This window comes from Aythya ferina (genome assembly GCF_964211825.1).
Source record: "Aythya ferina genome assembly, chromosome: 5".
Lineage (NCBI taxonomy): Eukaryota > Metazoa > Chordata > Aves > Anseriformes > Anatidae > Aythya > Aythya ferina.
This window is the reverse complement of record NC_140301.1, coordinates 64,562,723-64,634,811: the sequence shown is the minus strand read 5'-3', so window position 1 is coordinate 64,634,811 and position 72,089 is coordinate 64,562,723. Positions and strand designations below refer to the sequence as shown.

General features: G+C 44.6%; 2 long non-coding RNA genes across 4 annotated transcripts; one reads left to right on the top strand and one right to left on the bottom strand.

Moving 5' to 3' along the window:
• Positions 1-35,489: 35,489 nt before the first annotated feature.
• On the bottom strand, positions 35,490-46,140 carry LOC311437682. 2 transcript variants are annotated; one of them, XR_014693639.1, is made up of 3 exons: positions 46,104-46,140; positions 44,441-44,550; positions 35,490-35,929 (listed from the first exon to the last, which is right to left on the bottom strand). It is a non-coding gene; the product is annotated as an uncharacterized lncRNA (long non-coding RNA). The 2 variants fall into 2 exon arrangements; XR_014693640.1 differs by lacking the exon at positions 35,490-35,929 and adding an exon at positions 43,340-43,528.
• Positions 46,141-54,483: 8,343 nt separating this feature from the next.
• On the top strand, positions 54,484-64,410 carry LOC311438166. 2 transcript variants are annotated; one of them, XR_014693956.1, is made up of 5 exons: positions 54,484-54,591; positions 55,575-55,659; positions 59,390-59,595; positions 60,540-60,628; positions 60,754-64,410. It is a non-coding gene; the product is annotated as an uncharacterized lncRNA (long non-coding RNA). The 2 variants fall into 2 exon arrangements; XR_014693955.1 differs by lacking the exon at positions 59,390-59,595.
• The last annotated feature ends 7,679 nt before the right edge of the window (positions 64,411-72,089 follow it).

Sequence of the window (72,089 nt, the reverse complement as noted above, 5' to 3'; positions counted from 1 at the left end):
ATAAATATAAAATTTAATAAATTATTTTGTCCTATAATAAAGATTATGCTGGTTAATGCAAGTGCATACCTATATACTTTTGTATTTTCCATAGATGTCTTCCATTTAATAAGGTCTTGGCAATCTAGTTAAGCTTGAGTCATTTTATTAATTCAATTAAGTAATTCAAATTTTATTTTACTGTAAGCATTATTGTAAGCATGAACAGGCATACCAGGTCCTTATTTTCAGTTTGAAGCTTAGAAACGTGAGCAATAAATATTTCAGTTAGGTTAATGTATGTAAGTAGTGAAGATAGCTCACTGACACAAGTAGCAAATCTTTAAAAAACATGGAACACCTGACACAAAGATTCTTAAAAGGCTTCTTTGTTTCTTCTACCTTATTCCTGTTTTTCTTAAATAGGTGGAAATTACTCAAAATCAATAATGAGAGTTGCAAGGTCAGGAAGAAGACCATCTCAGACTTGGGTCTTAATTTCAGGGCCAATTTGCCTTGCATCCCAGTAATCCATTATTTGAGTTTTAGCAGATCTGACAGCTAATTAATTATAAAGGAAGATTGGAGAGTGGACAGCAGCAGTGGCACAAGAGAATTCATCTTTTCTGTCAACTTACTAATGTGTATCCATTCTCTTGGCAAGGAAAGGAATACTTCTAGTAAATCTTTGTCCGTCTTCCATCTCCAGAAAGGAAATCAAACATGACATTAACAATTGCTTCTGTATTCTCTGGGAAATGCACTCTTAAAAGCAAAACATGGAAATAAATTAGCATTTCAACATCACATATTTCTTTCCAGCTATGTGGCTCACGGTGAATGAAGGAATGTATAAATAACTTCCTAACAGAATACGTAAGTGTGCGGTGTGTAACTGGACAGGATGTAAGCACACCGTAAGGACAGGGGCACACCACTTCCAAAAGCTACTTAGGTCAGTAAGCCACAGAATTAGCAGCAGTATAAATCTGTGTGGTTTACATAAATTATGAACAAGTTCTGTGCATTGGGACAAGGCTCTTTGCGGCAACATGGCAATCGATAAAGCTATCAAAGCAGAGTAGTTACGTGGTGGCGGATCATATAACATGCTTTAGCACTCTTAGAAAATTCTGTAGGCTTTTTCAGGCTCTGCAAAGCTGAATGTAGAGCAGCTGCAATATATTTCAGAGGGACTGTCATGCCTACTGCTGTCTTTATCTTCTCATCTGTTTAGCTTCACTCTTGATGGTGGCATGAGTTACCGACCTCTTCCTGAACAAGAAGCGAACACAGCACTGGAAAGAATGGCACTGCAGCTTGCCACAAAAGCTGGGTCTGATTGTTATCTGGCTTTAAGGATTTCTGATAAAATTCAGAAAAGTCTCCCACACTTTTCTTAAACTTTATTACAGATGAATGAGAATACTGCATTTTTTTTCTCCTTATCTATCAGAAAGATATATGAAATACTGAATTGTCAAAAAAAGTGCTGCAAAAGCTCCACCAAGTGAGAATTCAAAATAAAGGAGCCAGGTTCTTCCAAAGGTATGTGTCCCTACAGTTAAATGCTCAGCAGCAACAAGAACGATGTCCTGGACTTACTGCCTGGACTCCTAGCCTGGGCACATAATTTGTGTGCGTTCCTAAACAGGGGAAAGGGAAAGCATCCTCCACAGTGTAAGTCTGGGGCAAAGAATTATCCTGCCTAGAGCAGTGCATTGTCTTCCCCAAGGCTTTTATGTGACTTCATTAGTGCCCACAAAACACCGCTGTGTCATTTCACCTTCACTCCACTGGTCTTTTTTTTTTTTTTCTTCATCATTGTACCATATAAATTTTCTTTCTAATCCTTTAATATATTAGCTAAATAACAGAGCCCAGGAAGCGTATAGATATCTTCATTCATAATTCAGATGTTCTGACTGCTGGCAGGAAGAACAGAGGCTCCGCTCCCTCTTTTTAGCCAGACTAACCGCTGCATGCTGCCACCCCCACAGAAATCCTGTGGCAGAAGCACCTCTCACATTGCGTGCGATGGCTTTGTCAATACCCACAGCCTCCAGAGGTCAGGGCAGGCTGCTCTGCCAGATTACTTATCCCATTAGCACAGAGACTATTACTTGCACTTTGTACTGCTGCTGCTGCAACCTCAGTCAATGACAACAGTGAGAGATTGCAAAAGAGTAAAATTCGCCACTGGAGCCATGAGGAAAGGAAGCAGCAGCATCAAAGTCAGCACCGCAGGAAAATCCTTCTGCGAGACAAAGACGCAGTGCCTTACTGATTCGGTGGATGCCAAAGCAGACACTGCTGACCGTAGGCATGGGGCAGACTAGGCAGGAGAGCAATCACTAACTATGTGAGCTCCAAAATGCTGTGTAGGTGTAAGGCATCTCACTTTCCCTCTGTTTTGCATTAACATGAGTGATGCTAAAATGCATTGCCTAGGTCTGACAGGATTTTTTTAACAGATGCGACTGGAGAGGGTTCAGAGAATCACAAAGACAACAACAAAAAGAAAGAAAAATAGACTTGATATGAAAGACTGCCTAGGAAGTCAGCATTTTACATACATACCGAAGAGAATGTAAATGGCTATCTTGGTCACAATTTGCAGTTTTTAATGAGAAATGGAACCGGACTTTGACAGTAGATTTTTCGACCTACTTAATGAAGGGCAAAAACCATCCAGATTGGAAATGAAGCCAAATGAATCCCTGTTAAAAGTACTTTGGGTTTGCAGAATAAAGGCAATTTGTTCGCCTGTTTATTATTTATTTATTTATTATATGGTTATTTATTTATTATTTATTTTGCAATTTGTTTGCCTGTTTATTTAAACAATGAGAAATAATGTACAAAGTAATGTAGTAAGTTATCCATAACTAGATTTTTATAATCCAAACACATTTTTTTACTTGTAAGAAAAGCTTGCCTTGAAGCAGAAACATATTTAGAGAAGTTTTACAGTCAAAAATAAATGGGAGGTAATTCTACATGCTCACAGTCCCAAAGGTCTGTTAATATATGACTCTAATGCTCTCAAATACACAGTGGTCACAATGGGATATGCTAAAATAACTGAAGTTCTCAGATCATGGATGTGGCACCACCACACTTTTAACAGGCCTAGAACTTGAGGAATCCAAGCCATGTTTGTCACATCAGCTTCCAAAAAAAAACTAATATATGCAGTTTAGAGAAGGAAGCAGGTTGTGGTGTCCTGGGTGGTGTCCAGAGAAGTGACAAATCTCCTTGGGCTGACTCCCCTTTTCATCTTGCTCTCAGAAACGGCTCTCAACATCCAGAAAACTGCACAGAACATTTTCCATGCAGGTCACTGGTGTAGGTGTCAGAGGAGTTTGCGTGATGGCAAACGAGCTGTGTCCCATGAGACATGCTCTTTTCTGATGGAAATTTGAGAACTCTGGCTATTGTAAAATCTCTCCCCCAGCCACTCTATATTCTAATAATACCTTGCAAATACAAGGTAGATTTCATTTAAATGTATCAGCAATGGTTTTTAAGGACTCTGATAAAAACTTGGCAATACAAAATAAACCAGTATTTGATCTGCTTGACAATGTATTGGAAATCTTAAGTTGATCTTAATTCATCATTGCTATAAAGTACAGTATTTGTTACCTCTACAGATCACTCTATAGAAATATCAAGTTCAGTTTCTATGACAACAAGAGTCATAAATGCCAAAATTCTTCCTGTTCACTTTCTTTTTTCAGCTTGAGGATGAGTCATTTTTTTTTCAGTCTTTTGAATTAACCTTTTCCTTTCCCCTGGAAATTAATAATCCAGACAGTACATGCCTTCCTTTCTGTATTCACCATGTCCAGTTGTTTCACCACAGCCAAACTGTGCCTGGAGTATTTGAAAAAGAAGTCTCATAGACGGGCAGTGAAGGAGAACGTATCCTCAGGACCCTTCTGCCTCTCCTCATAACCTCTCTTGCTTACAGAGCCGTGCATCTGTTGAACCACTAATGTTTTTTGGATAACAAAGCAGAATAGCTGCAATGTGTCTGCATACCATGGGTCCCCCTGAGGACAGCAGGGTGAAAGTGTTCCTGGGGAGAGCCTTTTGCCCAAGAAATACTCTGATTCTGGAAACATGATGAAAGGTGGCAAAAGAAGGCTCAAGGGTAACCTTACCAAACGAGGGCTCCTCCAGTGGCCACATCCCTGTCAGGGGCATGTGGTGGCAAGGCTGGAGCACGTGAGGGTGGCACTGGGGCCGTCCTGGTGTCCTGGTGTCAAAGCAGTGCCTGAGGCTCACGCAGGTGGAGCTCCAGGTAGCAGGTGCCCTCAGCTCAGGTATGTCATTAGGTGGTACAAACAGAAGGACAGGATCTCTCTGGAGTTTTGTGGAAAAACACCAAATTATCACCTTTATCAGAAAGAAAGAAAAAGTCAGGATGTACTTTTTTTGCAGCTCCTTGCCCGAGTATTGGGGACAAGAGTGCTTTCAGGATCCGCAGCTCCAGAACAACAGCACTGTGCTGGTGAACCTCAGTGGTCTGGCAAGGAACCAGGAGTCCAGAGGGCCAGAAATACATGGGGAAAAAAATCCTTTATGAACAGTTTTTCCTGTAATATAGCAGAAATTAAACTCTTTTTGACAATCTCTAGAGACCTGTAAATTCAGTCAGCCAGGGTGTCCCTCTCTTGTTTTAGAGTCCGGGCAGCCTCCTGTGTCCAGCTTGGGTAAGCTGGAGCATGCATCAGTTAGGAGACTCCACACACCAGAATTTTCAGAACATTTCAGTCAAACACACTTCACAGAAAATTTTGGAAAACAACTTTATGCAGTCAAATATGCCTGCTGTATTATTGCTCTTGCTAATGCATTTTCTTATTGCAAACATTTCAGGGAGAACACTGGGGAAGATGTATCCTAGTTCTGAACAGCTATGGTCATTCTTGTGCCATCATGTAGATGATGCTTGGTTTGTTTTAATCCAGTATTTTATAAACAAAATGGATTTCTTATAAATGTCAAACCTTGTCTTCAAGTGTCCCTGGTGACAGTCAGGGTTGCATGCTCCACTCCATGGGCCATATCCCAACAGGAATGGGCAGAAAGGATCACCATCCCCATCCAATGGTCATAGCACCTAAAAAAATTGTCACTGGCCGAGGTAATCTCCTTGAGGTGCAGAGAAAGAAGATCCTCCTGATGTTGATTAAATAGCCAGTGCCACAAGGCAGAAGCAGGGAGAGGATGGAGAGATAACCTGGACCCTGAGCTCACAAGGACATGTCTGTGGCTTCCTGGGGAGGGAGACCCTCACTCAGGGGCCACGACCAGCTGTGAAGAAAAACATTTGTCCAAAGTCCATCAAGAGTGCCCTTCCGTGTCATTGGCACTTCTTGTGGAAGCTCTTGTAGCTCCAAAGGAGCCACAGGTGATGTGAGCAGATGGACATTTATCAGTTGGGTCAAGGTTAGCACAGGCACAGGCTGCTCCTTGCTTCCCCCTTTCCTTCAGGAGATATCTTGTGCTCTAAGCCATTTTTCTGTGGTAGCTCCCAGCTCAGCACCTCCCCACTACATCCTTCCCTCCTGCTCTCTGCTGTTGGAACCACAAAACCCATTTCCATCTTAATTATACAAAAAGGCTATGCAAAGTACTGCAGCCACATAGTTTATGAGAACATACAGGACATATATTACATAAGCAGTGGCAGAACAGGGTCTCTTATTGCTTCTGCAGGCTGTAAATTGCAGAAATCATTTTAGAATTCCTCTTGTATATAATTTTCCCTCTCTTCTCTACAGTCCTGTCTCACTGCAGTTCTCTTCTCTGTGCACCACAAAGAAATTCTGAGTAAAACTACAGGGTTTTCCTGACTTTGGGCAGAATACATTGAGATATGGGGGCTAATAAAAATGACTCCCTTTACAACTGAGTTGTACAATGCAAATGGACCTTGACATGGTGCTAGCTCCTTTCTCCTCTTGTAAAACCAGAAAGAAGCCTTACTTTTAACAAGACACATTATGCAGACGCTACATTTTGTGGCAGGACTCGTGATGTTCAGTCCTCATGACTGAAGTAGGACAATGCTGTGGTGCACAATGCAGCAGTACCATTTTACAGGGATTTTTTGCTTCTTTTGCATCTGTTTTAGACTTAACAAGTTGGCCAGTGAAGCATTACTGCTCTAACTATTCATCCATCAGAACAACGCATTTTTAAGCTGACTTGTGGGAGAATTAGGCCAGTAGTGGGTACAAACTGAAATCCTCTCCACTCTGTCATTTCTCCATGACAGTGTCTCTACTATATATATATTTTAGGTAACAAAGGCAGCTGGTTGCACACCTAGCTATACAGTGTGTGGCACATTGTGTCTTGCTGCTATTCTGCCTGTCTGCTTGAATCTGTAGAGAACTTTTCCAGACTGTGGGGCAGTATACAAGGGACGGTATCACAATCTGTGTGTGCAACGGGCAGTGATGAGGAGCACGAGGGGCATTAATTTGGTGTTTGTTGACTCCTGAGCCTGAACACACAGCAGGAATATTTATTTAGGAATAACTCTCTGATAAAGCCAATATCTCAGCTGTCAAAATGTAGCATGTATCAATACCATGACAAGGAACATTTGAAAATCTTTTATTTTTATTTTATTTTATTTTATTTCATTTCATTTTTATTTTTTGGTGTCACTAGTTCTGTTGTTAAATGTGGAAACTCATAAAAAATATGTTGACAGTGTCCATATTGCAATTTAAGTCTTTATCCTTTCTATGTACTGTCATGGTCCACTGACGGCATTTAATTTGAAACCTGACAAGCTGTTTATTTTATTTTATTTTATTTTATTTTATTTTTAATTATTATTTCTTTTTTCCTTACTGCATTGATTATCCCAAGTAGAGGTGTTTGGGAATTATTGCATGAAGCTAAGTTAAGTCAAAACATGGCAAGCCTTCCAATCCAAAATATTGTTTCCCAAAAATCAAATGTATGGTAGTCTTATACAAGAAAGCAGTTCCAGCAAGGTTTGCCCCTGATAAGCTTCATATTTCTGTAAGCAAATCTGGGCTGGAAGCAGCAAGTTTTCAAGGCAACAGCAGGGAAACATAAGAACTAGTCAGGAGAGGAAAAAAAAAAAAAAAAAGTCTAGTTTTTGACAGGGAGTGCAGTTGAAGACAGTAATCATAGGATGAGAAGGCCACCAGTAGCAGAGGACAGGATTTAATAGTCCTGTTTTTGAGACTCTGCAAAAGGTTTGCCTGTCCTGAAAAGACCAGTTTATAGGAATTTTTGTTTTAGAGTTTTAGTCTAATTGAGGCTGAAACTTGAATTTAATCTTTTTCCCCACAAAATATAGTATAATTCAGCTTCAGCATACATTTATATTTTCACTAAAACTTCTTAGTCCAAAGTATGGACCATATTGTCTTCTCATAAAGATCCTCATCTAAAACCAACTAAAATGCTTATCCACTAACTTTATTCTCATGAAACTTTCCTTTTTTTGATTATCTGCAGTAAGTGATGCTAGATTCACCAGCTGGTAGGATTTTTATCCCATTGTATTACTTTTTCATCTCCAAAAAGACTAATTTGTTTATATCACTTTGCAATTCCTCTCCTCAGTATTATTTTCCAGGCTTTATCATATTTTTGCTTCTTAATTTTTGTCACTAATTGCAATATGTGAGAAACATCTCAATAATTTTCTCAGAAGCTATTTTATTTTAGGATTGCAATGGTGGATGTCCTGCAAGCAGGAGCACACAGTAAGTTTTATCATAACCTCATCTTATTCCCTAACACCCAACATATTCCTCCTGTTTCCTCATTGGCTGAGTTCTACAGGTTCACAAACTACTTGACACATTTCTATACTCTATGTATACAACTTTATTTGATTGACCATTAATTTCCCCTTTTCCTTTTTTTTCCTTCTTCTCTTGTGACTAGAGGGTCCATGATTTTTGTTTTTACTAATTTTGTACTGCTTGTCCTGCTTTTCTTAGCTATCCTCCTTATTTTGGGACAGTGGGACCTTCCCTTTACCTGCTTAAAACACTCCCTGCTGCTCTGCCACACAATCACTTTTGAATATGCAAGGTCAGTGGAATTTTCCACTGCAAAAACACCTCCTTTTGCAAAAACACAACTCTGTTTCTCACAAATATCAATGATCTATGTAGTTTAAATCCACATTCAGCTTTCTTTGGAACAACACTTTTAAGATTTCTCTTTATGATAACAAAAGAAGAGGTGAGCACACGGGCAGGGAAAGGCTGTGCCCACGGCACCCATTCTGCTTCCCCACCATGGCAGCTTCAAACAGCCCAGCCTAGCAAGTGGCCAGCTCCTGAAGCGCTGCTCAGGCAGACGTTTCTGTGCCACTTGGCATGTGAGGAACTGCACAGCCTCTGGTCATTCGATCCTTAAATGAAGGCCTAGCCCTCACTTAGCATCTCTGCACAGTCCCACTTTCTGGAAGGTGAAGTTCACATCACCCTTCCGAAACCCCTTTAGAGCCATTGCTGCTGCTTGGCTGAGCACTGGCAATTCACTGGCCAAGAGAACTTTGTGTAAGGCTACAGAAGAGCTGCTTCTCCATGGCTCTTCCCAAGGCAGCTGGGAAGGAAAGTATTTACAATCAGGAGAGTCTGCATTGGAATTTCCTCTCTCACATAAATTCTCCTCTGTCAGAATTAGGCTGTGATGGCTCAGCAGCAGCAGCTTCAATGCAGAGGTAGAGGGATGCAGACAAAAATCTCACTTGTACTTGCACAGAAGCAAAAGTGTACAGCCCAGTAAATACAATTTTTGCCATTACTTACAAAATGATTTTGGCTTAGTGCTGCCCTGACAGTGCAGGATCTAAGAATTTGGCTTCTCTTGCTCTGAGCGGATTTGAGCTCGTTTTAGCTGTGCCAGTGGTTGCGTAACAGCCAGGTGACTGCTACCTCGTTTATTTTAGCCTCGCTCTGAGCATACTGCACATAGCAAAGCCGAACAAACCTGTGCCATCAACCAAACAAACATCAGCTCTCTATGCTGACCAACTGGTACAGAATATTGTGTGTTTTTACTAGTAGCTAATGCATGAAGAAACTCATGCTTTAGCTGGGTGCCTGTGAGGAAAAAGCACTTTAAAATCTTGTACGAAATTTGTAAAAATAACCCCAAGATGTAAGACTGAGGAGGAAGAAACCCTTGGCAGCAAATACCTCCCAGAGCAGAAAGATAATGCATAAGTGTCTCTATGGGATGGATATTTTAAAGTGATTTGTTTCAATGAACCAAAAGGAATCATTAATATACTTATCTATTTTTGAGACCCTACTTCTTATCCAGAAAGCCAACACCATGAAGCCTAGCTGAATAAAACCAGTTTCTGAGACTCTCTTTCTGGATCCACTTATTCAGCTGAAGTTTTATCACTATAGTAAAATAAAAGACAAGCAGAGAAGAGGTAATTTAGCCCAGCGTCCAGTCTCTCATACAGTTCAGGATACCTGTTGTTTGGGATAATGAAGTGTGAGCATTTCAAAGGAAGGACTCCCCACCACCTGCACAAGGCTACTCCTGAACCTGGTGATGCTCTTGTTTTATCAGCATCTGTGCTCAAAGAGCTTCTCTGAGAGATCAAGATGATTTTTTTATTATTTTTTTTTTAGCATAGTAGAAAGAGGAACATTATCTTTTCAGCTTTTTTATTTCAGCTTTTTCAAAAAAAGTCACTTTGTACATAGAGATGATTTCATCTCACTATCTTATAATTAGTAGAATTCAGAAAGATGAAGATAAGAAAGAAATATAAGAAGGGAAAAAATTTATATCTATAAATGATGTCTATAACCAATAAATATCAATGGAGATTGATGTGAACAAATGTAAAATAAAGTGCAAAGCTGGAAAGTGTGTCCAATTAATAACCTCCTGAGTTACTGAAGATAAATTATAATATATACTATGTTTTTTAGCAATGTTTTGCTCCAGCTGAAGCAGTTGGCAGTGGAGAAACTGCCAGCCAAAATATTAGTCTTAAATTGTGTTTCAGGTAGGATGAGGAGGATCTTCCCAGGCAGTAGTGATGGTCTTTCATGGCCATGGGTAAGCTCATCCTCATTTTCCTGTGGTTTCAGAAGTAGGAAAGGAAAAGACCAAGGAAGCACAAGGAGTTAAATAATTCTTATTTATTAATTTGGTTATGGTATCAACTGAATATATCACCCCAGGCTTGAGATCATGGTATCATGAAGTTTATGACCACACACATAAACTCAAGATATGTCTTTCCTCGAGGATTTTTACAATCCAAGTGAAAACAGTGATGCGGGAAGTAGACTTAATTTAATGATATAATCATTTTTGTCAGACTTTATACATGCTATATTTCTCAGTCCTTAAAACAAGTTTCTACCTTTAAATCATAGCTCACAAACATTTAACACTGTCGTGGTTTAACCCGACCGGCAGCTAAACACCACGCAGCCGTTCGCTCACCCTCCCCCCTCCCTCTCTGGGACGGGGGAGAGAAATGGAAAGTGAAGCCCGTGAGTTGAGATAAAGACAGTTTAATAAGACAGGAAAAAAAAATAACAAAATAATAATAACAATAATAATAATGATGATACAATGGTGATAATACGAAAGTAATAATAGTATGTACAAACAAGTGATGCACAATGCAATTGCTCACCACCCGCTGACCGATGCCCAGCCTAACCCCGAGCAGTCCGGCCCCCTCCCCCCGGCTAGCCACCCCTATATATTGTTTAGCATGACGTCAGATGGTATGGAATACCCCTTTGGCTAGTTTGGGTCACCTGTCCTGGGTCTGTCCCCTCCCAGCTCTTACTGCACCCCCCAGCCTGCCCATTGGCAGGACAGAGCAAAGGCTGAGATGTCCTTGGCTTAGTATAAGCACTGCTCTGCAACAATTAAAGCATCGGGGTGTTATCAGCACTCTTCTCATTCTAAGCCAAAACACAGCATTCCACCAGCTACTAGGAAGAAAATTAATTCTGTGCTAACTGAAACCAGGACATCTATCCACCCCTTATTCCATACCATTTATGTCATGCTCAGGTTACACTCTTTTCCATACATTCTAATTAGTCACCTATAGTAATCATGGTAGTGATAACATACAGTATAATATACTATTTAACATGGTGCAATTCAGTTCATGGGCTATTCTCACCCAGTATTAAATCTCCTTGAGGTACACACCGGACCTCTCCGTTCTTTTGCATCACCCACCAAGTATATCCAGGTCCCTGAGCGAAAACAATTCCACGAATAGGTTTGCCTTTTCCTGAGGCAGGAGTAGCCCAGACTGTTTTACCCAGCATATTTTTTACATGCACTACAGGAACTTTATCCCCATCTACAGTACGTAACAGGTTTGATTGGGCAGGTCCAGCTCGGTTGGTAGATCCCCTAGTATTGACTAACCAGGTGGCCTTTGCCAAATGCGTATCCCAGTTTTTGAACGTCCCAGCGCCCATTGCTTTCAAGGTAGTCTTTAACAGGCCATTGTATCGTTCAACTTTCCCGGAGGCTGGTGCATGATAGGGGATGTGATACACCCATTCAATACCATGTTCTTTGGCCCAAGTGTCTATAAGGTTGTTTCGGAAGTGAGTCCCATTGTCTGATTCTATTCTTTCTGGGGTGCCATGTCGCCATAGGACTTGCTTTTCAAGGCCCAGGATGGTGTTCCGGGCGGTAGCATGAGGCACAGGATATGTTTCCAGCCATCCGGTGGTTGCTTCCACCATTGTAAGTACGTGGCGCTTGCCATTGCGAGTTTGAGGGAGTGTGATGTAATCAATCTGCCAGGCCTCTCCATATTTATATTTCAGCCATCGTCCTCCATACCAAAGAGGCTTTGACCGTTTGGCTTGCTTGATTGCAGCACATGTTTCACAGTCATGAATAACCTGTGCTATAGCGTCCATGGTCAAGTCCACCCCTCGATCACGAGCCCATCTGTATGTTGCATCTCTACCTTGATGGCCTGAGGTGTCATGGGCCCATCGGGCTATAAATAATTCACCTTTATGCTGCCAATCCAGGTCCACCTGAGCTACTTCAATCTTAGCAGCCTGATCCACCTGCTGGTTGTTTTGATGTTCTTCAGTAGCCCGATTCTTGGGCACATGAGCATCTACGTGGCGTACTTTCACAGCCAGGTTCTCTACCCGAGCAGCAATATCTTGCCACAATGCAGCAGCCCAGATAGGTTTGCCCCTACGCTGCCAGTTGTTTTGCTTCCATTGCTGTAACCATCCCCACAGGGCATTTGCTACCATCCATGAATCGGTGTAGAGATAGAGAACTGGCCATTTTTCTCGTTCAGCAATGTCTAAAGCCAGCTGAATGGCTTTCACTTCTGCAAACTGACTCGATTCACCTTCTCCCTCAGCAGCTTCTGCAACTCGTCGCGTAGGACTCCATACAGCAGCCTTCCATCTCCGATGCTTCCCCACAATACGACAGGACCCATCAGTGAACAGGGCATATTTCTTTTCATTCTCTGGCAACTGGTTGTACAGTGGGGCTTCTTCAGCACGACCCACCTCCTCCTCTGATGATATCCCAAAGTATTTGCCTTCTGGCCAGTCCATGATCACTTCCAATATTCCTGGGCGACTGGGGTTTCCTATTCGAGCCCGCTGAGTAATCAGTGCAACCCACTTGCTCCATGTAGCATCAGTTGCATGATGCGTAGAGGGGACCCTTCCCTTGAACATCCAGCCTAGTACCGGTAATCGGGGTGCTAGGAGGAGCTGCGCTTCAGTACCGACCACCTCCGAAGCAGATCGAACTCCTTCATATGCTGCCAATATCTCCTTTTCAGTTGGAGTATAGCGGGCCTCAGATCCTCTGTATCCCCGACTCCAAAACCCCAGAGGCCGACCTCGAGTTTCCCCAGGTTCTTTCTGCCAGAGGCTCCAGGTGGGGCCGTTCTCCCCGGCTGCAGTGTAGAGCACATTCTTTACATCTGGTCCTGTTCGAACTGGCCCAAGGGCTACTGCATGGACTATTTCCTGCTTGATTTGTTCAAAGGCTTGTCGTTGTTCAGGGCCCCATTCAAACTCATTCTTCTTACGAGTTACTTGGTAGAGTGGGTTTACAATCAGACTGTAATTTGGGATGTGCATTCTCCAAAACCCCACAACACCTAGGAAAGTCTGTGTTTCTTTTTTGTTAGTTGGTGGAGACATAGCTGTTATTTTGTTGATCACATCCATTGGGATTTGACGACGTCCATCTTGCCATTTTATTCCTAAAAACTGGATCTCCCGTGCAGGTCCTTTGACTTTATTTTGTTTTATGGCAAAACCGGCTTTCAGAAGGATTTGGACTATTTTCTTCCCTTTCTCGAAAACTTCCTCTGCTGTGTCACCCCACACAATAATGTCATCGATGTACTGCAGGTGTTCAGGAGCTTCCCCCTGCTCTAGTGCAGACTGGATCAGCCCATGGCAAATGGTAGGGCTGTGTTTCCACCCCTGGGGCAGCCTATTCCAAGTATATTGGACTCCCCTCCAAGTGAAGGCAAATTGTGGCCTGCACTCTGCTGCTAGAGGGATGGAGAAAAATGCATTAGCGATATCAATTGTGGCGTACCACTTGGCTGCCTTCGATTCAAGTTCATACTGAAGTTCCAGCATGTCCGGCACTGCAGCACTCAGTGGTGGCGTGACTTCGTTCAGGCCGCGATAGTCCACTGTTAGTCTCCACTCGCCATTAGACTTTCGCACTGGCCATATGGGACTATTGAAAGGTGAATGAGTCTTGCTGATCACTCCTTGGCTCTCCAATTGACGAATTAGCTTATGGATGGGAATCAGGGAGTCTCGGTTGGTGCGATATTGCCGCCGGTGCACAGTTGTGGTAGCAATTGGCACTTGCTGTTCTTCGACCCTCAGCAACCCCACAACAGAGGGGTCCTCTGAGAGACCAGGCAAGGTAGATAATTGTTTAATGCCCTCTGTCTCTAAGGCAGCAATACCAAAAGCCCACCGGAACCCTTTTGGGTCCTTGCAGTATCCTCTTCTAAGATAGTCTATGCCAAGGATACATGGAGCATCCGGACCAGTCACAATGCGGTGCTTTTCCCACTCATTCCCAGTCAGACTCACTTCAGCCTCCAATACAGTCAACTGCTGAGATCCCCCTGTCACTCCACAAATATAGATGGGCTCTGGTCCTTTATAGCTCGATGGCATTATAGTACATTGTGCACCGGTGTCTACTAAAGCCTTATACTTCTGTGCGCGTGATGTGCCAGGCCATCGAATCCACACAGTCCAATAAACTCGATTGTCCCTTTCCTCCCCCTGGCTGGAGGCAGGGCCCCCCTAATCCTGGTCAGAATCTTCCTCGTTTCTGTGTTTGAAGGACTGTCTGCTGGAAGTTGGAGCAGCAAACTTTTCGGAGAATCCCTTTTTCCTGATTGTTTTCTTTTGCAACTCACGTACCCGTGCCTCTAGGGTCGCGGTAGATTTTCCATCCCACTTTCTCATGTCCTCTCCATGGTCTCGTAAGTAAAACCACAGGGTGGCACGGGGTGAGTACCCACCATATCGTCTTCCTTGTGTGGGTGAACGCCTACCCCTGACAGCTGAGACACTGCTTTGTACAGGTGCGAAGGAGAATAATCTCTCTTCAAGTTGGTGAACCTTTTCAGAAAGTTTCTCCCAAGTGTTCTCCTTTGGTCGGTGGGCACTGGTTGGTTCAGGTGGGGAGGACAATAGATTCTCTTCAAGTTGGTGAACCTTTTCAGAAAGTTTCTCCACAGCTGAGACGCAGGCCTGTAAGGAAGAGGAGAGACTTTCTTCGTACTGCCGGAGTTGTTTAGCCGCTTCACCCACTGTGGGTTCCTCATCCTCTTTCCAGGCCATTATTGCCAATGAGCTGGCATATGATGATGGTGCACTCCGTACAAACTTCCGCCACATGGGTCGTGTACACTTGACTTCATCTGGATCTGTGGATGTTTGTTTGAGGTCTGGATCCTCATAAATCACTTCCCGTACGGCTAATTCCCTCAGGTACTGGATTCCCTTCTCCATAGTGGTCCACTTGCCTGGTAGACATAAAATATCTTCCTTGAAGGGATACCTTTCCCTCACAGCTGAGAGGAGACGCCTCCAGAGGCTGGTGGGTCGTGCTCCATCTGCAATTGCTTTGTCAATGCCGGCGTCTCGAGCAAGGGATCCCAGCCGCTTGGCTTCCCTGCCGTCTAATTCCACACAATTGGCTCCAGAGTCCCAGCACCGGAGCAGCCAGGTGACAAGCTGCTCACCTATACAGCGACCAAAATCTTTTCGCACATCTCGTAGCTCGCGCTCGTTTAGGCTTCGGGTAGTTACTGTCGCTCTTTCGGCATCCTCATCTTCCTCCTCCTGAATCCTTGACGGCCCAGCGTCGTCATCATCTTCGTCATCTCTATACTTAGTTTTGGCAGAAGCCTTACCTGGATTGGCAGAAGACTCTCTGCGTTCTAAACGACTTGAATTTCTATACCATATTTTCACCTTCTCTACAGGGGCAGCTTGCACTGCTACTGCTCGTTTCTCTGACTTTGTTACAGGGTCTGCCACAGGGGTTGGAATGCCCTCTGCAGGGTCAACTTGCACTGCTACAGCTCGTTTCTCTGACACGGCCACAGGAGCTGGAGCGGCTACAGGAGCTGGAGTTGGAGCTGGAGCAGTTGCAGGAGCTGGGACTGGAGCAGCAGTAGGAGCTGGAGCTGGAGCGGCTTCAGGAGCTGGAGCTGGAGCGGCTTCAGGAGCTGGGACTGGAGCAGTTGCAGGAACTGGGACTGGAGTAGCGGCCGGAGCTGGAACTGGAGCGACTGCAGGAACTGGGACTGGAGCAGCTGCAGGAGCTGGAGCTGGAGCAGCTTCAGGAGCTGGGACTGGAGCAGTTGCAGGAGCTGGAGCTGGAGCGGCTGCAGGAGCTGGGACTGGAGCGGCTGCAGGAGCTGGGACTGGAGCGGCTGCAGGAGCTGGGACTGGAGCGGCTGCAGGAGCTGGGACTGGAGCGGCTGCAGAATCCACCGTAGGGGTCACAGTGGCCGTTGGATCTGTCACAGGGTTTGGAGTGGCCGCAGGGTCTGTCACTAAGTTGACAGCAGTATCAATGGCAGCTCGATAGGCATGAGCCAGGCCCCAGCACGTTACAATGATTTGTGTTACTTTGGAACTGCCAGAATCATTACACCTTTTTTTCAAGCATTCTGCCAGTTTTTGAGGATTTTGCCATTGTTCAGGGGTGAATTTCCAACACACTGGGGGTGCCAACTGCTCTAGATGCCTGCCCATATCCACCCATACTCCCTGCCACCCACAACTATACTGCCTCCGGGCAGATCTCCGGATGAGCTTCATAAGTAGTTGTTTAACTTTAAGCAGAATCTGAAGTGCATTCATGAGGCAGAACAACAAGACTATGGTATTCTGAGTATTCCAGAAATATTCAATATCTTGGAGAGCTATTGTGACAAGCTCAGGGGATAAGAGGGTGGTGAAGGAAGAAGGCAGAGTGACCCAGGAGGATACAGGGGTGGTGAAGGAGAAAGGGAGAGTAAGCAAGTAAGGAAAAATATCCTCCCCTTTCCCCTCCACAGATTGACTCTCTAATGGAGAAAAACAACAGGTATAATTGCTAATAGTTCCCAAGATGCTGTTTCCAAAGTACAGAGTCCACGATGTTACTGAGTATAAATACCAAGTTAGAGTCATGACCAGATATCTTATCGTCTCATAAGCCATTGCTATAACACTTAGTACCATAATGGTCTGAAACCAGGGCCCGGAGAGGAGAAACAACACTACAGAGAGCAAATACGGAAAATAATGTACTATAATACTCAATTTGGAAAACAGGCGCAGCAGAGTTGTGATTAAAGCAATCAGCATCATGACAAGTGACTATTAAGCAGGTCTAATCCTTACACCAATTTTAGTTTAACACACTCTGATCAGATCTGCCGTTATCTCAACCTTTCGGGCCCCACGTTGGGCGCCAAAAAGACTGTCGTGGTTTAACCCGACCGGCAGCTAAACACCACGCAGCCGTTCGCTCACCCTCCCCCCTCCCTCTCTGGGACGGGGGAGAGAAATGGAAAGTGAAGCCCGTGAGTTGAGATAAAGACAGTTTAATAAGACAGGAAAAAAAAATAACAAAATAATAATAACAATAATAATAATGATGATACAATGGTGATAATACGAAAGTAATAATAGTATGTACAAACAAGTGATGCACAATGCAATTGCTCACCACCCGCTGACCGATGCCCAGCCTAACCCCGAGCAGTCCGGCCCCCTCCCCCCGGCTAGCCACCCCTATATATTGTTTAGCATGACGTCAGATGGTATGGAATACCCCTTTGGCTAGTTTGGGTCACCTGTCCTGGGTCTGTCCCCTCCCAGCTCTTACTGCACCCCCCAGCCTGCCCGTTGGCAGGACAGAGCAAAGGCTGAGATGTCCTTGGCTTAGTATAAGCACTGCTCTGCAACAATTAAAGCATCGGGGTGTTATCAGCACTCTTCTCATTCTAAGCCAAAACACAGCATTCCACCAGCTACTAGGAAGAAAATTAATTCTGTGCTAACTGAAACCAGGACAAACACACAGGCTGACACATGGATGAGATGTACATTAGTTTGTGGTCTTATTTTCAGTCTCGGAAGGGGTCCTAGCTGCACTTCTAAATTCTGTGCAAAACCAGAGTCTGGTCAAGTGAGAATAATGAAACACTGATGTGTGGAAATAGATGTGATGTGAGATTAAAACATTGCTGAAATGAAAAATAAAATGCCCATACAAATACAGGCATCAACACAAAATTAAGTATTAAATTTACAGAGTTTTGCTGCACTTATTTACAGATTTTGTTGGAAAGTTTTACACATAGCTGTGATAATTACTTCTAGCCATGAAATGTTCTCTTCATAAATATGCTTTTGCATTAAAATTTTAAGTTCTTCACAGCATAAAAAATCCAGAGAAACAAACCTAGAGGACATTGTAGGGACTTGCCAGGCCTACCTACCACCCGCGCTGGTCAAACACAGCCCTGCTGCTCTGCAGGGAAGGCGAGGAGCCCACGCCCCTGCCTTTGCCTGCTCCTCCAACACACCATCGTCCTGCAGCACCCGGGCTGCTTCACCCCATGGGAAACGGGCACCTCTTCCACCATCCACCACGTGCTGGTCTGTGATGAGGAGAGGGTGCCGGGCACCCTTATCAGGCAGTTAGAGTTATTTGTCTTGGCAGCATAGGGACAGCAATTGCAAATAACTGTTCAATGTAGTCAAGAAGTTTAACATCACCATTTTAGGCATACATATACAGAGCTGTATTAAATAGGCATGGCTTTTCAAGTACTGTGCTCTGTAACAACCTGCAGTGGCCAGACCTGGCTTCATGCTGACACATCTCTCTGTAAAACAGCTGACGGCAAAGAACAGAGGCACCAGGGGATTAGTCAGGGTTTCATTTCTTACACACAGCACTTCTGAACCACTGCCCTTTGCTCTCTTTGCTTTTGTCAGTGGTGGGTGGAGCTGAAAGTTGCATGCATGTGAAAAAACACTGGATAATAACTGTATTTTTTAGTTTCCCCTATGCTGCAAGTATACTAAGTCCCCAAGACATCTAAAAAAAAAGCTGTCACAAAATGCCTGGTACAAAAGTGATCCATGTCTGAGTTTTTGCACACAGCAGTGTAGGCAGGAATAGTTTCCAGTGGCCTTTGAGCCAACCAGCACATCACAGAGAGCAAGAAGGGCAAGGCTTGGCAGAAGGCACTAACAGATGTTTGCTGGACTATGGGGAATGAGTGGTCTTTGCTGCATGGATCTGCTGACTTTTTGAAAACATATCTCAGGTTAAAAGGCAGAGATAAAGGTCTGCAGCAGTACCCTCATTAAATAGAAGTAGACAACTTTCAAATAGTAAAAGATTCCTTGTATAGATTTTTCTTATTTTTCACCTGAAGGAAATGCTCTTCAGTCCACAGAAATGGGGCATCAGGGACCTTGGAAGCTGCTCACGGGGGGTGACCCCCATGCAGGTGGCAACAGGCTGAAGTACCAAGAGGTGACAGCGCAATTGATCTACAACAAGAGAGCTTCCAGTAACAGTGGGACCTGGGAAAGGAGAAGCAGCTCACCAGAGCCAATAACAAAACGCAATTCCAGTGGCACCGTGGAGGAAAGGCAGGCTGGGTGGGCTCAGCAGGTTCAATGGAGAAGGAAAAGGCTGAGTATGCAGTGGTGCTGAAACCTGAACAGATTTACCACAGAAGCACCACCTCCCAACTGCATCTCAGCCGTCAGCTCATGGCACCAAATACTCAGGTCAGACTGGAGACAAAACTACTTTAAATAGAAGTACTTTGTGGGAATTTGGATCCACTAGTATTTGATTTGCTACACATGCACAGGAGATGCTTCAGGAAATTTGGCTCGATTGAAAGGGTATTTTTAGTGCACAGCAGACCCAGAGGAAAGCATGACGAAGCTAACTGCACCATTCACACTGAGCAGCTGAGTCAGGACAGCTCGCATCTCTCCAGGCACATCTTGAGTACAAGGGCAGAAGCAGGGGCCAGCCACATAAAACCTTTTATTAGCTCTGAAATGGGAAATGTAAAATGAAAAATACATCACCCCAGAAAAGTGTAATCAGATCTTACTTTTTATGGGCACAGGGACTTGTTCTTTATTTTTAATATAGATTTATTCTGGCGAGGAAAAGAAGAGTCTGATAGGATGGCACAATACATTAAAATTACATATTGCCTCCTGTGCCCTGCACATGCATGTGCTGCATGCATATGGCACAGAATGTATTTAACAAAGATACTTTTACTTGGTACTTTCAAACATCTGAATTGTGGATTTTGTTGTATGTGATGTTAATTGCTGCAGCTGAACAGTTTTCTGTTGACATCTTGCAGCAGCCAATATGCAGCAGGATTTTTACACCAAAGGGACACACGTGAATTATAATTTGATCTGTGACTTCTCTGTGAAGTACTCGGTGTCCAAGTCTGTTTTTCTGCTGTTGTGTTGAAGTTCTCTCTTCCACCCTGGGGCCATGACTTGGAGCGATGCCACGAGCCCGCAGTGAGCTCGGGCTGGTGCAAAAGAGCCCATCTGCTCAGGAACACCACTAGCTCTGCTCTCTCCTGGCTCCTCACCAGACAAGCCTGGTTCAAAGCTTCTGGTCTGATGAGGCAACTGCAGCTGTGCCTTTGGCCACGGTTTGAAATGGCATGATCACCCAAAGCAAGACTGAAGAGGGTGATCATCCCAAATCTGATGCACTGAATGCAGACTTCATCACAGAAGCCCAGAGAAACCCTGTGCAAGTAAGGACACTGGATTTACAAAAACAAAGGCAGAAGGTTTTGTGAAAGGTCTTTACAATAGAAAGTTACAATATATTTGTTTCCTGCAAAATTACATGGAAAAGTCACATATATTTGATGAAAATATTCTAGCAAGTTTGAAGAAATCTGGCATAGTTGGGTATGAGCAGGGTTGTTGCAAATTTTTTGAGACAGCTTAGAAGAAAAAGCACTTCATGATGAAAGTCACCCCCTCTCTACCGATGACCACAGACAACCTCGAGGCAGAAAGCACTGAGTTTTAGCACTGCCAGCTGGGAAAACCAAATCTATCCATTTCAGTTGCCCAGAAGGAAGGGCTGAGCATGCCACCATCAGCAAGCACCAGATCTCAGCAGTGAATATGCAGCTTGAAACTCCTTCTCATTTCCATGAGAAAACACAGTGACAACCCTCATTAAACACGTTTAAACACGTCGGTAACACTCTGGGGTAGGGAGCTCCCTGAAGTCTGCCGCCAGCGATGAGCGAAGCACTGGGACAGCTGCAGGCCAAGGGCAGGAGCCTGGAGCCAGGCCTCACCGCTTGGCCCCATCCCAGCACCCCACAAGTGCCAGGCTCCTCTCCCCCTGCCCCGTGGGTGTGGAGCAAACAAGGAGCGGCTGCAAGCACCTCCTGCCCTCCACCTCAGCCTAGGAATAACCGTACGTGCAATCCTGAGCTGATTAATACGTCTGGAAGGAGATTGATGGACCCTGACAGAAGTCTTTCAACCCATCCATCTGTCATGACAGAAACCTAAATAAATAATAATAAAAAAGTACTTTAATACAGTGCTCCTCATACCCCTGTTACACAAAAACACTGCATTTACAGATCTGTGGCAAACTGCGGGATGTGCCACTTGTGCTCCGCTGCAGTCTTCAGAGGGGGGGGAGCAGGGGAGGGTGCACTGGGATGGTGGCACTGGGACGGTGGCCCTGGGGCAGTGTGCCTCCTTCTGCTGTCTGTGCTCCACCGGCTGCCACCTCTCCTTGGTGGGTGACACCTCGTTAAATCTGCAGGGAGGAACAGGCAGTCATGGATGCCGCTATTGAAGGAATACCCAGAGCTTTATTCAATGCAGTGACACCAACAGGCACACGGAAAACATTAATCCACCATAACAAGGAGAGGTCTTGCTCCACAGACGTTTTATTCTCAGTGCCTGGTTACCCTTGTTAGCACATGCAGCACACTTGCCCTGTGGTGCATGCTCCTGTGAACCAATGTGCTAGGGGAAACTCAAAATTGATACTTGCAATTTGTATTTAATTTCCCATGGACATAATGCCTGTTTTTTTGTTTTGTTTTGTTTTGTTTTGTTTTTCCTTCAGTCATAAAGAAATGTGAACAAATAATCTAGAACAACAACAACAACAACAACAACAACAACAACAACAACAAAAAACCAACACATTTTTGTTCTTCTGTTCATTCAGAAAGGGAAGAGGTTCAGCCAAGCTGCAGCAAGGGACAATGGTCGTGTAATGCAGAAGCAAAGTGACCTCCTGAGGGACTCCCAACAGAGCAGAAATGATTCTTTCTCAGGCTCTGAGATACCTTTCTTTTTTCAGTCATTGCACTCAGGCCCTTATGGGGAAGATATTTGGTATATCACAGCCTTCAGTCCTTTGTCCATGAGTGATTTTTTCCTCTCTTACGAATCTTTCTCAAAAAGAAAACTTCTCCTCCTGTGTTTTTCAGAACACAGTCTCAGGGGAGTGGTATTGCTCCAGGGATGATATTTTTGTGTGCTCCAAACCCACAATATGGTGCCTGTTTTCACCTTATGTGCATATTATAAAGGTGCTATTGAGTGGGGAATTTAGTGCTCCAACTCCATCCTTAGTGTTTTTCCATCTCCTGTGCATATGCAATGATTTGTACTCTAAGAGATGTGCAGTGACCTCTTTTTTTCAGTGCGAGAAATGTTTTCATTAAAAATAAAATAGCGGATACATCAAGACATTTCCTCTTGTAAAGCCTCATGTTCTGAATATAAAATAGGAATAACCAATCTTTACAATGCTTTCTTATCGTGCTATGCAGCTGAGAGAGAGAGAGAGAGAGATTGGACTGTTGCACAGCACAGAAAGAGAAACTTCCTAGGCAGCTCTGAATTTTCCATAAATAGATAATTAATAGTAGTAGTAGCAATAGTAGCAGCAACAACAACATTAATTAAATCTTCGAACCATATTCCTTGCTCCACTGCACTATGAAACAACTCAAGACCAATCCAAGACTTGGGTGCCTGCGGACGCTGCCACGGGATGCCCAGGAGCCGCGCCGAGGCCGGTGCGCAGCAGGCACAGGGTGGGAGCACAGCACGGCCAGCACGCTGCTCACCGCGGGACTGGGCACCCACAGCACCTGGCACCAGCACAGCAGCGAGATAAGACAACTCATTAGCTAAGAGTCTTCAGTCGGAGTAGGCAAGGGGCAGGAAATTCATTAGAAGACGCTAATGTGAAGTAGCTTTCAGGGCATGTTTGCAAGGCAGAGGGACTGGGGATTGGGACTTGGCTCTGTAATGACAGGTGCTTACTTTAAATGCATGACTAATTCCACCGAGGTCCAATGGCAATATTTAAGGGCTTTTAGTGTTGTGCTTTTTTTTTTTTTTTTTAAATAATATATGCTGAATCTGGACCTGAATATAATTTTGGAAGAGAAAGCACCATTTTTGTAGCTATTCACTGTGCGTCTCAGTGAATGCCTTTCTGCTGAAGGTATGCAGTCTCATTTGCACTGTGAATATTTATAATTGTGAATTTAAATGATCTCTTTTTCAATAAAGAAGCTTAATAATCTAAGGCTGGTTAAATCATTTGCTGGAAATTATTCACAATGTCAACACAAAATAGGAGCAAAAACTATCAAAACAAATTCACGGAGACATTCAAAAGAGCATATACAGAATACATATCTGTTCATTTGATCAGCTATTGTCTTACTGCTGTACAGACTAAAGCACAAGTCAGAAGGCATGAAAATGAGTTTTTCCACCATCTTGAGGAGACAACATTAGTATGCTGACACTAAACTCGTGGCTTCTGTAACTAATATGCCTTGTTGGTTACAAATTGCATTTGAAATATTCTGAAATGTTAGAGTTGGCTGAATTATCAAAAAACAGAATTGTTAATATTTTTACAAATAGAAGCTGTCAGGTTTGTTCAAGATGATTCACAAATTCATAGCACTCTGTATCTGACAAAATTCAGATCACTGCCAAATAATGGGCATAATAGCTCGCAAGTCCCAGAATTTTCCATTAGTTTGGGGTAAATAATAATTCAGTTGAAAAGTCATACTGCTAATTACTCTGATTTAAAGAGCATTTCAATTACCTAATTGAAGAACAGAAATAGTGCACTCAATTTAGGTGGTCAGTCACAGTTCAGAAATAATGAATAGTAAATGATTAATACACTGCACAGAAACAGTCATAATCTGAAAATTATTCCTCTGAATAACCTAATGGATAGTTGGCAACAATGGATACTTGCAATCAATTGAAGGAGCTGGCTACAAACTTTAGATTAGAATAATGATCCCATGGAAAGTGCAGCTTCGCCACAACCTTTTACCAAAATTGCTTTCAGTCCCCTAGGAAGGTCACACAGATGTTTTGTTGCAGGCTTCTTTACCCTAAATCCGTGTGCTGGTAGTTTTGGTGTTTTGTTATTTCTTTTTTGGGGAGAGGGGTGGGTTTTTTTCTGTTTGTTTTGTTTTGTTTTGTTTTTTTGGGGGGGGGGGCGGGTTGAGGCAAAATATCCTGGATCAGCCAGATGAATCCTTAATGGTTGAGGTGGGTACTATTCCAGAGAAGCTGCTAGGTGGAGAGAAACAGCAAAGGCACCTTATCACTGTGAGGTGATGGGAAGGTTGCTCTAAGAACATGTCCAGCAAGAAGCCCCATGGAGAATTACAAGGGAAAGGCTATTTAAGGCACTTCAAAACTCTGTCAGTCAGAAAAGCACAACAGGACACATGCTCCTCACTGGTTCCTCCAAGAACTAGATTCCATATTCTGCTTCTCCTCAGAGGACAGCCCACAGCAACTAAACATTGAATAAGCTCCTAGGTAAAATGGCACTGAGGAAGATCCGCATGCCAGAACTGGTGGACATAAAGCAAAGAGCAACGCAGCTGGAGCAGACATCCTACCAACTCAGTTCTTGCCTTTGGCTTGATCTGGGAAAAAACTCTCTCTCCTGGGCTAAGTGGCAGGTTCTGCTTTTCCTGATCATTTTCTGTCCACTTGCCTCTGGAACGCTGAAATTCCACTGCTGTGTTACAAGAAGCTGTTTTGTTTTCTCACAGAGCAGAAACCTGGATTGCTTTGTCCATAGTTTGCCATGTGGCATCCTGAAGCGGGCTTTGGAAATAGCTGGGTGTCACGAGGATCTAAACACACACCACCAGGCCAACTGCTGGAGGCAGAGGCAAGAATTGTGTCCCCGAGCCGTGGAGCTCATGTTTGCATGCTGTGATTCATGGCATCAGATATGAAATGGGCCACAGAACTGCTGGAAGCCGGGCATGAATTCACATACCCAGAGCTGCCAGCTGACATGGCAGGGAAGATTTTGGGATGGTCTTTGTCATCCTTTGAGCTCGGTGACAGTCGCAGCCTAGCTCCTCTGGGGTGTATAGGAAACATCATTAAACCCAGCCAGTCTGCTGTGACTTTGGAGAGAAGGATGCAGAGTTTGTTATCGGAGAGGGACATTGTTATTCAGTTATGGGAGTACTTGTTTTCAGATAAAATTAAGTGGTTTTGAGAAGAATGAAAAAACAGAAGACCACTTTCTAACTCTGCCAAAAGTGATAGATTTTCAATATATTAAAGTGTTAAGGGAAAGAGCTCCAGGGAAGTCAGAGGAACCTATTCACATAAGTGACCAAATACCTTTCCCTGCAAGCGCTGTAAAATCCTTGGAAGTAATCAGTTGTCATAATTAATATACTTGAAGCTATAAACCTTTCAGAAAGTCTGAGTCACTTAACTTCAGGTCCCATTTACCTGTTGCATTTGCAGCCTCCTGAACTCCAAAGCTACAAAAACTGTCTGAATAATTACCTCACATTAAAGCAAGGGGGCTGCTTGTCTCCTTCCGAGCCCCCCAAAATCCAGCAATCTGTCCCACCAGGCTGCCTTCAGCCACGGAGGGGACTGGGATCATCAGTGTGTATTAGGCCCTAAACATCAAGCATTCCCCTTTCGCTGCACGCACAAAGCACTGCTTTGACACTTTAAGAGGCTGAGCACTTTTCTTTAGAAGCTCTTGATGTCAATCCTTGAAACACTCATAGATAAAGAATAAAAGTCAGACAAAGAGGTGGGTTAAAATTGTTCTGAAAGTAGCTTAATTCAGTGAAAAGTGACCTTCAGATTGGTCAAAATATATTAAAGGATCTTGCCATGTCTCCCTGCCTTTCCCAAAAGTAAGGGGAGCAGGGAGTTAAAATCTTAAAACAGAAATGCTCCAACATGACTATTCCAAAATAAATAATTAAATAATTAAATAAATAAAGCTTTTATTTTTATTTTATTCTGAAACTACATTTTAAATTAGAACATACAAAATTCTCACTGAAAATATGAATGTAAGAAAACAAAAGCAAAAGAAAACCATGTTTTGATTCAGGGAAAGCACACCAGCTGAACAGCAAGACTGCACAACAAGACTTCCAAAATCCTGGTCTTTTCACCACTAAGTCAGTTATCTGGGTATTCTTGCTATCTGTGTATATTTTCCCTTCCTTCAGAATTTGTATAAATTATTTGCCATAGCTATTCCCAGTGATAATAAATTGTACAGCTTGCATTGCATAAATTATTCCCAATTGTTGGTTTTCATGTTCCCACATAAGAAATTTTATTCAAACAAGTCATACCTTCTAGGAAAGGGATTTTTTTTTTTTTTTTTTAACTTTTATCTCAATTACCAACCAGTCATTGTTTGGATATTGTTGTGCACAGCAACACCTCTAGGTAGTAGTGCCAGTGCTGGATGAAGCTGCACATGTTGCAGTGCCCTCAGGTTCCCAGTTCTTATTCCAGCATGGCCAGCCCAGGGTGGCTGGCACAAGAAAGCATTTATTGGAGTTGGTGAGGAAGAGACGAACTATAAAAACTAGAGATTTCACAGAAGAATCACAGACTTGTTAAGGTTGGAAGGGACTTCTGGAGTTTACCTTGCCCAATGTTTGGCATCAACGCGTGAACTGATCTACTCCAAGGTGAGCTCAGCGAAGCTAAAGTTGAAACCAACAGCTGATACCATGAGTGGTGAGCTACAGAGTGAAGAAACTCAAGGGTGGAACAGAGAGAGAGCATTCTGGTGAACTCTCTTTCACTCAGAATGTGCAATTTTGTGAACTACTGTGGAAAACACCTACCAAATGGACAGAAAAAAGCACGAAACCTGCCGCTTAACCAACTAGTAGTTTCCCATCCCTGCCAGTGTCCTTCTGACGGCTTTGATTCCACAGCCCCCATACCGATGTCCCACCACCCCAAGTGGTCCCACCACCCACACTGCGGCCCCCTGGCACGGCATTAGCAGGAGAGCTCAGGGGAAGGCGAGTGCTAAGAGCTGGGATCGCTAGACAACAGCTTGATGTGAGCAGCGTGAGAACACACAGCTGAGGTCTGCATGAGAGAGATGAAGATATTTGCTCAGAGGCTGTGATTCTGTGGAGTTTCGTCACGAGTAAGAATACATTACTATTAATATGAGTGCACTAATCCCTTTCATGCTGTTGCTGCCCCTTGCTGCCTAATCCATGTAAGCAGAAAGCCAAACACTGCTTCAGCAGACACGGCTCCAGCAGTGCTGATGGCTCAGCCCCCAGCGCTGCTGGTTCTTCCCTGGTGGGGCCTCTTCTGCACGGGTCTTCCCCAGGGCGACACCTGCATGAAGCAGGTGCCTTTGCAACTCTTAAATGCAGGATGGTTCCTACCCATTAACATTCCAGAAGAGATGCAGGTTACATTTTTTTACATAGCACTCTGTTGCTTTTTGCATGAGTCTCAGGAAAGCTGGAAACACAGCATTTGTCTCGGCTACTCTAGGAAGACTTTTGCTTTTGCCTTTGACATACCAAAGGCTGCGACAAAGCTCACAGCATACCTAACTCATCACCATGAAGTTCAGGAGAGCCTGGACTGCTCATTCCTTAATATTATTTAGCAATTAGCACAGCTGATGCTTAAGGTGCAGCACTGGCATGAGTCACCATGTGAAGAAACCCAGCTTGACAATCAAGCTGATTTTTTTCTGCTGTTTACACTGATGAGGCAGAGAAAGGTACACGAGGAAATAGCCAAACTGTTTATTGTGCCATCATGGAGTGGCTCTATCCTCACCTTCCTGCGGTCGTGGCGGCCACCCTGGAGCAGGGATAAGGGGACGGCTCCTGCTGGGCTGTGCCCCCTGTAACTCTGCCACAGCCCCTGGGCGCTCACACATCCCTGTCTTGTACAGCCAGCTCTTCCTTGGGGTCTCTGCAGCCACTTAGCAAAGTGTGTTACTAGCTGTCCTTCGCAATAAAACTCCCTTTCTCTGCCAGCCCAATCCCCCTCAGCCGCTACTGAAGACACATCCTCTCCCAGGCAAAGCAGGGCATCCCTGCCCTCAGGCACCAGCACAGAACGAATCCTTCCCCAGCTGGCAGCACTCTGAGCAGTTGTTGGTTTGGGTGAGAGCAATTCCTAGCCCAAACAGAGGGGAGGTCCAACACGAATGAGAGGTGTCCCCTCCAGCCCCTTCCTGGCTGTCACCAGCTTGTGCCGAGGAAGGTGGCCCACCAGGGCTCCAGCTCTCCCGTTCAGGGGGTGGTGGCTGAACCTGTGCTCTGCATGCCACGGAGCAGCTCTGCCCTGCTGATGTTACTCAAGTTCTTGTAACAAATATTTATCTTTACACAGGCTCTTTATTTTCCTTAAAGATTTTACTTTTTTAATTATCTTTTTCAATAACTGTTCTTCCTCATGATTGTTTCCATCTAACACTGGACCTTGCACCTCACTGTTCCAAAAGGAACCTACTGATTAATAGTTCCCTTATAATTAATAACAGTGTGTTTTTTGAGGTGGTTTGCTCTCCATGATCCAGATCACTGACTCTGTTGTTCTTTCTGCTTCATGCTAGAAAAGCAGAGCACATTCAGCCATAAAAATCAGAGAGTCATCACAGCTGCTGATCAAAGCGCACAAGCAAACCAACACATTACCAGCTGACCGTGCCGTACAGATCACTTCTGTTTGGGAACGACAGAAGCCCCTTGCCATGTCGGAGTGGCGCCAAGCATGCGAGTTGGGCACTTAAAGAGAAAGGGACAGCAGAAACCTTCCCTACCTCCAACCTGCGAGGCACCAGGAGGGACCTTGGCAGTGCTCCCCACACGGTAAGAAGCTGAAGGCACCCAGGCTGTGGGGCTGCGCCTGCCAGCAGGGGACAGCCCTCCCTGGAGGTGCATGGGGCAAGCAAACCTCGCTGCTTGAATGCAAAGGGTGCAAGGCAGTTAATTGAATCCAGTGCTAATCTTGAAGTGTTCTTGTTCATCCTAACAGCTCTCCGGTTCCTTATTCACCACCATGCTTAAACTCTAATGACACTGGTTGCTTTGAGACTTCAAGTAAGGAAATTTTAATAAAAGCTTGACTTGATGTTATTCCACTACAAGCTCTGCGCTGAATTAAACATAAGGCTGAGGAGATATGTTGACAGTACATCAGCATGAAGTCCTGCTGGCCGCTGCTGAATATGGGTAAATAGTTCTATGTCATTTTCTTCAAGGCTCATTTCCAGCTTTCAATCAGTCTTCCATATAACATGGTTGAGGTGCTATGCAAGACATTATCATGCCCAGTTGTCTGAAATGTGGGGGTACAGCTAATTTTGAGAAATTAATCACTTGTCTTTCCCATTTTCATCATTCAGGTGTTAGCCTACCCTGAAATACAGGCATTCGGCTAGAGTATACTGTGCCTAGCATACACAGAACAGCACAGAAAATGACTACATGATAAAAAATAATAGCTAAATAAGCCGCACAGTCCATTACTGATGGGTGGGTAAGCTGCAACTTTGGGTGTTTATCTCTAATCACAACTGTACTCTTTGATGAAATGACTTGTTTCCCAGACAAAACAAATGCCACAGGCTGGGTGCATTTGAAAGAAAGGTTATGAGGGGAGTGACATGCAAGACTCCTCTCTGCTAGAGAGGCCAGGTACCAGGCACGGCATGGCCACGGCCCTGCAGAGCTGCCCACACCCCCATGCACCACGGCTGAGCAGAAGCGAGGTTGTGCCACCAGCACTTCAATGCTGAGGTGCAGGGAGCAGCCCAGGCCCCATTGGGAAGCTGTGCAGAGCTCATCCTGCCCAATTTGAGTTGTAGGAAATTCAGCTTGAGGAAAGCCAAAACAGAGGCAGTGAAGAGCCCGTTAATGGGGCAGCGCTAAAGGAGCAGCAGAACAAAGACCGTGATAAGATGGGGCTTATCGGTTAGAGCAAAGCATTATATTTCATGTTTGTCTGAGGCAGCGTGAGATTGCATTTGGCTCAGACGGTCTCGCCACTACCGTAGTAGAGTTAATTTAAGAAACATATCGATTTGCACAGCTGATAAATCTCTCCCGGCACAGCAGCAGGCACTGCTGTGCTCCAGCACGCAGGGAGCAGCGCGGCCTTGCAGGGGATGGCGCGAGGCTGGCGGGGCAACATCCACAGCTGCTGCGAGGCGACGGGGAGTTTATCTGAATTTCACACAAGTGCTGCAACCTAAATATAGGGAACTACAGCCAGTCTCAGGGCTGCATGTACCGACCTCAGCTGGACGCTCAGCTGGGGCCTCTGGGGATGTTGCCCTGCCACGGGAGGTGTCCCACAGACATCCACCAGACCACGCAGAGCATGAGCGGCTGTTGCCACTGCACAGAAAAAAAAGAGGAACAAAACACGTTCTGAAGGGTTGGTTAATTAATAATCACTGCACAGGCTGGAGGCAGAGCAGTGCATTCACTTGTTAAGGTGAAAGTGGGGAAAGAAAGGTGCTGACAGCTATTACTGAATTAGCACAGAAACACATAACATGAAAGTTTATTAACATTTTCTATTTGACTTAAAAGGCTCTCACCTCTCAAGGATTAAAATAAAATTGGTTCGAGGGGATAGCTTTATTGAATTAAAAGTTAGCTTTTAAAAAGTTTCTATCCGTAGCATTTTCTGGAGCTAAGTATCAGCCAGACACCTTCCTGTGCCTGCAGTTCCCCCCTGGCACCCAGGGAAGAGCAAGAGGCTGTGGCACATGGGGAGGCACCAGCACCCAGCAGTGGCCGCACAGCCAGGTACTGGGAGGTGATGGGGAGGTGCCAGGAGGTGCCCGCAGGCCCATCAGAAGCTCAGGCATCAGGAACAGGACATTGCTCTGTGGTTTGGGGAGGACAATGGGTTTGCGGCACGGAAGCGAATGGCATCTCCACTTCCCCCAAAGCAAGTTTTCCTTTGGCCTCTGTGCAATAGGAAAGACCTAACAGTTTGTTGCCTGTCTTTAATAGATCTATTGATTTTCATAGGTGATAAATTACACTATATTAAGATAATGGCATACCATTTGTTGCTATTAAAATTTATATAACCAAAATTTAAAAGTAATTTAATTTTAAGTGGAAAATGATTGCCGTTGAGATACCCAAAGACAACGTATTACTCATCCTCCATCAACATTTTATTAAACAAGGGGAAAAAAAAAGATAATTGAAAGCTTCAGTAGAAGTTTGAATATATGCTATATTAATGATCATAGTAAAAATATATTAAAGGCTTTTATACAGTTTCATATATACAAAGCTACTACTTTCATATGAGTTTATCATCAGCTGCTCAGTTCTCTGTCAAAATGATTTGTTCATTTTAGAGCACATTTGCTGTAAAAGTAATTATTGAACTGTATTGCAATGTTTTGATTCAATTTAGCTAATCTAGAAATTCTCTGCCTAAATTAGTTCCCGGAAGGCAGCCTTGCTCACATGCTCGGTGCCTCCCCTGCTGCCTGCCCAGGCTGGCTCCTCTGCATGCCCGCGGCTCGGAGCTGAACCGGGGCTCCAAGGGGCCTCATGGTGCCCTCGGAAGCTGCAGCCTGTGAAGTCACGATATCAGTAGGTGGAAACAAGGAAATAAAGCACTGGAAATACAATGCTAATGGAGAGCTATGCCTGCTAATATTTAACCTATATTTTTTTCTGAATTATTCAATATACACAGACAGATAGAGTATTTTAATATTGAAAATAGCCCAGCAGAAGATGGAAACAAGAATTGTAGGTTTTGCTTTGCTATTAGTATTGATTGTCTTTAGATCACGTAGCATGGCCCTCGCTGATGAAATAATGCATTCACTTACAGCGGTGTCACGGGGGGTTAGGTAGGATGGCTGCAAGAGCAGAACCACATGTGATCCAACCCTTATTGACTAAGCTGAATATCCCAGCAGGACAGCGATTTCCTGGCTCCTGTTTCTGGTCTGTGATGGTCACTCTGACCTGGTGCCATCCAGCCTCAGGGCATGGGCAGCACATGTACCCCCAGTGTGCTGCAGCCCCAGCTGTGCCTGCAGCAGATCCACCCCGGGATCTATCTTGCCCTGAAACAGAGAATGCACATTAAAAACCTCACCTTCTTAATTATAATCTACTCAAATACATTTAACACTAAACTTTGTGACACGAATGTTTGGCATCTATCTCCGTGATATCTTTTATATCCCTCCTTACTAGGCTTCCTCCTTAACCTCTCACCTCTGCTGCCTGCACCACTGCAGGGCCTTGCTTGCCCCTGTGTGGTGCTGAAGCTGTGTCGCGTGTCTAATGGCAACAACCAGACCTCAAAATACAGAGAAAGGGGAAGCAGATGTATTATTTAGCTGTATTATTTAGCAGATGTATGAGCAACTCCTTTTTTTCAAGGAGCAAAAATGTGTAAAATCTGAGGAGAGAAAATCAGTGATGAAAAATAGCAGTCCCTTTACTTGATTTGTTCATTAGGTGCAATTTCCTGCTTTGAGTGGCACTGCACCCCCTAAGTATCAAGGTGGAGAAGCAGTTTTGTGACCTGCAGCCTCTGTGCCCCTCCTCAGGCCTTGTTTTGCAGGACATGAGCTAAAGCCTCTTCTCCCTGGCACAGCAGCCATACCCACAGCCTGTCCCTATGCTCCCAGCCAAGCCTTCCCCAAAAGGCAGCATTTCTGAGATCTACAGCACTGCACTTAAACCATAAACCATCCAAGTGGATATTTCAATTGGGCTGAATGCAATAGAGGGATAAGTACATATATAAATATAGAATAATTTGCCAGGCTCTATATTCTGATTTTCTTCCCTAATGGCCACTAAAGGCTTAATGGTGAAGAGGTGAAGAATAAAATGACCAAGAGGTGAAGTGGCAGAAAGAATTAACAAGCCGGAGTAGTGATATTTTCAACATTTTTTTCAGATAAAAGGATTGGATTTCATACTCCACATGGGCATTGCAGCCACTGGGCTGCAGGCTGCTTGCAAAGAGCCCGTGGGTTTTGCAGCAGAAGCTGAGGATACCGCAAGCAACATGTGCCTCTGTGCAGCTCCATGCCAGGAGAGCCTGCACGTGCCAATAACAGCTCACTGAGAAGCCCAGTAGCCTGCACGAGGTTCCCTGGTCTGTGGCGTGGGTCACAGTGCCCACGAGGAGATGTTGTCGCCCAAAGCTGGTGCTGCCTGTGGGCCCTCCAAACTCACAGCAACGGGGACAGGGAAAGGATGAAAGGGATGCGGGGGCTGAAAGCACTCATCAAGGAGAACCACATCCTGTAATAACAGAAGGAAATAGCTTGGAAAAAGAAATCAACTCACAATAGAGCAAAGCAAATAGTAAGCAAATTGCCATCCAGGTACATAGTGGGAAAAACCAACCACTTTTCGAACTGTTCTTCAAATGTACAATCAGATTCTAATCTGTAGCTACAGGCCCTGCAAATCTTATCCCCTTCCCCCTTCTGACACCATTCCTGATGGGCCATTAGAAAGACACAGGCATTCAAGAGGCAAAGGGCAAAAATTGGAGCCCGGAGGCTCCCCCGCCCCTCAGGCAGCACTGCTGGGTGCCAGAGGCCTGGCACAGGCTGCCCAGAGGGGCTGGGGGCTGCTGAGAAATTAAAGATGAAGAATCACACCTCAGCAAAACAGCCAACTTTGCTGTGGACCAAATTATACTTCTGAAGCTCCCTTCTCTTTACCTTACATTTTCTTGGAGGAAGAAAAAGACACCACTACTTGCCAGCCATGCAAACTGAGACCTGCTGCTGGTCGAGACCCTTGAGTCTCAAACTGTGACCTTGGTATCTGCAGCTCATCTTCTGATGGAAGGGGGAGAGCTGAGATACAGCCTGCACCTTCGTTACTGAAATGAAAGGGGACCAAAGAAAACCGAGGTGGCAGACCATTAACTCAGCCAGTCCATTCAGCCATAAGCTAGATATAACTGCAGGCAGAAACTGGTCATAAGTTTTGAAAGCAAAAGTGTTGTAGTTTTGTTTTATTTTTAATCCAACAAGAAAAAATAAACAAACAGCTCTGGCAAGAGCTGGAATAGCTGAAGTAGTTAATTCTTTAGAGGAACCAGTCCTTATTTCTACTGAAAGTTAAAAATACATACATGTATGGTATTGCTACAGATATATTTTATATACATTTTTGACTCACGAGTAATAGAAGTATGCAGTTTTACAGTGGAGCTGCACTATATACAAATGTGTCAGTATTATTTTTGGCTATTGACATTTCTGAAATGTTAACAATTTAAGAAGGTGAAAAGAGAAAACTTGATTTGTAAGCAAAATGTTTTATTATAAAACCTAGTAAATATGACCAAAATTTTGCTATAGAAAAAACACCTGTTTAGAGAATAGCTTGGCAAATTGAGATGCTGTTTCTATATAATTTCATTATGATAAAACAAATACAGCACAGTAGTTAGCACCAGGTGCAATTTCATTCACATAATAAGGAGTTATAAATGTACATAAGTACATAGAACATAAACTTCAGTTGCCTAGTATCTAATTTTTGAACTGGAGCATCTACTTTGAAATAAATATGATCCTAAAAGGTATTTTCAAGAACTAAAATGATGACAAAGTTTTAAGCACTACTCTTCAGTTATTTCATTAATTATTCAGCAAGAAAACATGTAATTTTTTCTTGCTAATTGTAACTCGAACCTTAAATATTTGCAAGCCAGGGCTATAAAACCATGCAGACAGATCTGGGGGGTAAGGGAGAGGCTGAACAATAGCAGGGGCTTTATTCTGTCCTGCAAATAATCTCCTGGCTGTGCACCCAGAACCAGCCTGTTCTGGTATTGAGCTCAACATTACAGCACTTCCCAGCCAGCCGGTAATTTCAGTTTTACTTTATCCCAAGGAAGATTAAAGGCTCCTATAATGTGTAAGCCATCAGCTTGAAATATTGTCATGGGCTACATTTTTTCAGGGCCTTTAAAAAATAATAATAAAAAAAAAATCCCCAAATAAACTGTACTCTCCCAGCACAGAGAAGAGAATTGAGGGGAACGAGATGTAGGTCAGTACAACTGCAAAGGGCTGCCAAGGTTAACAAGGAAGGGTCGTCTGTCTTCTGCAGGAGCTGGGGGCAGGCACTGCTCTGGCTGGGAGCTGCACAGCGGAGCCAAAAGCAGCAGGTTATCACCACACAGCTGGGCTGCAGGGCCTTGCCAAAGGTGGATTTTCAAAAAGACCCACTAATGAAAAAATGAACTGGTGGCTGTTGAATCCCTTGGTCTTAGCATAGACTTTTGGAGGCTGCAATTTGGAAAAATATCACTGTGTGCTTCCCCTGCTCCTATACTTCTGCAGGCATCACATACTGGACTGTGGACCTAACCAAAGCAGATGTTCCCTTTGGTCACTAACATTTGTGTATGAACATCAGGCTTTCTGAAGAAAAATATACATTTAGTAGGTTTGACAATAAGTGACAAAGAAAAAGGCTTCCCTGGCTTTACCAAGTTGCAATGGTGAGATGTGTTTGTTCATTCCTGCAGTTCCCGGGCATCACTCCAACATCAGTGACACCCAGGACGGCACAGACCAATAGGGCTGCCTGTCAGTGAACAAATCCTCCTTTGTAGAAACATTCACAGCTTTTTTTTTTTTCCCTCCTTCTCCATACTTTAGATCAAAATAAGACTTTTCAAAGTCTTAAGGGAAGAAGTCTCAAAGTCTGAAGAAAATAGAAAACAGAGTGGAAATAGCAGTCACCCACAAGTCCTGTTCACCCACAAGAAACCTCTGGGGCCAGAGCTGTTCTACTTCACATAGCAAACTCCTTCTGTAACCAGGAGTTTTGGAAAGCAGATTGTGAAACAGAAGACCCCCTTCATCCTCCACTCGGCAGTCAAGCGTGTCCTGACTTCCCATCCTCTCGTCTGCTTCTCCTTATTCTCCCCAACACCAGTCCTTCCTGCACAAATAGTTTGCAATGAAAATTCCACTACACTTGACAGTGTCAGCAGTACAAGTGTACACATATACATATTGTGCTTCAGTAAGTGGAGCCCACTTGGATCAAGTCCTTCAAGCTAGCTTTCTGAAAAGCCTGATTTCTGGCAGCAGAGCACTTTAGCCTGGACAAGACAGCTTTGAACATGGTCGATTTTTCCCCTATACCTGCAGAATCACTCATACCTGATACTGAGGGGATCTCAGTAATCCAAACATGATTCAGTTTGTAAAATATTGGCATGAGAAAAGCCAACAGGTGTAAGGACAGGATGCTAAGTATTTCTATGCCCAGAGGTTGATCTTTCTGGAAGCAGATCTTCACTAACAGCAATTGCAAGCATTTGTTATAGCCTGGTTTCTTTTCAGGGGCAGGGTCACATTTTCAATTAAAGCTATTATATTTATGGCTGCTTTGATTTCCCAGGTGTCAGCCATGCATGTTTGAACCTGGCCACTGTTATGGCAATGCGTAAGAATATCCTCAAATTTAACAAAATACAATTATTGCTGTAAAAAAAAAAAAAAAAAAAAAAGAAAACGTTTAAAATTAGAACTCAACTGGAATATGTATTTTCTTCTAGTTCATCAAGAGTCTATGTAATAGAAAAAATGCTATAGACTTTATTAAAACTCATCCTCACTGAACCTGTGAGTTTTGATTTCAAATGTTCTTCTATGCAGCTATAGTAAGTGTTCTCTACTCTCACAGATACCACAAGTATATCAGAGGAACACTTCAGAGATTAAGTTGTTGGGGTTTCTTTAATATATATACATGAATGATACTTACTGAGATGCTGCTAAGATTGGCTTTCCCTGGGTACCCACTTACCCAAGTGTTCTGGAGTAGGGGAATGAAGTGCCAAACAGCAGCACTGCTGGCACCACTGAAGTGCGGGTTGCATGTTATTAAGAGCAGAAACAAGTGGGAAGAGATCAAAGTAAGTTTGGATTAAGTTGTGTTTGGTTTTGTTTGTTTGTTTTTCCTCCTACAGGGAAAAGTGCTTTTTGGTGGAAAAAAAATATACTCACACATTCTGAAAAATTACTGTGAACTGGTTTCTTAGTCCTTTTGTAATGTATGGGAAACCTACAGTGAAATCAACATTTTCCTAGATACAAACATCTGAATTAATACATGCATCACCAACAATACATTTCCATTAACAAAAAAAAGTTAATAGTTATTGATTTGAATAAGATAACAAAATAGGCACATTCCAAGAAGAATGGCAAAAAAGAAAGCATAGAAAATGAAAACAAGAGTAAAGAAGAGAATTGGAAATACAGAACAGTAGATCTGCCTTAGGTCAGCTTCACAAAATCATAGAATTGGTTGGAAAAGCCCTTCAGGATCATCTGGTCCAACCACCCCCCTGCCACCAATATCACCCACTAAACCCTATCCCCAAGCACCACGTCCAACCTCTCCTTGAACACCCCCAGGGACGGTGACTCCACCACCTCCCTGGGCAACCCGTCCCAGTGCCTGACTGCTCTTTCTGAGCAGAAATGTCTCCTCATTTCCAACCTGAACCTCCCCTGGCCCAACTTGAGGCCATTCCCTCTAGTCCTATCACTGGTTACTCGTGAGAAGAGGCCGAACCCCAGCTCCCCACCCCTTCCTTTCAGGCAGTTGTAGAGAGCAATGAGGTGTGCCCTGAGCCTTCTCTTCTCCAGACTAAATACCCCCAGCTCCCTCAGCCGCTCCTCACAGGACTCGTGCTCCAGGCCCTTCACCAGCTTTGTAGCCCTTCTCTGGACCACATACATCCTCCCAAATACCACTGTGCTGGGAGCAGGGTAGGAAGTAGATGAACAGGGGCAGGTATAGACAACAAATATAGGAAAAAAAAAAGTTTCTAATTTGCCAGAATTCTGGTTTCTGTCCGTATTACTTGTACTGTTTAAAGAGAAGAAAAAAAAAGGTGTCAATCCATCTTTACTTTAAAAGTAGTGGAGTGGTGTGAACCAAAATAGAGAAACATTCAAGAAAACTCTCTCCTCTCATACAGCCCAGACCACCCAAGCTCACCAGACAAGCTCTGGCTAAATTATATATTCCCCAGTTCTTCCTCCTCTCCACAAGCCATGTTCACTCAGACCAACTCCTTCCTCTGTGCCTGATGACCCTTTTCATGTGTCCCTTCCCATCAGTTGTTCTGATTTTGCCCTTTGCTCAGCATCTCAGACTCAGACCAACTGGTTTCTGCCAGCAAACTTTATCCGCCTGAGGGTGCTGTAAAGTCTCAGGTCTACAGGCCACATGGACTGCACCGGTGCCATGGATCACCTGCCTGATGAACAGGTAGAGAGATCCGGAAAATTCTTGGTTTTTTTTGGACACATGTTGAATTATAGGGAGGACACACATTCTCAGAGTACCCCTACAAACCACTGTAGCACAGTCATTTGAGTTTTTGAGTTTCCTAAGGTGAAACATACAGCTCTTGACATCAGTATCGAGCCCTTTACTGGCTTAGCTGTGGTCCCATGCCCAGTATGGGATTTGCATCTCTTTGACCATGCCAAATATTTCATACTATTGAGCACAGAACCCACACTTCAAAATAATAGAAATATTTTCCCGTTTTCCCAAGAGACTTTTATTTTTTTCCATTTTAAAAGTTACCTCATTTTCCCTAGACCTTGCTGATAGGAAATTCTGATCAACATGTAATGCAGATTTCTGGGTTATCAACAGTTTAAGCAGATTATCACTCCTCATCACCAGCTCCCTCAGTCCCACTTTGTATCCAAGTAAGTGCCTTTTGCACAGCTTAATACTGAGAAGATTGTGCCACAGATCAGTGTTAAATATATTTCTGCTTTATGCTACCAATATTGATTTTTCCACCTTTTTCCCTAGACTCCCTGTGCAATTTTTTTTTTTTCTCCCCATGAACAAGCAATGGAAATCATAGATCAAAGTTTTGTTTCATGTAAAATTGGTTTCTGGAAAAGCTAATTTTTTCCATTGTAATTGCATTTGGAAACAGGGTGTTCTAAGAGGCACATATTACCCAAAGCCCATGGGCTCCAAGCATTTTTCTTGCTCAATTTCCCTTCTCTGCTCTTTTCTCTTATGAGGTGCGAGAAAGGATGCAGAGGCCTGGAAGAAAACTGCTTCTCTTATTCAATTTCTTTCAGTAAGTAAAAATAGTGCATACCTAACATTTGAGTTTCATTCACTTGGAGAAAAAAAAAAAAAAAAACAAAACAAAAAAAAACAAAACAAAACAAAAAAAAAAAAAAAAAACAAACAAACAGGTTATACACCATGAAAATCCTTGTTAAGTAGTTAGGGAAGGATTGAAATAGTTTCATTGTAACTCATGCTGCAAGTAAATTTTGAATAATATCTTGAATCTGGAATGCTCTATTTATTAAAGAGATAAAAAATATATTCAGAGAAATGTTGCTTCGAAAAGTTGTTGCCCAAATCATTTAAATCTGCCAAATACAAATACATGTATCATTACACTGGGCACAACTGCCTAGCATACAGTTACCAGCTGCAGATACAGAAAGAAAGGGACAAGTACAACCATTGACAATTTCTGCTAGAAAAAGTCTGTTTTCCAGAGACAAAGAGATGGAAGAAATCTACTTTAAAAATCTCTAGAGGCATCCTACACAAGCTGTCTGGAATGACCTGCAAAAATTTCCTGTGAACCACAAAAACTTAGAGGGAAGGTTGGGAAAAAAAAAAAATCTGATATTCTTTATAGGCTGTGGATTGATTATGAGACACATTTGGCTTCACTGGATCCCCCCGGGAGTTTCATCCCACTGTCGCTGCAAAGCACCCTCACATTATAGTTTGTTTCCCATGGGATGGCAAATTTCTTCTTTTTACCTTAAACTTCTTTGGGTATAAGAAACCCTAAAGTAGTCCCTTACACTTACACCAGCTGTTTTGGATGTTGGCAATGCCAGCTGGCATTTTCCTACAGCTAGAGAAATCATTCTCAAAGTGACTTGGAGTCTGTGAAGCTTCCTACAAAGCAGAACTCTCACTTGAAAAAGCGTCCTTCTTCCAGACAATGCACAATCGGCGAAGCATGATCACTTTAATAAATCAGACTATATTCCCCCACCCTTTTGACTTTGCACTTGTCAGATAGCTGTCTTACAACCTGGCCTATCATTGAGCGCAAGGGGACCTGATCCTCGTTGGGACTTGGTATGGCCTGCAAGATATCTGAAGTCACAACAGAATATAGGGAGAGGACTTCCTATTCCATATAGTCAGTGCTTTACATTTGCCTCATCCTCTACTTGAGAAGTTGGTTGCTCTAGCCAAAATGCAGTTTCACATTATCCAGAGTTTTTTTTTCCAATGTTTTTCTCCAAATATTTATCCTATTTGTCAACCCCATATTTAAGCCTAATCTCCTCTGAAAATAAGGTGTTACTTTGCATTTAAGTTCATAAAAGTATAGTTTATCATCACATGTACAGAGACCTAGCAGGATCTGTGCAGAAAGGTGAATTCAAAATGAAGCAGTGGCAGAAAACACAGACAGTGGTCGGTGAATGGATAGTTGCTCATACAAGAGGACAGTCAGAAAAAATCAAAATGAAGGCCAGGAGCATGTTTGATGGGTATGTACAAATATCACTAATATCATTAGAGAGAGAAAAAGTGTATTTAGGTTGAAAAAGCAAGCTAACATGAGTGCAGGTGGCCCTGAATACAAAGACTGAAAACTTAAAGACAGTGAGCATTTGGGATACAAGCCTAGGCAGGGATACTGAGGACAAACAGCCAAATTATTTTTAGGCCAGGCATGGAACTGAGTTGTAGGGATAGACTGGGGTTGCTTGTAACAAAATAGACTCAATGCACTGACCTTACTGCTCCCTCCCTCCCGGAGCCCTGGCATGATCTTGCCTTCTCTGCTTTAAATTCCTCAGAACTGACAGATTTCTGCTAACACATCATCACTGATGAAGTGGCAGGTTTCTGATAATAACCTGTCTTGTCAGGATATGTCTGACCTGATGCACTTCTGACAGCAGCTGGCAGCCATACCCATCAGAAATCACATCCCTCAGCATGAGAGCACTGGGTGCAGCACAGGAGGAGAGCAGACAAGGAGCCTGGGCACCAGGCACCGCCTGCTTCTGCCTGGGGTGACACATGCCGTCTGCTCTGCTTGTTTTACTGCTACACGATACTTGCATCATGAAACAGGGGAAAGCCATTGTTTGGTCTTAACTGAGAGTAAGCCAGAACTTCAGAAGTTTTGCAAAAAGATGCCATTCAGGTTGCAACTGCTGATATTACTCCTGTTAATCCAGAGCAGTGCCATAAGCAATGCCAAAGAGCTCACTGTCACATATCCCTGGGCACAGATTTCACTTTACACATAGATGCACTCATCTCTGAGCAAGCTGATATCCACCAGGTGACACACTGGCTTTTCAATAAAATGGAAAATCAGGAGCTGGAAACCATTCACTAATGGAAAAAATCTTCTAGACTTTCTCAATACAAAAAGCTTTATTTTAAAATATTGACAGATACTCTCAGTAATTTCTTCCCCACTTAAACCTCACGTTAGAGTTGGTAAAATTTCTAATTCTTAAGAAAGTTTTTCCACATTGGAGAGCCACACAAAGAGAGCCCTAGTTTTACAGGTGCTGGGGGGGGGGCAGGGGTGGGGAGCAAATCATCCTCCTGAATTTTAAGGCTTTTAATATGCTATGTGTTAAGCTGGTGTATTTGTATGCTACTTATACTGCTACATCTCTCCTGCTGTCTTCTTAATTCTGGCTTTGACAGCAGGAGAAAGGATCACTTACTTTTCCCAAGGTTTTTGATCTGTGACGACAACTCTATCTTTGTGGCATGCTGATGTCTATTCTGCCCAGGAATCAGCCAGTATTACTGTAAAACTTTGTCATTGGGCTCTGCTGCTTTGATGGATGACCAAAATAGCTGCTATTCTATTCAAAGATAAGCAGAAAACTTATAAGAAATTACTCAGGAAAAAGTGAGAAAATAATGTGCAGTTCCAAATGGCATGACAAAGTGATCTGCTTAAGCTCAGCACTTAGCTATCTGAGAATGGGAGCGAAAACACACCTCACCCATATTTGAATAGCTGATCACGTAGATAACTTGACAGGCCATTTATATGGTGAGATTACATCGTTGTATCATAAACTGTGGGCTGTGTTTTGCCTTCAGTTACACTTTGCATGTCTCATCTTCATGGGGCCATAAGATAAAGAAACAGGACAAAATGTCTAACTGTGCACATGCTGTTTTCCTGGTTCAGGAATACAGTGCAAGGGTTTACACTGTTAAACCCTTGCCACAAGGGTTTAATATTGTTAAATGGCAGAATAATTTGGCCAACAGACGCATTTAATGGACACCCTCCAAAACTAATAGTTACAACCTGAAATATGTCCATTTGTGTAAAATGTCCCATTAAATACACATGCATATCTTAAGGAAAGAAAGAATAAGGTTTGTATAATAACAGAATAATCACCCATGCTTCAAAAACAGAAGTAGGAAAGAAAAATCCAAACAGGTTTTCAAGTATCAGGAAATAAAGTGATGAGTAATAACCAAAAATAGATTTGTCAAGAGCACGTCATGCCAAATGACTGACTATCCATGAGGAGACCATAGAACTACTCAGAAGGAAACTAAATGCCACATATCTTGCTTTTAGCAATGATCAAGACTGGTTTGTGAGACTGCCTCCTGAAGAGCCACATGGACTTGAACTATATGCTGGGTTAAAACTGATGAGATCTTTCTGCTTTGAGGTCAGGTAACAGGAGCATGTAAGGCTCCACCAAGCGTGGTGGTGCAGGGGCTGCATTGAGGTCTACTCCACATTTATATCATGGGTGCAAAAGACAGATCACACTACTTTTTTGTTGATGGCATCAAGGTTGTTATTCAAGAGAATGGGATTAGACTACTTAGGTATTTTGGAGAAGATGGATAAATTCAAATAATGGGACAAAAAAAAAATAGGAAGTTCAGTTGTACTGAAAAGGGGGAAGAGAAAACTGTCAGGCAATGCTTCCAGCAGAAGGAGTCCAGGAAGATCACAAGCACAGCCTGTGTCAGCATCAACAGGCTGCTGTTAGAAAAGCCTAATCCTGCTGGGATATGATCAGTAGGAGAAGGAGCTGTGGGAGACCACCTCCCACAGCTTTATGGGAAAGCCAAGGTAACCAGCTTTTATTTCAAGACTACAGACCAATATTTTGTGGCAATAGACAAGATTAATCACCTGCAAGGATGCAATGGTGCCTTGTTTTGTAGATTCTTCATCAACGTTTTCATCTGTTACTGTTAGTTTTCCACAGAGAATTACCTTATTTAAATGTTTCTCAAGACTACCGTCTTGCATAGTTATGGACCACTTTCGAGCCTACACCTGAATCCCCAAGTTCTGAAGCCCCTTCCTGGTAGGCTGAAGGTGTCGTTTCAAGGAGGAATGCAACAGCATCTCTCAAATCTGTGCCTCTGGTCTGCTCAGCAGCTGGAACTCTGTCCTGTAGTCCATCAGGAACGTTAGCTCTGAAATAAGCATTTTGTAAAGAGTAAAAATAGCCTTTCAGAGAACCCTTTGGATACATGCTAGTCCAAGCCCTCTCCTTGGATTAGGATAATGAATAGTGCACAAAGCTATAGACTATAAAACATACTTGTCTTATTAAAGTCTGGGGGAAGAGACAAGGTTATGGTCAGATCAGTCTTTAACTGCCTGCTTGTTGAAGTCTGAAAAGTTTCAGATTGGTAAACTTAAAATAATTGCATCTTTGATAACAAGAATCAGACTGTGCTTGTAAGTGCTAGGTAAGCTCTGAATTTTATTAATTTATTATGTGTCTTGATCTTGCTATAATTAACAGATCCTCAGATATTACATAAAGACAAGAAAGTGACATTTAATATTCTAACTACTGTGCGTAAGCACAGAACTTGGTGTGATAATCAGGTACATAGAAATGCTAACAACTCAGACACCAAACAGCATGCTGAAATTCAGGTAAAGCTACTCTGATAATAAAACCAGCACAGACAATGAAAATTTTCTGTTTCCAAAATAGTTGTACAGCCTTGTTTAAGAATTGCCATTTAGGAATTTATTTTAAGCATCAACATTGCCTAGTCTGCAAAATTATTCTATGTAATTAGGAGTTAAATTCAACTACCCTCAGCAACAACAGAAAAGTACTGAGAAAACCCATACCTGTGTATACTCTAGGCTTTTAATTCCTTTTTTTATTCAAGTCTAAATGACTATGTTCTATTACCAAAGGAATATTGAGATAGAAAATAAATGCAGAGGGACTCTCATGAGTAGGCAGCTGTTCAGGAAAACAGTTTAACAAAAATAGCTACTCCACTTCTTGGATATCCTCCAGAGTCAAGCTGGAAAGCTTCACATGCACTTGATTTAAGAAAAAAGGAAAGGCTTCCACCCACCATCTCCTTCAGGACCACGTTTTCCTTTGCTCTCCAATGCTTCAGTGACCTCTATATTCCAGTTACATGCACAGTCTTCAGCTCTCAAGGAGATTAAATAACAGAAGGATCTTCAAAGAAGTTTAACACAAGTCAAACACATTTTCAGCTAACATATAATAAAATCTGTGCAACTTCCTAGCATCAGATAACACCAAGATATTGCTAGACTCAAAAGTGATTCAGGGAGATTTGGGGATGATTGTTCTACTGGTGACTGTTAAATCCAATAGTCAAGAAATCCCCACACCATCAATAGCTGAAAATAAAAGCCCAAGGAAGGGCTACCTTACTCAAGGTATTTCTCACGTTGTTTCTTAACCACCTGCATTCAAGCGGTCACTGGTCTTAACTCAGTATTGAACACAACATACTGTGGCAAACTTCGTGTTTTAAGAAAAAAAGAATCCCTACAGCACTGAGCTCATGAAAAAGAAATGAAATGCTGAGGTCTCAGGACAAAGTCTGCAGGTGATGTTTAAGAACACAGACATGAGCCTGACCAAAGAAGCCAGAAGTCTGAGGGCAAAGGAAGGCTTTGTGCATGTGTTGTCAGCATTCCCCTAGGCAAAGAGGAAACCTCTTAAGCAACGTTTTTCCACTGGATTTTCCTTTTATTTTCCCCTATGGGAGTGATGGGTGGCCACACAGTGGTCTGTCCCCATTTACGGGGCACATTACTTCTGACCTGTTCCTTCCCCCCCCAGCAGAGTGCCCACCCACCAGGCAGCTCCATCCCCACGCAGCTCACTCAGAGCAGGGTGTCACATATTTTGGTTGTGGCAGGAGGAACCATCCATTGCAGCAGCTCCCAGTCTTTGCTCAGTTTTCACAGCCCCTAACACCACTTAGCTGCACTGGCATTTCAGCTGAGGAGAAATGGTTTCCACCAAGTCAAACATAGAGCAACTCAGCCGCACAGCCAAGAGAGAAGAAACTACTTGTGCCAAACTCAAAGGCACTTCAGAGTTGCTCTGGGACTGGATTCCTCCCCCATCAGCCTTTGTGTCCAACTGCACCCCACACCTCTATACGCTGTGGGTGTGCTTCTGTGCCTGCAGGGCTGACACAAGCTGCAGTGTGCCGCATGCCTGCACCAGGACAAAGCATTGGTTTGCAGTGCTGAATCCCTAGGAACTAATGCAGTGCTGCACAGTTCCCCCTCTAGACCATACCTGCAGGTACTGAAAGCCCAGCATTCAGGCAACCAAGGAACACAGCAAAAGCCCCAGGAATAATTAGTTTATGTTTTGTGTATTAAAAACACAAACCAATCCAAAGAAGGAGGAAAAACAACAGAACCCAACTAGCTGTATTATAAGACAGTTTTCTTAGGCAGCAACACGGGGCTGAAGGCATCACAAGGAGGACAAGGCAGCCCAAAAGGCTGCAGACCATCAGCCATGCATTATTCATCCCCAGAGGCACTAAGTGGTACCACCACTTTAACTGTAACCTCAGCAAGGCAGCAGTGCTAAGCTTGAGCTTGTGTTATAAAGCCCAGTTTAACAGCTTGGGGAATTTGGCCTAACCTCAGGCTGTGGTCACATCAGGATGGCGCACAGCAGGCACCTGTGCATCACCACACTCATTCCCATACCTCCCCCAAATCCAGCTACTTCACCTTTGTTCCATACAAGACAGGACAACCCAAAACTCAGCCTCAGCTTTACAGCTAAGCTGTAGGCCGGTCTTATAAAGACAAAGAGGTGAGCACCTGCTGTGTCACCACCTGAATGCCCTCAGTGTCAGCTGCACCACGTTAGTGAGCCACTAAACACAGATTTTTAAGTTGACGTGTGATCAGCTTTCTCTGCTAAACTGCCCTGGGGACAGCTATCCTCCCCTTGGTCATCCCCAAGCACACTGAAGTGTTGGCTGTTTCAAAGGCATAAATCGTAGCAAAATTTGGCTTTAACCATTATTAGATTGTAAGATCTGTAATTTCCTTTCTGGATGTCAGAACACTGCTCTACTGAACGAGCCTGGCTGTGTATACAAGCTAAAAGCAATGGCAACCTACATGCCTGGTAGGTGCAGCCTGAATTGCACATCCATAATTTGCTCAGCTGAATGCAGCTTAACTCATGGATTTCTGTAACAAGTCACTCCTTTCACACAGACTTTTACCTTCTGTCCATTCTGACATCTCAAAGAACCCACCAAAACAGCCTTTGGGGGTGCTAACAGCGATGGCTTATCTGAAAAGCCGCAAACCCCTTCCTACCAGCCCTGTTTCCATAGCTGCATCAGATCAAACACGGGGCTGCTTGAAACTGAGTTTCAGAGTCTGGAATCTCTGAAAGTCTGGTTTTCCAACTGGGAACAGGCTTTGAGGGGACCAAGGTGTCCCTGCGGCCCAGCATGGCCCTGGGCACCAAGGGGCACCGAGCCCACCCGTCACCACCGCCGTGACAGGCGTGGTGCCATGGCATGCACCTCAGGGCTGTGGGTTTGCTGCCCTTTGATTGCTGCTGACCGAGTTTCCCCTATTTTCTTCCTTCCCATGGGGGGACAGCTAGGCAGGCCCGCTCGCAGGCAGTTTCCCCGGGCAGCAGCCTCATCACGAGCCCACTGCCGGCAGACACGCTGCATGCCATCTGCGCCGAGCAGTTTGTTTGCAGAGCACGGCTACCTTCTGTTTGCTGCCTTCAGAAACGAAATGGCATGGTGCAGGAACAATCACAGGGAAACATTTCTGTCATCTTCACCGGCACCCTCAGCTCTACGGCCCCCTGAATGTGAATTAGTGTCTTAAACAGTTTATTCATTCATGGCAATCTGTTCATTTATTTTCAGGAGATTGTATAGCTCCGGGAAGCCTCGCATGTTTGTTTTTTTTCCCCTCTCTAAGCCCCGACTATGAGATATTCTTTATTTTTCTCAGATCAGTGCTGCTCCCACTCTGCTGGGCTGATGTGTGCGACAGTCCTGGGCTCAGAAATGGAAAGGAGGAACATTTAGGATCGAGTGAAGACCGCTGAAGTGGCTGTGAGTTACCCAGCAGCTGCACGCAGCCCAGGGGGGCTGGCAGCTTGCAGGCAGCAGAAGCAGGATGCAGCCACCCGAGCACGGCCATGCTCCATGTGCTGCTCCCTACCAGCCAGCAGTGTGGTGCTGGAGGCACGGGCAGCAGGTCCGCAGCACGGCTGGTAGAGCAAGGCTGAGCGCCCACGTCCCTTGAAATAAGCTGCAATGGGAAAAGTGGGAAAATAAACTTTCCTGAGAGGCTCCCAACACGTCCTGATTTTCTCACCCCAGGAGCACTGCAGGAGCAGTTGTTTACCTTCTGCAGCCAAAACCAGGAGCAGATCACAAACCAGTTTACTAGGAAATTCAGCTGTGCTTTTGAAAGCAAAAAGCACAAAACAATGTAAAGCTTCTCCAAGACTAAGTAAATGTTCATTTTACAGAATGGATATCATCCAAGTTAAGGTTTTGGGCAAGACTTTTGCTGGATTCTTTTTACTTTTCTACAATTCCATAAAGGAACTATCACTAGCAGAAATGTAAGGTACAACAGATGAATGGCAAGGCAGTGGAATTACATTCCAGGCACACTTGAATGAAGTACAACATCTGTCTGTGTGCAGGAAGCCAGAGCAGAGCTCACCATCATCCAAGTTTCAGCTGAATCCCATTTTACAGCATTAGCAGGACAAAGTGGTGCTGCAGCACAGTGCTTGCTGTGTGCAGACCAGCCTATTCCTTACCCAGGATTTTGGACCTTGTGCCACAGTTGCTTTTGTTTATTTGTTTGTTTTCTAATCCTCCCTGCTGGGGCTCAGAAGGATTGTACAACACCACAGCAGATACATCACTGGTTGGTTTGTCCAGCACTAAATATTAGTGGTACAGAGCTGAGATTTGGCAGGAGACTCATCTGTGCTGCCTTTGAAACCAGAATCCTCTGTGGTCATCTACTACTGCAGCAGAGGCCTCCAAAAGACATTATGCTCTTTCTAAAACACAAGGTGTTATTTGTACAGATAAGACAGTTCTCCAGGGCTCTTCCTCTCCTGTGACTTTTATTAACAGGCAGCGTGAAGATGCGCAGCAGCATTTAACATATAGTATTTTCAAATAGATGTTTCAGGTCTAGCTTATGCTATTTGATCCATTAATCACATACAGCTTTGAGTCTAGAAATAATGTTTAAAAAGTCTATGTAGTTACAGACTGTTAGGGTAAATTGGTTTTCACAATGGCTTTACTCATTTCATTCAAGTTTCCCTCAGACCAGTCTGGCCGGCTATTATTTCCCACTGTCCTTTCATCTAGTAATTCTAGTAAACTAAACTGAATATTCTGCATGACTCCAAAGTGTTCTTGCTGGCTTTTTAAAAGTGATTTCGATTTCACTGATACTAAAAAAAAATATTAACATTTGATGAAAATACCCATGATCACTTTCTTGTCCAAGAACTTCCAAATTGTTACTGTTGATTATTTTTCTATGGAAAACAAAGAAAAAAAATAAAGGGAAAAAAAAAAAAAAAGGAAAAAAGGGGGGGCGGGGAGTTACTGGCCTATGACAGAGAGAATATAGTACCACTCTGTATTGTCCACTCCATGGGTAACCAGCAATAATTAGCCCAACTTTACAGCTTTTAAGATACTCAGTAGCTAAATCGCTTGCCCAGACCATTAGCTCATGTCGAAAATCTGACTTTTGCCTTCAAGTGTAATGGATTCTATCCATAGAGTATTTAAGTATTAAAACCAAAAGCTGATATTACAACAGAGAGTATCAGAAATGTAATATGAGAGACTGGAAATGAGACTCTTGTAGAAATAAGATTATTCTTGTCTAGGAACACAGTCCACAAGTTCTTTAACATCCTTTCCAACATGAGACAGCAAAATGTGTTTGAAGAAATAAAGAACAGCTCAGGAATAACCCAGGAGCAGATGTTGAATCCACAGTGAGCAAAGATTTTAACCGATTCTGCTGAAAATAATAGAAAGTTGAATGGTACATAACAGGGAAGGGAGAAAAAACATACCAGAAGGAAACTCAGGAAAGCCCAAAGAAAGCGTTTGCAAGCTCACTTGCCTTTGCTGTGTAAATAAAATTATGATTATCAGGGTAGCCTCTAAAGACCGTGCTGTTGGCTGAAACATTGAAAAACTTAGCTTCTGGGTCCTTTCAAGGCTCTGGGCAGGACCTTTCCTCCCCTCTGCACAGCAAAGCTGATTTGCAGGCTTATCAGAAAGTCCCGAGGAAGCAATGTAAAGCTGCCAGGAGAGGCTCGGCCGGGAGACTTCCCCCAACACCCGCAGCTGCGTGCAGCAGTGTCCAGCAGAAACGCTCACTGCTGACACCAGGCAGCCCCGCTGACAGCTCTCCAGGCAGCCCCAGAAGCTGTTACTGGAATGTCTCTGCCTTCAGAATGAGTTGCTGAGCAGATACCAAGCAGAAGTAGGTTGATTGTTTATTCAAAAGGCCTAGCACTGCACTGCACACTGCTGCGTGTGGGCATTCATCAGAGCAGCCTGCCCCTGAGCCGGGCACATCCCAAAACACCGATGAGCACAGCTGGGCCAGCTGCTCCGTCCCATGGCCACCAAAGGACCCAGAGTCACTCCTCTCACTCCCAGTGACCCAAAGCACTGGGACACGATCACGATGCAAAAAGAATCTGCCACCACCCTGGCTGGTGATCTGATGATCTCTCTGGGCTGTGGGATCCCTACAAGCACCCTGAGTCCCCACACGGGTTTTAGCCTCTTGCTTTGTACTGGATTTACATGGCAAGGCCTTGGTAGCAGAGTCTTACAGGGGTGGCATCTGTGAGCAGAGCTCACAGAGCCCCATGTCAGAGCAGGGTCAGCCCCAAAAGGGACCTGCTGCTGGCCAGAGCCGAGCCAGGGAGCGATGCTGGCTGGGCCTCTGGGAGAGCAGATTTAAGAAAGGGAAAAAAAAAAAACAGCTCCATCTGGTATCACAGGTGTGAAGGCCGGAAACCTTCCTTTCTTGTCCCTTGTAAATAATTTAATGAATAGCCAATGCCATTTCAATGCTCAAGGACCTGATGAATTGGCACCAGCAGGGACCCCACCAGCAAACCAGTTTGTGGTTGCAAAAAGGCTGAGAGGTGGAATGAAAACACAGCCCTGGTCTGCAAACACTCGTAACAACCTGGGTGCTATCAAGGTAATCTTTAAAATGCCAGGACAATTATCCCTCACACTGCCCAGCTTTGCTGCCTTCTTTTATAATGACCCCAGCTACAGCTTCTTTTCCACTGAACCTGCTAATCTCAAACATCGCCGGAGGGGAAGGCATCTGTTAATTAGCGACAACTCACGCATGCAGCTGACCTCTCCTCCTTTGGAGCAGACAATGCTCCTCTTTCCATTTCCCTCACAGCAGGCATAAATCCCATGCCCACAGCTGGCAGTGCTTTGCAATGCAGCAGTGCAGGTTTTGCTACAGTTACAGACATTTTAGAACTGGCCTTTACCTTCCTGCTCAGCTATATTAGCTGAGTAACCTTTAAAGAAAGGCAAAGTCATTTAAAGTGCTATTAAGCAAGGCAGGTGCTTGGAGCTTACCTCTGCCAGGCCGCAGCAGATGTGGGGCTCTGTCAAGCACTGCAAACAAGAAAAGGTCATGAGCCGCTCAGAAATGATCCTCAAGGTCTCAGTTTGTGTTAAAAAGAGTATATCCTTAGCTCAAGTACAGACATATCAAACAAAGGGTAATACGAGCTTATCAGCCGGAGAGCTGTCAACGTTACTTAACTTCTGAGTTAGTTTGGAAGCTTCAAATTATAGTCATCACGGGTAATCTTTAAATTAAACTGGGGTGCACTTTCTGACTGCTGACTTACAATTTCTTCAAAAATAGGAAATACTGATACGTTGAACAGGTACCCTGAGGATCTGCACACAGAGGTTACCACGGGCTTTGGTTGGTCCTGCCACTGAGACCCTGCTCACACGAGGGAGGCCGGTGCTGAGCTGCTCGGGGCATGTCCTGCGGCAATGCCATGCTGCTGAGCGAAACCAGCTGCAGGCAGGACTGGCTGGCCAAATTGCCAAGCCTCCCTCCACCCTATCTGAAGAGTCCTGGCAGTCAGGGGAAGTCCCTGTGACTGGAAAAAGGGAAACGTCGCTCCCACCTTTAAAAAGTGTGGAAAGGAGGACCCAGGAGCTACAGACCGGTGAGCCTCACCTCTGTGCCTGGGCGGGTCATGGAACAGATCCTTCTGGAAGCAATGTCAAGGCACATGCAGGACAAGGAGGTGATCCGAGACAGCCAGCACGGCTTCACCAAAGCAAATCGTGCCTGACCAACCTGGTGGCCTTCTGTGATGGGGTGACTGCATCAGTTGACAAGGGAAGACCAACAAATGTCATCTACCTGGACTTCTGTAAGGCCTTTGACGTGGTCCCACACGACATCCTGATCTCCAAATTGGAGAGAGGTGAATTCAAAGGGTGAACCATTCAGTGGATAAGGAATTGGCTTGAAGGTTGCACCCAGGGAGCAGTGGTCAATGGCTCTGTGTCCAGGTGGAGGCTGGTGATGAGTGGTGACCCTCGGAGGAGGGACAAAAAGATGGGGAGTGACTCTGCTCAATCAGATGATGACAGGACAAAAGGGAATGGTTTTAAACCAAAAGAGATTTAGATTGGATGTTAGGAGAAAACTCTTCCCTCAGAGAGTGGTGAGGCACTGGCACAGGTTGCCCAGAGAGGCTGTGGCTGCCCAATCCCTGGAGGTGTTCACAACCAGGTTAGATGAGGCCCTGGGCAACCTGATCTAGTGGATGGTGTCCCTGCCCATGGCAGGGTGGTTGGAACTGGATGATCTTCATGGTCCCTTCCAACCCCAGCCATTCTGTGAGTTCATGAATGAAGTTGAGCTCTGGGGGAAGAGGGCCCAGCAAGCAGTACACACAGCAAAGGCTGTAAATCTTCACGATTTTTAGCTATCAGCAATATAAAGAAGTTGTTTAGCCTCACCAAGAGAAAAGATGCCATTTTTCAAGCATGGCAAGATCTCAGCAGAAAGGATCAGAGGGTGGTGGTGGATCCCAGAGAATGCAGCCAGCAGCCCAGGTCTTCAATGCACCAAATTCATACAAATACAAGCCGGAGCAGAACACGTCAGCTGGATGGTGTCCTACAGTTACAGCAGCCAAAGGCAAACCGAAGTCCTGCTGCTTCCCACGTGTCAGGAAAAGGCAGCAACAACAGAAAACCAGAGCACTTTTTTGTCACGTAGATCAACAGCAGTTTATCTTACTGTGCCTCCAAGATGTTGCAGCTTTATTTTGGCTTTGGCATTCTTATGCCAGAGAACAAACAATCTGACACCCACGGGCAGCAAGGTCACTGGCTGAAGACCACTTCTACAGCATGACCAAAACATCACCTTAACCCCATGAGAGCAGGTTTGGGCTTCAATTTAAAAGTGAACTTTTTCAGGTGGCCCCCTTCAAAGCTTCCATTTTTCACACCAACTCTGGCGTTTCCTCTTTAAAACACTTTACTGAGATCAAAGTGCTTCTGCTGATTATCTTTCAGAAACAGCAGGCAGAAGACAGGTCCCTGTTTTGCTGGGTTCTGAGCAAATCTGGATCAGAAACACAATCTGGGTCTAAGGGTCAGCTCTGAGAGGCATTTACAGCAGCAGATGTTAGCCTCCAGGTTTGTGAGTGCCGCTGTGCCAGCGCTCAGGATGGCTCCTGTGAGCACCAAAGGGGCTGAATGAGCACTCCGGCTCCATCCTGCCATGAAGGAAATTCAGTTTGGTTCCTGACATGATCTTGGTGCAGTTCGACAACGCATAATTGAAGGTCTGTGTCAGAAGGAAGCAGCCAGTGGCTGCTGGCTGGTCCCACCATGGTTCCTGCTGTGCCTGGGGGCTGTGGGGCTTGCGGACCCCCGGCTGGGCAGCCCAGCTGCAGCCACAGTGTGCAGGGGCAGGCGTGCTGCACCACCAGCCTACGGGGCTGTGAGTGCTGGTCAGGTCCACGGGGTCAGAAATCCATGGCTTGATAGTTTGATCATCAGCACTTCAGAAACCATCCATGTGTTCTCTCATGGTTTAAACCTGTTTGCTTCCCAGTGACACTCAGCACGGACCTGGTTAACTCCAGCCCCACCAGGAGCTGCGTTTCCTACTGGGGCAGAGCTAACGGCACCCTGAGACAGGCTGTGCCTGCTGCTCTGAGCCAGCAATACACCGCCAGAACTTGTTGTACAGAGCAGATCCTCACAGCTCGTTTTTGTTGCAATTGTTTTTAGCCTAGCCTTTTGATCAGCACCAACCGTTCCTTCTGTACTGCTCTGGATTTCTCTCTCACTGTAATGGCCGTCGGGGCTCTTTCTGTGAAGTCTATGGCAGAATGTTTAAAATAACCCCTCCCTCTTTCTACCTGCACCAAAGGCTTGGGAAGTTGAGTGCTTTCAGCTTTAAAAACAACAGCCAGCTGCGACACAGCATTTCCAGGAGCAGCCCTGGAAGAGAGTGTTTTATTTACCTGCAAAATCCAAAGCATTTCAGGTTTGCAGCTGGCATCCTAATTTCCTGAGAGAAACAATCACTTCATTTCTTTTTTTTTTTTTTTTTTCACGGTGGGCTATAAATATTTAACACATGACATCCAATGCTATGAAGTTATCTGTTGTTCTTAAATGAAAATAGAAATAAATAGCTGTGTCATGGAAAAAAAAAAAACAATAATAATAAAATGAAACACGGTCTGTACTACGACAGCTCTGTAACAGAGCCGCGTGGAGCACAGCCTGGCTCCGTGTACGAGCAGCGCCGCACGCAGCGCTCGGCTCCTCGCACGGGGGCCGCGCCTCCAGCCCCCGGCACACGGAGCCGCAGCGGCCCCCCCGGCCCCGCAGCCCGGCCCGACACCCGCTGGGGGTCTCGGCGCCTCGGCTTGCCCTTGGGGGCCCTCTGCTGGGGGCCCGGCTCGGCCCGGGAGGGGACAGGAGCGCCTCGCACCGACGGCTCTGCCCCGGGGGTGCTGAGCGTGGTCCCGGTCCCGGTCCTGCTGCGGCCCCATCGGGGAAGGCGGCCGAGGTGGCAGGGCCGGCACAGCCTCCCCGTGTGCTGCCCGGCGGGGCCGACACAGAAATACGGGGTAGGGAGAAAAAAGTAAATGTCATTCCCTGCCGTTTGACGGGGAGGGCTTTTTCAAGTATTACCATGTTTTTGTTCAGATTAACTTATCTGTTTTTGCACAGAAACCCAAAGGGCTGGAGGGAAGCGAGAAGGAAGTGAAATAAATAAATAAACAAGTAAACAAATAAATAAACGGGAGATGATTAAGTTTTTAAACTCGGATTTTACCAAGAGCAAAAACAAAAGGATATTTTAAATGTTGTTTTGCGTCAACAGCTCGACTAAAGTAGAGAACGCATTTTAAATCTGTATTTTTTGAGCGGCTGCAGCAGCAGAGGAGACAACTCACTGGCGAACGCTGGGCACAGCAGGGGAGCTCAGCCCTTGCTGCACAGCCACCCCAGCCAATGCGTGGTGCGGGGTTTTGGCAGTGGCAGCTTGGGTTTGGCACAGCACTCAGTGAGGGCTTTTATGCACACCCAGAGGCGCGGTGTGTACACACGGCATCCCTATACATACCCACACATATGTAGGTTAGAGGGCTTGTAGGAAAATACTGCAATTAATAATGTACTAATGCGTTAAATACCTTGATGGATCAACCAGCGATAGCAGATGCATCATCTTTACAGACAGTGATGATTATGCTGTCAAAAATCGTGTTAAGTTGATCTAACCATATTTTTACTACATGACTTTCCTAGTATACATCAATGGGCTGTTGGGCAATCCATTGAATCTGTTCAGTACCTGTGCCCACGGATTTGAAGGCAATAAACATAATGAAGTCTGAAGTGAGATACACAAAGTCATTCTACAATATATGCATAAAGCTAGCATAGCTTTGATTTAAATCCCTATCTTTGATTTCAGTTAATCGCTGACTTCTTCTGCTTGGTACTTGATATGCCCCAAACCCGTTTCCAGCTGACAGTATGCTTGCTCTTCTCATTTACCAGTTTCCTTATGTTAATAACATTAACTTTGCATCTTCTTTCCCAGGCAGTCAGAGGAAAGTGCTTAGTCTGCCAGTGGGCTGGAAAATCACCCTGCAGTAGCCTGAGTGAGGAGTGCATCCTATCTTCAGGTGAGATTTCAAGTGATCAAAAATCCACATCACCTTACGATGTGGATTTCATATGGTCATCACCATAATACGATGGCTTGATTTGCTCAGTGTTAAAACCATTGTTTTTCTGCTCCAGACTTGCCTGGCTGCTGCTCCCAGGCAAGGACCTTGGTGTACCTTTGCCTGATAAATTTAAGAGCCCTTCTGCTATCAGAAATCTTCTCCTTTACAAGTACTTAAGTAGAGGTGAAATAGTTATTTTATTGAGTAAACTAAACAGATTGAGCTTGTTTAGTTTTCCACTGTAAGGCAAGTCTGCTGGACCTCCAATCACTCTTGCCACTCTTAACCTGAAAACTTTTAAAGTGCACCAGCACTCTCAGAAGGATACACACTTTTCACAAGTGTCTACAAGAACAGTAACCACAGCAGCTGTACACCACACTGCCCCCATGACCAGGAGCTTGAGTATTGCACTGGCCCCAAAAACACGTGTTCCGAGCTTTCATCCCACAGGTACCAAGCAGCCCTGGTGCGCCTGCCTCCTGTGTGTGCAGGGACCCCTCGAGCTGCAGACCGGGACAGGCACAGGTCACGGGGCAGGCACATGCACAGAGCTCGCTTGCACTGCACGTACGTGTGAAACCCATGCAAGGGCCCTGTGAAAATGGATGCAGGGAAGCGTAACAGCATGAGTATCAGTGATGGAAGCTGTTGAGAGAGTTGCATGTGTAGTGTTGTGAATAATTATAGGCAAATTTTCCTGGCTGTCTCTTTCCATTTAGCAGCTCTCATGCCAGAAGAAAACAGACTAATCTGTGGAGCCAGTGGGTTTGCTGGTATTTGTGGGTTATGATTCTGCAAGGATGTGAGCAGATTACAAATTTCTCAGCTGAGGACAAGTTTTTGATTTCCGTTGCTCAGCTCCTGCAGTTGCACATCCGTTGTTATATGGAACAAGGCTGGCAGGAGGTGCTGCTGCTGGGGTTGTGGCTGAGTGCACCCGTCCGCCACTGCTGCAGCTCGTGGGGCTGTTGCAAGACCCCTGGATGGGGTCTTCTGTCCCCACACCCAGCCCCACTCCGGAAAGTGGCAGGGGCAGGGACGCCCCCTTCCTCTGTCTGCCCACCCGAAGGACACTGCGGGGGCCTCCAGCCATCAGGACCCAGTGTGGCAGTGCCTGGCTGCAGAGTGCCAGCCCAGGATGAGGAGTGGCTGCATAAGGGGGTCCTGAGCACCGTGCATCGCCTGGGGGAACCCCTTGTGTCCTTGGCACCAGGAGTGCCCCTGGGAGTCCTTCTGCCTTTGTTCCTGCCAGGCCTAGTGTTTCCCATTTGTAAGAATATAAGATATAGAAATTCCAGCAGTAATGACTTCTTCGTGAGGATCAAAACCCTGAAGATTTTAAAAACCCCTCATGGTCTAACAAATGCTATATAATTGGATTTTTTTTTTTCTTTTTCTAACTATGTTTAGAAAAGCTTATAAGTGTCTATGAGATGCAGTTTGTAGCTTAAGAAGAAGGATGATGTAGGGGTGTCAAAGCTATATTGCTAGCAGCTGGTATCAAATTAAGATATAGATTTGCAAACCTTCCAGCACAGAAGTGGTCCCACTGGGGAAGCCAGCGGCAGGATCCTGCAAGATTATGTGCCAAGAGAAAGTGTTCTCATAAATTGTGGGGGTGCTCGGGGCTCTCAGCACATTGCTGTGCTCAGCCTTAAAATGTATTGGACTGCTGAGTGTATCCCTAATGTAAGCATTTGGCAGTAGAGTATGAGTGCTGCAGATGTTGGTTTATGTCTAAGGATTAGGGAAGCAGCATTGCCTACCAGCTCCATTTAGAGGTTTGTTGTTTTTTTTTTTTTTTTTTTGCTGTCTGAAGCTTTGGTTTTCACATCTCCGAGCTATTTGCAGTAGCCACCACAAACAGGTGCGGGCTGCAGTGCGGGGCTCCTGCCAGCTCCTCAGTCCCCATTTCAGAGCTCACACAGGCATCGGGAGGCAGCAGCGCTGAGACTCAGCTCCTGCTTACCCAGGGCACTGGAGAGGACATCGTGTGAGCACCTTCACCCACCCGGCCTCTTCTTCTGCAGTTCGTCCTGGTCAGAGGGGAAAGGGAGATGCTGGGCGCACAGTCAGCAAGATCCTGTACTGGCTGTGGGTGCATGCTGGGGGTGCTGGGGAGTTTGCTTTCCAAGGTTTTACAGCTTTCTCTTTTTTAAAGGGAAGCTTTGTGCTAAGGCCTTCACGCAGAGAGCACAGGCAGCATCGGAGAAGCCTCTGCCCGTGCTGTGTTTTGAGCCACCCTGTCCATAGCTCGTTGTGCACATTGGGTTTCAGCTGCGGGCAGAGCAACGGGGAGGCAACAGAGAGGTGAAGGGAGAGCCCCCACAGCCCCCGTCCCTCCTGTAACACCCCGAGTCACCCCTCCAGCACCATTGCTCCTGCTGCAGGGGGCTCACCGTGTGCCCTCGTGCCCCTGTGAGACGCAGCCCAGATGTTGTGACCACCTCCGCAGCTCTCTGGTGGGGCTCCAGCTCTGCCGCCGTGAGCTCTGTGTGTGCAGCAGTGTGACATGTGTGTGAAGCAGTGGGACATGTGTGCAGCAGTGTGACGTGTGTGCAGCAGTGTGACACAAGTGTGTGAAGCAGTGGGACACATGTGAAGCAGAGATGACAGCACACACCTCCCTATAGACTAGCGCGCACACGCATGCATCACACACACAAAACAGTAGTTTGCTGTTTTATGCATGGATTAAGCAGATACTTGTGGATATTAGCACATCTGCTATTCAAGTGTCAGCATAGGAATAGTTTCACAATCCCAACTCAACTGAAATTAAATGAAAGGAAATACAAAGGATTTGTAAAGCCCAGTAACAGAGAAGTGGAAGCAGCAGAGAAGAACAGATGAAGATAACTTTTTTATATGTATATAATGGGATTATATTATCTTCTATCCTGAAATATCCAGAACCCATTTCATTTTCTCTTATTGCTTGCCATATTAATCACGAGTCACTGAGGCTGACGGAGAGCTTGCATGCTCCTACAACACGAGGGTCGCTCTGAGGGGTAGCGTGAGGAACAGGCCGGCAGCAGGGAGCTCGGCCTGTAGGGCAGAGCACAGGAGGACGATTGCGTGATAGCACTAGTGGCAGGGTAAACAGAAGCGATGCAACTGTGTAGACTAAATTATAGGGGGATTCTGTGATTCTGTGACTTTCTATGCCTTGGAGGAACACGCTATTTTTAGTCTATCAAACAACAGGGTTTGGTCATGGATTCGCATGTGGTACAATGCATTGGCACAAGGTAGCTGTTTCCTGCTTCACGCCTCTGTAATCAACACCCAGTTTGGGAACTGCTGTCACAACCTGGGCACGGCAGCCGTGCCGTGCTGGAGGCACCTTTTGGGGCCGTGACACCCGCTGTGCAGCCTGTAGCCCCCCGGCACAGCTCCTCCAGCCTGCGGTGGGAGCAGTCCTGTAGTGTCTTGTAGAGGGACCGTGCCAGGAGACCGGCTCCGTCACATCTTGGTGGGTAGTTTAGAGCATGGGTTTAAGGGGGAAAAGGAGAGGAGATGACAATCAGCCTGCTGCTCCCTGCCAGGCCCTCCTCCTGCAGACAGTCACGCCAGCCACCCGACACAGGGACACCCCTCATGGCACAGGGACAGCGGCCTTCGGCTGGCTTTCAGAGACAAAGCTTGCTGCCAAACCTTCTTCATTTTCTCCCCTCAGCGGAAACCCTCAGAACAACAAAGCACAGAAAGAGGCTTGTCTGCAGAGTTTCGCTGAGGGGTCAGTCTCAGGCTGAGTAGCTCCAGAAACCTCTCAAATGGACTCGGGAGGTGGCCTTGCTGCATCTCAGAGAAACTCCGTAAGACAGGAGGAAGCAGGGAAAAAATGCAGGGCTTGATCAGTGGCCCGAGAAGCTGGAAGAGCAGGTAGGAAAAGCACATTGTCTCCGAAAGCCATGGGAGGGGAGAAAGACAGGGGATGATGCAGTAGCCATGCTATTTTGCCAGGGAAGCCTTTTGAGGTGGGTAAACCCAGTTTTGGCGTGGGTGTGCTCATCACCCAGACCCAGAGGGGATCCATCCCCTACAGCAGCTGGGTTGAGGAGCAGCCAGATGAGTGCCCTCTCAGTGTCATGGTGCTGGAGAGGCTGGGGAAGGCTTTGCAGGGCTTGTGCTGGGGGCACAAACTCTTTGTGGCTGCATCTGACTGCCAGGCGCAGTGTCGCATCGAAGGGTGCCGGTAAGGTACAGTAATGCCACCCACCCCACACTCCACCATGAATACAGGTTTACCAAAAGTGTCCCTGTGAACTCCCATCCCTAGGCAGGTGGTTGGCCCTGGGGCACTGCCAGGGCTGTGCTACAAGTGTGTGGATGCAGGAGTCATGTTCTGCCACACACCCTGCGTCAGCTGAACTTCAGCAGAGCTGCTGGCTCTGAGCTGTTGGTGCTTCTTTGTGCAACACACATTTATGTCTGCAGGCAAAGAAAAGGAGCCCATTCTCTGTCCCATGATGTGTTATGAGCCTTAATCATCTACTGCCATAATTGCTCAAGATTCTTCCTGATGCATTTATGTACTCCACCTGATTAGCAGTCATATAACAGCAAGCAATTTGCCACAATATTCTGAGAGCGCTTAATTTTCTCTTTGATGAAAGAGTTGTAAATGTAGGCACCTGTGCTCAACAGTTCATCTGATTAGTTACTTCATTATTGTCATGCTTTCCATTATTATTTGATATTTGCAAACAGCACTATTAGAATGATCCAATGCCTAGTGCCCACCAAAGAAAGCACAGGTGCTTTTCTCATAACTGCCTGGTAATGAATTTTCAATAGATCCTTCTCATGCCAAGGTTTTATTTTAGATGAGATGCTTTAATGATCAGCTGTCTTTTGGAATGGACTCCTCTTTGGTGGACGAAGCAGAACACAGAGGTGAAAACACTGCAGTAAGGTAACCTCACGGAGATATACAAGGCTAAATACTTTGATGAATGCCTACAAGTCATTACATAATTACCTATACACCATGAATAACTATGGTTTTTTGTTTGTTTTTGTTTGTTTTGTTTTCCTAAGATACATTGAATCCAAACTTGTTTTTCATGCGGAGAAGTCCATCAGGAAGAGTGTGAGTGAGCTAACAGACAGGCATGTTCGTGCACCAGGTACTGTCCGAAGTCAGGAATATTTAGATCCCATCTTTCCTGTTCAGATCCCCACCTGACCAGCATTTTTCATAAGAGGAGAGGTAGGAAGAACAAAGCTACATTTTACTTGCAAGCCTGAAGAATCTGCTGAGCAATCAATACAAATCTTAGAGAGCACCATTAGCTGTTTATAGGTCAATTTAAGGTTGTTGATTTTGACTTATAAACCTGAGTAATTCCAGCTACTCAAGAGACCCACATATCTTCACATCACTCTGCCACCAGCTTGGAAACTATTTTTTCTGTCGTAGCAGTTGGCTCAGGGATACTGGTAAAATGAGAATGCTCCCAGGCTACCCAGTCTGTTCTGGTGTGCTCAGACGCTGACCAGTGTACGGTATCACACACAACATGACCAGTCGAGGGGTTTCATCTCTCCTAACACTGACTGTGTCAAAACCATGCAGGGATAAAGAGTCCCCATGTAACCAGACACATGGCACTCACAAACTGCAGCACACACATAAAATATGCCAGATAGCTGGGCTGTAATGTCAGTCAGACAGACAGTTTAGACTAGGCAATTGCAAATTAGATGAGATTAATCCGATCCTTTGCATGAAAGCTTGTTCTAGGACCAGGAAAAATGGCTTACAGCAAAACTATTTCTGTTTTCCTCATTCATGAGAAGTAGAAGTTAAACTTTGATACGAGGTTATTCACGTGAGACATCCCCTGCTACCTTTTTTTCTAATTCTGGTCTTAAATATTTCAGTCCTGTTCTCCTGCCACATTTTTAGCATCCATCTATTCCTCCAATTTGTATGTAGAAAAGAGGTCCTCAAAAGCTGAAAACAATATTTTTCTATGCTTGTTCAGAGTTTGAGAAGTACCAAGGATGATTTAACTTCTCCCGCAGTGCCATTTACAATGACAAGGCTGAGGATTATGCTCATAAGTTGTTCAGAAGTTCCCCAGCCACAAATTTCCTACCACAGCTGTATACAGAGATCTCCCATGCTCTAGCCTCAGACAACTCCTAAGGATCAAGTCCAGTCAACTCAAGGGCATATATTGGCACAAGTCATTGTGCTAGTTTCTAGAGCATCCTCTCTGGGTAAAGTATGAGGGCTATGAAACTTGACTAGCACAACATCATCTGTTCCTTTTTCTGCAGCACTGACCTCCTTCCCTGATTATCTGGAAGACTTTATTTTCAAAAGGCATCTTATTCACCACTTGGCACACCAGGAATGCTGTGCTGCACTGCTGGCTCTTAGAAAGTGCTACAAGGCCATGGCAGAAAATATTGAGGAACATTCCCAAACTCCTTCAGGCTTGGAGCTTTCAGAAAAGCTCTAAAATCCATCTCCATGGAGGTACTTCTCTATTTGGCCACTCGTGAAGGCCTCCGGTGCTGGGTATGGTGTTTCACATGGTCCTGATTGCTGTCTGCCATTTAACAGCAGAGCCCAATTCCTCTCCCTGCTGTGCTCTTCAGAGAATGCAGGATTTGCAAAATGAACTGGGAAAAGATGGAATCTAAAATTTGTCAGGCACTGAATCATGCACTAATAGGTTGATTTATCATCCATTTCTACCCCTTGCATCACCCATGAGCCATTTCCATGTTATGCAATGGACTGTGATGAAGTGATGCCTGAGTTGGAAGAGCAGAGGCCAGCGGTGCAGGCGAGGCGCTGCAGTGCTGTGAAGGCTCCGCACAGTGCCCGGGCCAAGCCCACTCAGCACTAACCCTGCTTTCTGCTGTGTGGTCAGAGCTGTCTTCAGTCTTGTGTCCCGGAACACCAGAGTTGCATGGAAGTCTTGTTGGTGTAACTAAACATTTACCTGGAAATTAAAAGGAATATTTTGATTCTATGCTGATGAATGCATACATTCATCATACAATGAAGTGGCGCTACCTACCAACAGAGGTGCCTCCTATCAATGATATTTGTAAAATGCTCAAATGATGCAGCTTGTACATATTCCCTTTTCAAAAATTGTTATACTAGGTTTCAAGAGGTGAAGCCACTATTTTTATTTTTAAAGGAATGTATGAAAGCTGTTTCTTTAGTTATCAACACTGCTATAAATTCGTATCAAATTTGTCAATTACACTTACTAATGCCTTGTTCCCTGTGGAGGATGCTCTGTACTGGCTGCATCTCTGACTCTACTGTCTATTTTCAACTGTTTAGCCTTTTGCCATCTTTTATTGACAGAAGAACACAAAGATATTTTAAATGTCTCTATTCATATTGACTAAAACTTCAAGCTGAGTTATTTCAAAGGCTTGAACAGTTCAGGGAACATATAAAATTCATTCAGATGTCTTACTTGCTTTTCTATTAAAGGAATTCTGCAAAAGGAGGGAAAAAAATAAACAAAAAACAAACAAAACCAACAACCACGGCACCGCAACCAGAATAGTTGCTGGTTACAGGCATTCAAGATAGGTCTCAAGGGTTTGATATTTAGGTTCTATGGAGAAAAATAAAATACAACCAAAGCACAGGAATATAAACCTTTTTTTCCGTTATGCTTTGATTCAGAGCTTATAAAACTTTGTGTGAACTTATAACACTGCAGAAGAGTTTTCTTGGCTCTATTCCACAACGCCTTTGCATGGAAGGATGTTTTTAGAAGGAAGCTCATAAAGCAAAATAAACCCAAGTGAGGAAGTTTCAATCACCTGAATTACAGGGTTTTCCAAGCTAATTTCATAATTTCAAATGTGAAAGTTAAATTGAACATATTTATACCACTCAATCTTACTATATCTTTTAATTTGTAATATGAATAGAAGTCTTTTTTCAATGGTATAATATATGTATACAGAGATCCTAGCCCTTGTGATGGTTATTTGTCACTCTACAAACATCTAGAGGCTGAGATCAGAACAAAATCCTCAGACTTGTGGGGTTACAGCACTGCTGAATGCAGTGGAACAAGGTCCTGGACAAGCCATGGATCTCCCATGTCCAGAAATACTCACAATACAAATGGGTAAGGCCTGGAGCAACTTGACTTAGGTCTGAAGTTCATGGTGCTTTGAGGAAAAGGTTGGACCAAGAATGTCCAGAGGTCTCTCCCAGCCAAAATTATTCATGGTTCCTGTGGTGGTCATCCCACCCTGAGCTGGAGTCCAGTTCTTACACCCTGGAGGTTAAAAGGCAGCAGGTGAAGAATCCCAAGGACCAACACACCCAGTGGCACAGTGGATGCACACCAACACACCTACCCCTACGCAGCCCAGGACGGACCCACGATGTGCCATGCCTCTATGCTCCCAGGTGAGGATCAGTGACAGAAGAGCTAACTTGTATTGTGGCCAAGCAGGGATATATTTGTCACAAGTTTAGGACTAAAACCTATTTGGTCTTTTTTCCTGCTCCATGCAGAGCCTGCTGCTATCAGGGGCTGAGAGCTGAGTGAGAGCTTCTCTGAGACACCGAAGTCCCCAGGGCTCAGAGATGCTATTACAGCCTCATTGCATGCTCAAGTAAAGCATCACATTGCTTACTAGAAATGGATGTGAAAAAATGCTTGAGGGTCATAAGGGGGGAAAAGTCCCTCTTGAACAAGGATAAAAAAGCTATTAAAAAGTTCTTTGTTAAAATTTGTTATTAGCTATTTTATTTTTTTTTTGGTCATTTGAAAAACTCAATATATCAAATACATCACTTACCTTCAGCTGGGATGTCTAGTTTGAGGTGAGTTCTCCTCTCTATACACAAGTTTCTTTTTCTTTTGCTATTCATCTGAAATCTGTCTTCAAGAAGGGCAAGCATTATCAGATGTTGTGCACTTAAGCTATTTCTTTAATAACCAGGGGAAACTGTTGTTTTTCCCCACATCCACTTGTGCCATTTTTCCCAGGACAAATGATAAAGGTGGCGAGGATAGTACATGTGGATTTAGGGAAGCAGGGCAGTTTCTCCATCTTTAGGCAGCCTTTAGGAGGGGCTGGTAGGGCACATGCTGCACATGGTCCACCTGGGCCATCTGAGCAGTTGCCTTGCAGCAGATCACACCAGTTCACCATGATTTCCCACTGAAAAATCCACATTGGCTCTTTATTGTCTTCCATATACACCACAAACTCATTATTTAATCATTTGCCCTGGTACATTTTCCGGTACTTCATTTAGGCTTCCAGCTCTATAATTGTCTGGGGTTGTCATCACTTGCCCTTGAAGGACAGGAGTCCCGGCCGGCAGCCTCCTGCTCTCTCAGGTGTATTCATTGCTCACTGGTAATCACCACCAATCCAGAGGTTTTCTGGGGTAATTTAGCAAGTATTCTAGGGTGGATTTCATTCAGCTCTGATAGCTTGAAAACATCTAATTTATCTAAATATACTTTAATCTTTTCTTTACCTGTTATCCCCTTGTTAAAATTAATTGCAGTAATTGTCTGGGCACAATTAACCTTTTTTTGAAGGCTGAAACAACAAGGCATTGAATGGTTTAGCCTTCATTTGCTTCCCTCTCTGCTCAGTACCAGGGCTACACATTCCTTTGTCTTCCTTTTATTTCTGATGCACGTACAGTTGCCTTTCTTTTTGCTTTTTATGTTCCTCACCAGTTTTATGCCTTATGCTTTTTGATTTTATCCATACAGACGAGAGTTTATTCCTTGCTATTCATCCTTAGCCAAGTGTCTTTATTTCTGTTTTTTTGGAGGATTCTTTTTATTTCTTCACATCCTCGGAGAGCTGAGGCACAGCCTCGGGAGTGCTTGCCGTTCCAGTGCAACAGGAGGCTGTTGTCGTGCCCGTGGAGCAGCTTTGCGCAGTAACAGCCTGTGCTGCAGCAGTTCGTGGTGCCTTTGAGCATCCTCCCAGGAGACCCGCACTGCTGCCTCCCGGAGTTTACTGAAGCCAGCCTTTTTGAACTCCGTTATTATTATTCTGTTGCTCTCCTTCCTCCTTTCTTTAGAATAACAAATTCCATCATTTTATATTTTTTATGGTCATTATCACTCAAATTACTTTCTGCCTTCAGTTTCTCCACCAGCCTTTCTTTCAGTAAATATCAAATCTAAAATAGCTGTCTGTGCCCTTTCATAATGCTTTTCCAATAGGCCCTCAGGCAATTTTTCTTAACTGAGAAAAGTCAACATGCATCCTCGGAGCTGCATGCAGACGTGGGGGATGACCCACGTAATCGGGACTCCAGCGGGGACAGCGCTCTCGGCCGCGGGGGCTGCCCTGGCACCACGGGCAGGGGGCACGGAGCAATGCGTCCCCCCAAATCCGCCCAGCAGCTCCCGTGGCAGAGCAGCACAAGCAGCTGTTCTCACAGATTTTTGGGTCTGAGCATTCTCTAGTACCTCTTCAATTAATTCCGGTTCCAGGCTCTTGTGATAAAGTATTTATATCGCATATAAGCTCATCATTACCCACACTAAACCAAACTGGTTTTGTCCTCTCAGAGCATGCTCTGTGGGTACAGCTTCAGCTTTAGCAATCAGCAGTGATCTGCAGTTGTGGTTGGCATTCACCCCATGAATTGGAAATCAGCCTCTTGACCAATTTAGTTCAGAATTTTTTACCAACTTTAATTACTTTGTACTGTACATTGCCTATCTCAGTTCCCAGATGGGACAGGCTAACACCCAATACTTCTACTTTTGCATAGATACATTTATTGATTCTGTTAAAATGTTTTAATAAAAATCTTCATCTGAGTCATTCACAGAGGATGGATGACTCCTGATGTTTGGTTTGTTCTAAAGTAAGAAAAACTCCAGTATGTGCTTAAACACATGGTTGAAGTGGAGACTCAAATATTTGAAGCTTGATTCAGTAAAATAAAACATGAAAGATACAGAGCCTTCCATTTTTTTCCCCTATTCAGGGGATTTAATTAATTTATATTGCCTTCATCTAATCTCCTTCCATTACACTGATACCCTGCAAAACAGATTGAAAAGTTCAGTCCTTGGTGAGAACTTTTAATTTTAGTGAAAGCTTATGCCAGTGTTTTCCAATATTAAGCATGAAGCATGTCTGGATCCATTTTCATATCACACTGCTCTGTATTGTACAGTGAGCCTGTTCATAAAATCTCCCAATGGAAACAGTTCTGACAATTTTCAGTCACTGTTTGCTGGTGAGGCTAAGGCACTTTTTCTCCCAGCCAGTTGAGTCTTGGTTGAATCCTCACCACACTGCTGGAGAACCGAGAGCACGGAAAGCAAGTCACTCATATGCTTCCCCCTCACAGCCATGCCAGTCTAAGACCCTTATTAAAAACAGCATCTGGCTGTACCACTTTTCACTCGTTGTCTTCAGCAGCATCTGGCTGTACCACTTTTCACTCGTTGTCTTCAGCAAGGGATGTGTTCTGTGGCAGCTGCTCATGCCAGCAAACATGCAGGAGATGTTTCAGGGTGGATGAGCAATGTGAAGGTTGCACGGTGCTCACTGAGCTCAGGCGAGAGGCTCTTGGTGTCACCTCCTTGCAGAGCACGTCCCACCCCGAGGCAAGGGGACTCTGCTCCTGTCCCACCCCTCCTGCCAGAGGAAGGTTTGGGAAGGAGCAGGCTCTGGCAGCCAGGAGCAGAGCACCACCAACTGCCCCCGGAGCAGCTCCTGCCTCCAGAGGCACAGCATCAGGTTTTTTCAGTGCGCTGCAGGGTTTGGTGAGGGCTTCCCACCGCCTGCCTGCACGTGCCCTCCTGCCAGCCAGTGCTGAGGGAATCCCAGCATCTCAGCTGCTTTCTACCACCAAAAGTGTTTTAAGACCTATCCCTACGGGGCTCAAATAAAGTGAAACAAGAATAAGACTCATTTCACTCCTGCATAAATGCTGCCTGACACAAAATCTTTACAACACAACTTGGGAACATCAAACAAATCATGGTATCCTCCTACCAAGTGATTAACTTCTCCAGCACTGAGCCAGTCCACCAGCAGCCTCTCCTAATCATAAATCATCTCCATTCTCTGGAAATCAAGGTGCCTGCCAGAAATAGCACTTTCTCCCGGGGCTCTGCCAGGTGATGCTAATGGCATCGATCACGTCTCGGTTTCAGGCGCATCTGACTAATACAGGCTTGTCTGCCTGTGATTGCTCATCTTCTCCTGTACCGGCTCCATCAGCACCCTGCAGAGCTCTTCAGCTCTCCAGCTAACTGGCCTTCCTACTGCCAGAAATCAGCAACACACCCTGCAAAACTAATAAATACGTAAATCGCATCGGTACAACAGCAGTGTCCGTGTCCATAGCCTCTCCTTTGGGGTCAGTTCTTTCTTTCCTTAACAAATCAAGGAAGCCTCCTGTGCCCAGAAGAATAACCATAATAATTACTATGAATTAATTTTCCAGGTCATAAGCCAGGGATTTGATAAGAGTCTGCTGCCTGACCACACAACAGTTTAATATGCCATAGGAAGGGATGCTGTGCACTTATTTAGAGGGGATTAGTTTGTATGTCTGGCTTGGACTGATTCATCTCAACAGGTGAATGATCTCTGCAGAGTTCTGCCAGGAGAAACAGCCTCAAAAGCTCCTGCTTTAACTGGTAAACATTAAACTCAACCTAACCCCTCAACCCCAAAAGAAAAAAAAGAAAAGAAAGGGAAAAAATGAAATATTTTGAGAGTCTGTAAAAGCAGTCTTGAATTGCAGTCTGTTTTCCGACAAATTCATTTGTCTGCTCTCAGCCCATTTGGACTTAGTGTACCCAGGGAACAGCCAGTACTGTTTCCAGAAGGGAAAGCAGCTCTCTTTTACCCTCCTCACTCAAAATGTTTGCATAGGAAGGCTGGTTGATATCTTACAGTTGGCTGATACAACTTAATAATACCAAAATGGATGTTTTTTTGTTTGTTTGTTTGTTTGTTTGTTTTTTCTGTTGCATTTCTAATAAAGGTCCTTATTACTTAGCGTTACCAAGTGATCAATTCCAGTTTCATCAAACAATACTGAATCTGCCTATGTAATGAAAATGGGCTCTGTTCTTTTTTTTTTCCTTTTTTCTTTCTTTTTTTCTTTTGGTTAGATTACTATTTAAAAATCTATTTTTATTAACGGTAATATTTAACAGAGAATAGTTAGCAGTATATTTAACAATGAAACCAAAACATGTTGATAGAACCAGGCACAACCCTTAATTTTTCACACAGCAATTGCCCAGCCAAAGCACTTCCCTGATAAATTCTGACATGAGGGAATGTATTATACACTGCACAATTACTATTTATGGAAAAAAGAATTAATGAGAATAGAATAAGTATATTATGCTATATTTCTTCTTCTGCCCCAAATGCTTAATTTGTATCATATTATTGAGTCTTTGAAAATATGACTCAGTGCTAGTACCAACCATTATTTCAAGCTAATGTAAACTCCTCTGCAACTTGAGGTACGTGAACTTTGCCTATTTGTAAAGCAGGTTTTCTCTCCCGCGGATGCACAGATTGCAGGGCCAGGAGGGACCATCTGAACCATCTGCTCCAGGCTCCAGCACAACACGGGCCACCGAGCCTCGTGCCACGAGCTCTGCTCTAAACTCACTTCTCCTGGATGAGCTGGCACGCAGCTCTCTAAAGCCTTTCCCTTCACATTTCAAACTTCTCATGACAAACAGCTTCCCCATCTTGCAGTAATCTCATTTTTAAACTTTTTTTTTCCCCTCCCTCCCCTCGCTAAGGAACAGCCATGGATGTCAAAAACAAGCCCTATCTCCAGTAATAATGTGAAATAAAAGATGGAGCACTGTTGGGAAGTAATGTTATATGTAAGATAATAATTTTTTTGACTCTGAAAAGGCAAATGTGATCTGAAGCAGACTCTTGGGACTCGTACCACTGCATGTTGATTTGGATGCACTTCCAAAAAAGTTAACTTTTATTTAAGAGCCCCGGGTTTTCTGCCAGTCACCCAGCTTGTCCTTTGGGTTAAACAAATTCCACAAAGGCTTTTTCCAACCTATTTCACATCATAGAATCACAGAATCTTTAAGGTTGGAAAAGCCCTTCAGGATCATCTGGTCCAACCACCCCCCTACCACCAATATCACCACTAAACCCTGTCCCCAAGCACCACGTCCAACCTTTCCTTGAACACCCCCAAGGACGGTGACTCCACCACCTCCCTGGGCAACCCATTCCAATGCCTGACTGCTCTTTCTGAGCAGAAATGTCTCCTCATTTCCCCTGGCACATCTTGAGGCCATTCCCTCTAATCCTATCACTAGTTACCTGTGAGAAGAGGCCGACCCCCCGCTCCCCACACCTTCCTTTCAGGCAGTTGCAGAGAGCAATGAAGTCTCCCCTGAGCCTTCTCTTCTCCAGCCCAAACCCCCCCAGCTCCCTCAGCTGCTCCTCACAGGACTTGTGTCCCAGGCCCCTCACCAGCTTCGTAGCCCTGCTCTGGACATGCTCCAGGGCCTTGATGTCCTTCTGGTACTGAGGGGCCCAAAGCTGAACCCAGCACTCGAGGTGTGGCGTGGATGTGCTCCTACGGCAACACTCAAAGCAAAACAGTGATGCCAAGGAAGGTGACCCAAGACTCAACATCAGGCTACTTGCAACGAATTCACAATCAGAAGGAATAGCTGTGGGTGGACAAAATGGGACAAAGAAATTTAATTATCTGAGCTGCACAACAAGTCCTCGGTAGAGATGAGAACTTAATGCAAGCTCATCAGTCATCATTCAATTCCTTAATTTCTAAAATCCTCCTTCTTTATCATGAAAAATGTGCTTGTTGTTCCTCCCATCTAATTGCCTTCTAATTTCTGATCCCTTAAAAATAACGCTACCATTGTCTGCAGTTTTTCTACTAAAGAAAACAAACATTTCAGTACTTCCTAAAAATTAACATCAGAGAATTTCGCACAACTTGAAAATAAAACAATTTTCTTTACCATTTTATTTGCCTGTTGTTGAGTATAATTATATGTGTATATATGTATATATACATGTTGTATGTACATATGTGTATACACATATCCACATATACTTATATACAATATGCATATATATACACACATATAATGTATAGATCATGTATAATTATCTTAAATGAGAGGCAGAAAGATGAAAACCCAAGGTGGCCTTCTACGTTGAGGTGCCTGCGTTATGAGCATTGACAACGTCACTTATCATAGAGCTAAAACTTCTCTTCCACAGAGCCCTGTTGTCCAGCATTTTTCTTCAGAATTTTGCATGGCAAGTGGAAAAAAGAAATTAACTGAAGTGTACTCATGTGAGTCTACTCTTGCTGGAAAGTGGTACCCAAAGGAGAAAACACAGTGGTGTAGAGCTATCTTTGTAGAACAAAATCGTTAACAGCAAAATAATCACTATTTGCTTAGCTTCAAGTAACAAGGGAGCTTTGTTGCTGTTCTCATTAATACCCTATTAACACAACTGGCTGTTTCGCCATGTGGAAACAGCGTGAAGGCGACAGAGGAAACCTGAGTCAGGCGGTGACCCTGCATGGGGAGATGGCTGGGGGTGCCCTGGGGGACCCCTGGGGCCCCGCTTTTGTGCAGCCACCCCCGTGCACCTCTCACTCCTCTGAGCCAACAGAGAGAGCAGCTGGTGATCTGCAAAAGCTTGTTGTGCTTAGAAAGCAGCCAAGTTCTGCCTTCATCCTTCCTCTCCACCCTGAAAAAAGAAGTGTCTGAAATCTGATTGAGATGAGAGCCTTTTTCCCCTTTAACTTCTGCAAGATATTTCCTCTCTGCCCGCCCGGGAGCTGCACCTGCGTTCCAGGGGATGCCAGCTTCAATCAGGACCCAGCAAAAAGCTGCGCTGTAAACACGCTGCCATCCAACCCACAGGCATCACAGGAATTATGCTAATACACTTGGTCCATATTTCACTACTGCCAATGCCTCCAAATGGCTTGTGTGAAGCAAAACACTTCAAAACACTCTAAATACTTGGCTCATCTGGTTTTCACCCTGTGCTGCTAGAAACTTCTCCTGAAGTATTACCTGAAGGAAGCACAGAGAAGAACAAATCAGTGAATGTCTCCAGGTCTGGGAAAGTAATGTAGGCAGTGCCTAGGGGTCTGCTCAGAGACCTTCCCAGTCCCAAGGCACAGAGAGGAGGCCGAGGCTGAGACACTTGATTTGGGATTGGCATAAAAATGGGGGGTGGAGGGGATCAGTTTTGCAGCACATCATGGGAGGGAGGTTATATAAATGAGCCAGATCGCTTCTCCCAGGCAAGCAAGCTAACATGCTGGGTGAGAGGCTGGCTGGCACATCCAGCTCAATTTAACACCAGAAGGCTGG